Below are 72,089 nucleotides of genomic sequence, written 5' to 3'. Positions count from 1 at the left end.
ACACAACATTATTACAATAGAGCATTCCACACTTCTATAGGAAAGTCCCTACTTGAAAACTTGTTTTGGATATTTTTCGCCTTCACCTTTGGATACATATGAGCAACAAGGAGTGAGGGAATATCTTATAGAGGACACCCTGAGAGCTAACAAATTTATAGAGAAGATTAGGCTAATTCATATACAGGTACAAGAGACACTGCAAAAGTCACATTAGAAATATAAGTCCGGGCATGATCAACAATTAATAGGGAAATCATTCAAGGTGGGAGAAAAAGTATGGCTACAATTGAACAAGGAGAGACGACATGGTCATAGTAATAAAATAAAGGCTCTAAGGTATGGTCCCTTCGAGATATTGGAAAAGGTGGGTGATAATGCCTATTGACTAAGTTAGTTTACCACCATATATGCACATTTACTCAGTTGCGAATGTAGAGAATTTAAAACTCTATGAGCCTTCCATGCTAGATTAGGAAGAGGAACAGGTCCTACCTCCTGTGGAGGATTTGGCACCAGATTCTCAGGTAGAGTTAAAAAAAGATACAATTTTTTATAAGAGGTATAGAAATATAACAGAAGGGCAACATGACCTTTGGAAGATTGGTTTTAAATGACAACATCTAGGAAAAGCTAAATGGTACACTAGAGAGAAGGTGGAGGAAAATTTTCCTAATCTCACTCATTAGAAGCCTATGGGGACAAAAAGCCTCCAAAAATGGGAAGGTGTGATTTGTATTGGATCATTATATTGTTTTTCATCCATTTCAATTCTTTTGTGGTGGAAAAAGTGGAGGAATCAACTCTTAAGACCATTTTTACTAGTGAGACCTGGTTTGGCAAATTGGGGTCTAAAACCTTCTAGGAGAATTTTGAGGCATCACATAACATTTTTTGGAGGAAAAAATTCCCACTTTAGCACCACACCTTTCTAACCTATTATACACACAAATACCTTTCCAAAGATGCAATAATTGTGTCAATTAGAATCCATATGTGAAAGTTATGCCACTCAGAAGTTGACCTTCCTGTTTTCACCACCACAATTTCTAGAGGATGCCACATCAACCCCCATTATTAATGGAGAAGGGGATATCCATGTGATTATGAAGAAGAAGACTCTAGAGGATTTTATATTGTAACTATAGTTAAGAGTTGAGGTAGTCCAACCTAACCACTAGTAGGCTATCAGGCTGTGTTATAACCTGACCACTAGGAGGAAAATGGGTTACATTATTTCGAGTGCATTTATTCCATAACTGAGAAAAAATAGTTGAGAGGGATAGGAAATAGAGTACACAGAAAGGATTTGTGAACTATAGTATCCCATTAGCCACAAGCCATACTTCTTTGTACTCACAAGCATATTTCCATTCAAATAAAGAGAGCGGAGCGACCTCATCTTCTAGCTAGGTTTTTCTCCTGAAAGGGTTTCCTAGGTCATATCTTGTGTCAAGTGTGTGTGTGTGACATTTTATTTCATTGTTCTCTATTTTATGTAATAATTTTAAATTTGCATGCATGCATATTAACACTAAATGTATAAATCCATAAATCTAATAAAATTTTAATAGTGTAGAATTTCATATTTTCAATATAATTTTATGAGATATGTTGTGACGAACTATTGAGTGGCATATCCATGACAGTTTACGAATCAGAGGATTTACAATTCCCTAAGCCCTCTTTCATCTCCCCCTCTAAGGGAATCATAGCCCTAGATGTGCTCTGTGTAGCCATCTTAGACCATTCTATTATATTCAAACATTAATATTTTCATAGCTTTAATTCAACATCGTTAGCCTAACACATGGTCCATACATATATTTACATTATACATGCCTAATGATTCACTAGTTGGTCCTTGGCCTTGAGCTTCACACTAGGAATCCATACTAGCATATTTACGTCATTGACATAATTTTCTTCAATTCACTTTCGGGGTCAAAATTGGGGTATTACATTCCACTTCCCCTTGGAATATTGTTTTCCTTAGTGCTTCTCGAAATCAGGAAACAAAAATGGTATGAACCCTTCATTTCATCCTTTAGGCCCCATGTAGTTTCATTGGGACCAAAATGTTTCCATTTCACATCTATTTGATGGCTTAGTTCTAAATAAATTTTAATTTCTTATTGAGGATGTTTAATGGCCATGTTTGGAACTTTGCATCTAGTTCTGCCTAGATCACATCCCAATCAATAACATGGTTATGATCATGTACATATTTCTTAAGCAAAAGAAATGGAAAAAAACACGAGCTTCAGTGTTAGTATGCAATGCAAGTCTCTATGCAATTGGCCCTATCTAATTAAGGAATTCAAATTTTCCCTAATACTTGGGTGCAAAACTAACAAAACTTTTGGGCTTCAAGGATCTCTTCCTTGGCTTACTTGAAGGAACACATGATCCCAAACATAAAATTTCTCATGCACTTTGTGCTTATTTATATAACATTTATGCCTATCTTTGATTGCCTTCAAATGCTACCCAATTCTAGCAATTTCTTACTACATTGTCTTGATCATTTTTTGCCCAAGAGCGATTGCATTTATTATACTATCCCAATTCATTGGTGTTTATTATACTATCCCAATGCTTAGCAAATATACTAATTATAGAGCACTCCAAGCATCTCATCCAAACATCAAACAACCATGACACTCTCTAATTTCCCTACATAACACAAGGAAAAAAAGATCTACACTTTCTCTACTCATTAGTCCCAAATTTCTCTTTAATGTGGGGCAAAAGAGCCCAATCTATTGTATGCTTTCTATGAATATCCTATTAGAATAATAACATAGAAAATGTGTAGGGATGATATTTTCCTAATTTTCCTCACCTTTATGCTCATAATAACCATCTATATTTTATCTAAGGTTTGAAATTTTCCCTCTCCATGATGTTAAATTGGTCAATTTCTATATTAGTTTGTTGTTAGCAATGGAGAACACAACATGAGAAATATAGAGCATCAACATGACAATGATAGAATGAATGTTATAGTGAATGGAAATGAGATAATTAAGGGAAATGGTGACTGACATTACTTTTGACAAGAGTAATGTAGAAATATTAAAGTTTCTCCCTAATGTTTGTACTCAACCTTTGCTTCAATAACTACATGAGAAGACTTCCCCACCAACCTCTTACATGCATTTGATTATTGGTTTTAGTAAACCATAAGAGGCAGATGGCTTTATTTGAGGCACAATGTAGAAAAGGAATGAGATTTAAGGTTGACACTTGCAGATGGAGGATGATCTAGATTGGATCATTATATTGTTTGTCACCCATATTAATGCTTTGACAATGGAAAAAGTGGAGGAATCAACTCTCAGGACCATTTTTACCGGTGAGACCCAGTTTGGCAAATTGGGGTCTGAAACCTTCCAGGAGCATTTTGAGGCATCAAATGACATTTTTTGGGGATACAACTTTGTTGCTTTAGTGCCACATATTTTTTTCATATTCTACACACATAGATCTTTCGATTGGCGTAAGAATCACATCAATCAAAGTTCGTATGTGAAATTTATGCCACTCAAAAGTTGACCTTCTTGTTTTCATCACCATAATATGAGAGGTTTCCACGTCAGCCCCCATTATTCATGGAGAAGGGGCTAGTTGTTACACAATATTTTGTCACGCCTCCTACACTTCCCTGGGTCATACCCAAAGTGCCCAAAACTTGGCAATCATGCAATGTACCCATCCTGATATGCAACTCAGATCCTCCTTGAAACACTAATGGAAACATGCCTTGAGCCTTCCCTAAAGAAGTAAGCTCTAAAACCCTAATTCCAGGACCAGCGCGACCCTGACACTGGCAACTCATGTTGATCGCTAGTTGCACTATTCTAGCCTCACGCTGCCAACTTTCTTTTTGCTTGGATACTCATGTTGATCCCTAAAAGGCAAGTTTTCCCAAGGAGGACAAGAAGCTTCGTGATCTAGAGGCTTCCAAAATGACAAGTTGGAGGTTGTTCAATGTGGATGTGGTTTAATTCTCCCAATTTTTCCCTTTGATATTATCCCTATGGGCTACCTCCTTAAGATGAGGGCCTTCCCCTATGTTTGGATAGATCCTAACTCCCTCTCCCTGCCTATCTATTCATCCTCTCCCATTCCCAAATGGTTGTTCTTTGTCTATTTGCACCCTTATGCTGAGATAGTGCCTACATGCTACTCATTTAGCTTGGAGAACTTGAGCTTGGACTTGGAATTTCACTCGAGGAGAGCTTATTGACATCAAGGCTTGGTTGTATGATTCCTCCTTTATTTTATTAATATATACAACTGTTGCTTCACTTTCCATAAATTTTTGTGCTAATGCATCATTTATTTTAATTATCCTTGATCTCGTAAGTGGATTACTATCGATTATGCTATTTGTATTTGTATGCTTCATTGTTTCTTTAATCTCTTGTGCATATATTCAAACACTATGAGCAGTAGAGTTGAGCCTAAGGCACAAACGATTCTAGGTATTCAACAAAGGAGTACGTTATAGCATCAGAACGAGGTACGCCATCTTCCTCTTCTCTCATTTCGATTGTAATTTAGGAAAGTGTCCTTGTAGATAGTCACGTAGGTTGCTAGTCCTACTTATTGGGCTAGAGCGATCGTCTCTGTCTGCAGAGAGGATTTGCATAGACAATACTAGCCATGTGATTATGATGAATAAGACTCTAGAAGAGTCTATATTGTAAATATGGTTAAGAGTTGAGGTAGTCAAACCTAACTATTAGTAGGCTATCAGGCTATGTTATAACTCGGCCACTAGGAGGAAAAGGAGTTTCATTCTTTTGAGTGCATTTGTTCCATAACTAAGAAAAAATAGCCAAGAGGGATAGGAGATATAGCACACAGAGTATTTTTTCATTGTAGTAGCCCACCAACCACAAACCATACTTCTTTGTATTCACAATCGTATTTCCATTCAAAGAAAGAGACCAGAGCGACCTCACCTTCTAGCTTGGTTTTTCTCCCGAATGGTATCAGAGCAAGTTTATTTGAATATATTGTGGATATTTGAAGGAGATCTATATCAGCGGGGACAAAATTCATAAAACCCTAATCATGACCGACGAATATGTGAATAACCCTCATGATCCTACATAGGAGAGGATTTCTCGAATGGAACAAAAAGTTGCAGTTATAAATCGTAATGTAACTCTCCGAATGGATGCCATAAGAAATAAGATTGGGATATCAAGATTAAAATGGGTATCAAGAGATTGACAAGATACATAGAATCAATTGAAGAAAGGACTCGAAAAAGATCAACCTAGTTCGAGTGTCATGAATCAATCACAACCCCCTGTCGGAAATGGAAACGGAGGTCGATATCAAGCCGTACTATGGTGAGATTGACACTTTGAAGCTAAATCACTTGTTGCAACAACTGGAAGTGTATTTTAGTGTCCATTAAATTGAGGAAGAACAAAAGATTTCATTTGTGCAGCTAAAATTAGAGTGCCATGCCCTAACTTGGTGGGAAAGCCACATGGAGACCTTGAGGTTGGAGGGAGAGCCTACAGTGACTACGTGGGAGGACTTCAAAATACTTGTTAAGTCATAATTTTACGTTATTAGGTATGCAAAGGACCAACGGATCTAGTGGCACTACTTCATGAAACAAGTTGGGGAAACGTGTGTAGGAGTACACCACAGAGTTCAGAAAGATGACCATCATGTTGGGTATCTCCCCAAATAACCTAGATGTACTCCACAATTATTTGGGGGGCCTACTCCACCATCTGCAGGAGTAAGTGATGTTATTCAAGCCCAAATCAATGGACGAGGCTTGTGTACAGACAAAATACCTAGAGAAAATAGGTCTGAAGAAAGCACAATCAAGTTGATGAAAGAAGAAGGAGCAACATAATGCTTCTAAGGAGGGGAAGAAGAATAAAAAAGGAGGAAAATATAAAAATAAGGCAACCACAACACACCAGTGCAAATATCCCAACAAGCACTGCAACCATTGTAACATTGACGGTCATACAAAGGAGAAGTTTTAAAAGTTGCATCTAGAACTAAACATGAAGAACAAAAAGAAAGACAAGGAGAAGAAGAATCTAATGGCCACTGATTTGAGGAACCAAGTTGAAATAAATCAGACATGGATGATGATATCGTCTATACATAAGGGCAGAAGCTGGTGAACTTGAGTAGCCTTTAACAACATGAAGAGAAATAAAGGAGCAAACTCTTCCATATAAATATATAGGTTAAAAAGACAAAGATTGATGCTTCGTTTGACTTAGGATTACAGGCGAATCTCATTGTAGTAGAGCTTGTCAGGAATTTTGGGCTAGAAGTTCGTGATCATCCAAGCCCATGTCCATTGGGATGGGTAAAATAAGAATGAAAAGTTGAAGGTAATAAAACAATGCAAAATTAAATTTTCCATTAGTGCCGATTTTATTGATGAAGTAGAACTAGATGTGGTTCCCCTTGATGGATGTGGAGTTGTGTTTGTGAGTCCCTAGATTTCCTTGGGAGAAGAAATATTCATGCAGAGAGACAACCAATGCCGACTCATCATGGATGGAAAATCATTCACCATCAATGTGCATAGATGCAAGTCGAAAATTTCACTGGTAAATGCCAACCAAGCCAAGAAATTGATTAGTTCCAACAAGAAGTATGTGTTACTATTTTTAAGGCAAAATCAGTTTGTAGAAGAGTGAGTAAGAGGTCAGGCACCCTTGGAGGGGTGTACTAAGAAAGAGAATTTTTTTTTTGGAAAAGTTGTTATAGGCATATAAGAATGTGTTTTGAGAGCCTAAAGGGTTACCTAAGAGGAAAGTGGAGCTTGAGATACAACTATTGTTGGACTCCCCACTGCCAAACATTGGGTTGCACAAGAATTCTATTATAGAAGCATGTGAGGTGAAGAAACAAGTGTAGAAAGTTCTGCAGCTAACCATCCTCCAATTCAGCCTCAACATGTCTTGAGTGCCCCAAACACAGAACCGACGTACAAACCTGGCCTGCAATCCCACTTGATGGGTGAAATTGTAGGATGGTTAGTCCGCCCATTAAGCCCCCAGTTTCAAAAATCATGGTCACATGGCGACCATAAGACCGCATAGGGGGTTGATATTCCAAGGCTGCTGTCTAGCACCCATTTGGGTGCACGCTCCTAATTTTATGGATTGCTTGTGACCATGGGCTAGTCCCCTAAGGGCTAGCCCCTCTACTTCCGTGACCACAGTCATATGAGGCATCATGTGCCTTGGGGCTGGCCCCCTGTGGGTTGGTCCTTCTTCTCGTTAGCCTTCGGTCTTGCACTCTATCACCATTGGGTTATATGGTTAGGTCCATGGCCGTGGGATGGGCTAGGACCTAGCCCTTGGCACCCCTCTCACAGTCCTGTGGCGCTGGGGTGGCCAGGGGCTAGGGATTACCTTGATCCCCCCTTCAAAATGCACATTGTATAACTTTCAAATATAATTTTTGAACCATTGTTAACAAGGAACAAGTGTGTGGCGCAATGGTGGAAGGTTGTAGTTATTTGGTGGAGGTCACAAGTTTGAACTTCATAGAGGCCTGGTTTGGCCATACAAAATTTTTCACAGCCAAGAGGATGCCACATGGCAACCACCAATTGGCCCATGTGGCTCTCCTTCACTGGGCCACTTCAGAAACCCTTGAACCAATCGAAAACCATCATACACAAACCAATAAAATGTGACAAGTGTTAACCAATGAATGGCCCACAAAATTTGAATTTTTGGACAAATCAGGAGAGGTCATGTGGCAGCCTACCATGGGCCCAAAATGTCCAGTCACCTGTCCTTTTTTCCAAAATTTACTTGTTTACCAATTCGATCAAAACGCAATATCGAGAGCATCCGATATCGATTTTGAGTGAAACGAATTGCATTGGGTTTAGATCATCGATATCTATCCATTTGTTTAGGATTCAAGCTCTGTCACACACTTTGAATTTTGAGCACTATTTTGATCCACCATATCACTCCTCCCCATTAGAAGATTTTGGACCTCCAAAAGCTCTTTATCAGTCAACAAATAGATGAGGGTACAATTCCCTCACCCTTCCATCTCAATCCACTAAACTTTGCTTGAATTTTCATTTTGAGATTTGCATGAAAATATATAATTTTCCTTGATTTTGGAGTCCTTGTCTTGCTGTCATAGATATCATCTTGTTGCAATTTCCTAGAATATGCATAACAAAAAACTTCCTTTGAAGGAATAAACACATTCCCTCCTCGGTCTCCAATCAAAGGAAACTTAAACAATCTCAAATTCTTCTCACCTTGAACACTATCATCATGACGATGCTTACCATGTCTAGCCTTGTACTTGAATCGACTCTTGACCAAATGTGATCACCATCGCCATGCACCATCCCTTTTCAAAGCCAACACATTATGAAACCCATAAGAAGAAGTTTTGGAACCAATGTCCTATTTGTCAATTTTCTTTTGCATTTTCTCTTTGACCTCTACACTCTCCAACATTGACATCTTGTTCACACCAATGTTCAACAACGATGCGTGATGCTGCAAATTTACTTCATTTTGTTTACCCCTTTTAGGAGGAAACATGTTAGGCTCCTGAAACATAGTATCACATGGATTAGAAACATCAATGAAATCAGATTTCAAACTTGATTCATATCCTTGAAAGGTTTTATATTCCTCAAGATCTCCATGTTTGATCATTAACAATGCAAAGTTCTAACGAACATTAATAATCCTCTTAATTTGTCCTGCATTTACAAGAGATGAATTCAACTTCTTGCTATGTGCTTTAAAAATGTACTCAATCCCGTTCTTGAACAAATGATATTTGTTCTCATGGAGATGAAAATTATATCTCCTATCATATAGATATGGGCTTCCCAAAACAATACCACATATATCAATTGGAATCATATCAAGCTCTACCTCATCTAAAAAGTTTGCAATGATCGCAAATTTTAGTTTACATCTTTTTGTCACATGCAATTTTGCATTGTCACATATCCAACCTAAAGGATAAGGTTTAGGATGAGGAATGGTTTCTAAAATCAACTTCTTGACAATGTCTTCTAAGATAAGATTTTCTTGTGAACCACTATAAAACAATGTATCTATATTGGTATGTTTTGAAATAAATCTAATGTGGAAAAGATCTATTCTTGGTTTTTCATATTGAGTTTCATTGAGACAATTTGAAGAACTAGTACTTGCAATGTCCTTAACTTTCAACTCACAGTTGTGATCTTTGTTTCATCTCCAGAATCTGAACCTAAATCTTGTTGTGTAGTTGCAACTGTCTTCTCCTTCTCCTTGTTCTTAAACTTTTTGGGTTTCATTTTTGGATGAAGTTTCCAACAATGATCTTCATCATGGCCCTCTTTGGAACAATGTTTAAATTCAATTTTTTATTTCTCCATCTTGATGGTAGCATTATTCTTCCCTTTTCCTTTTTCTCCAGACTCAAAGGAACTCTCACTAATTTCTTCAGAAACATTTTTCCCTCTTGCCTCTAGATGAGTTGTGTGAACACAAACCTCATATAGTTTTATAGGACTAAACATGAGAATGGCATGCCTCAAATAACTATGCAATCCTCCAATGTATTTGAGAAAATTATCTCGTGAGGAAAAATCTATACCCAAAATCAAAGCTCTTTTCCTAAATTTTTGAGTATAAGATTTCACATTTTGCCCTTTAGCTTGCCTAAAGTTTTGCCAATCCATAATAGTTTTTTTCATGTATGCTAATGGATAAATTTGCATTCTTATTACAACAAAAAAATCATTCCAAGAGGATAAAATCTTACCATATTTCTTCATGTCCTTTTGAGTTTTGGATTGCCACCAAAATAGTGTTGCACCTTCCAATCTAAGAGAAGCAAGCTGAATCTTGGTTTCATCATCTTTGATTCTTTGTATCATGCAATACACTTCAATCTGATGAATCCAATTATCTAATCTATATATATTTACCTTTCCATTGTACATAGGCAATTCAAACTTAATATCAAGCTTAAGCAAAGGAGTCTTACCATGACCATTTGGGGAATTTGGATGTGTTTGTGAAAGGGTAGAAGAAGTTGAAGATGAGGATGAAGATGAAGATGAAGATGATGATGGAGGTGAAGGTGGTGGCTTGTCACCATTTTCTCCATTCCATTTTGGAGGTTTGTCTCATTTTCCTCCATGAGGTTTTGAGATTTATCCATATAGTCTGGAATTCCTCTCCTCATACAGAACCTTAACCATCTCAGACATCTCAAAGAATTCATTTCAGAAAGTCTTCTCATCTTCAAACATCTCTTTAGGACCTTCTTCACGTGCCATGACTATTTAAGCTTGAGGTGTGTTTGTTATCATTGAAACAATTTGAGATCTTGGCTCCACAAGTTATCCTTCTCCTCTTTTAAGCTTCAACCTTGTAAGCATAATAAAAACACTTGCAAACAAATAAAATCTTCACAATGACCTGGGCTCTGATACCGAAATGATCTGAATGTGTAAACTTGAAGATTTTTAACAATTTGCAAGTTAAATTTTATATGTGTTTTGGGTAGAGGATCAACTACTAAACACATAAACAAGTAAATTTTAACCAAATTTTACAGCCAAATAGAGACAAATAGGCATATCTAAAACACATAACACAAAGTGTGATAAAGGAGTTCACCCCTCTCTTGGGCTACGTCTCCTGGTCCAACTTCCAATGGAGGACCTATTTCATTAAAAATGCTCAAAAGTGTGTTTACATGCTTTATACAATTCAAATAGTAGAACAGATGTTTCCAATGGATCCAACACTGTCAAAAACCCCCATTTTGGTTCTTTTTGCACCTCATTTGGCCAAAAATTGAAAAAGTTATGATTGTTTCTTTATTTTCCCAAATTCTACAGCTAACCATCCTCCAATTCAGCCTCAACCTGGCTTGAGCACCCCAAAGGCAGAACCGATGCACAAACCTGACCTACATTCCCGTTCGATGGGCGAAACTGTAGGACAATTAGTTTTCCCATTAAGCCCCCAGTTCCGAAAATCATGATCACGTGACAGCCATAAGACCACATAGGGGGCCAATATTCTGGGGTTGTTGTCTAACACCCAACTGAGCATGCACTACTAGTTTTATGGGTCACTTGTGACCATGGGCTGCCTCCCGCCAGTTATCCGTGCCTGTGGTTACATGGGATCTCTTGTGACCATGGTCTGGTCCCTCTCTTTCCGCGCCCGCAGACATATGAGGCATCATGTGCCTTGGGGCTGGCCCCTCTTCCCATTAGCCTTTGGTCTTGCACTTTATCCCCGTTGGGTTATATGGCTAGGTCCATGGTTCGTGGGCTGGGCTATGCCCTAGCCCTTGGTCCCCCGCTCGTGATCCTATGGCACTGGGGTGGATAGGAACTAGGGCTTACCCTGACCCCCCCTTCAAAATGTGCATTAGATAACTTTCAAATACAATTTTTGAACTATTGTTAACAAGGAACAAGTGTGTGGCGCAATTATGGAAGGTTGTAGTTGTTCGGTGGATGTCACAAGTTCGAACCTCATAGAGGCCTTGTTTGGCTATACAATTTTTTTCACGATGAAGAGGAGGTCGCGTGGTAGCCACCGATTGGCCCATGTGGCTCTCCCTCATTCTGCCACTTCATAAACCCTTAACCAATCGAAAACCCTCATACACAGACCAATAAAAATGTGACAAGTGTCAACCAATGACTGGCCCACAAAATTTGAATTTTTGGACAAATCAGGAGAGGCCATGTGGCAACCTGCCACTAGCCCAAAATGTCCAGTCACCTATCCTTTTTACCAAAATTTAATTGTTTGCCAATTCGATCAGAATGCGATATTGAGAACATATGATATCAGTTTTGAGTGAAACAAATTGCGTTGGGTTCAAATTGACGAGATCTATCCAGTCATTCAGGTTTCAATCTCTGTCGCACAATTTGAATTTTGAGCACTATTTTGATCCACCGGATCACTAAAAGTATTGCTTTATTTCTATAGCAACAATTTTTTGGTAGATTGAATGTCCAATATATGGCATCTTATTTATTTCATACATGATAATACCTCTTAAATCTAAAGATTTGGGAATATACATTTTATTTAAATAAATAGGAAACCAATCATCATTTAACATTCGTAAAGAAATCCCATCCATATAACTTGCCTAACATTTAAGTTTGTATGTCTCGGATGTGGGTGTATGTCGAAATTGATATGCTGGCAGGGGAATGGGATGGCAAGTGGCCTGGCCACATGGCCCTCTGTAATCCCGCACACAAAACCATAAAACGAATTAACAGCAGCAGTAAATGGCATTTAAGCCGGCACTCTAATCAACCTGGCTGCGTCTACCCGCCTCGGCTCTGCTTAATGGCGCCCTCTGGTAATTTCAACTCCACCTCCTTTGTCTCTAATCCTTCGCCTCTGCAATGTCATTGTCCACTGGCTGCAGTGGAACCAAGCTCACGCACTGCTACGGGCAGGCGTTGCAGCATTCTATGCTGCATTGAATTTGGCCCGGGTAATCATTATTCGCAGAGCTTTATCTGCAACCTCATTCTCCATTCTGCGTCTGCTGCTATTCCTTCCTCTGAGCCGACCTCTGAACCTGCTGTGCCTTCTCAATTCTCTGAGCCACCTCCTAGCAGATATTCTCTTCGCTCCCGCGTCAAAATGCCTAGGCTCTGCCATAGAATGTGAAGCAGAAGAGGGAGTAGCAGAGGCAGACTGCCTCGCTCTCCACCTTCTCCTGCCTCAGACTCCTCATCCCCCTCGGCTCAATTGGTCTCTGGCTGCTATCCAAACACTCGCAGCGGCCGCTCACGAGCTCTCCGCTTCCAACTGATGCAATCCGCCTCTCCAACCATTGACATTCCTTCCAACCCACAGCAACCCCTTCGCTCAGCCCAGTTCACTTATCGCTGCTCCCTGAACCAACCAGTCATAACAACCACCATCTCAATTACCTTCCACGAGGAGCCAGCCAATGAAGAAGGAAGCCCAATCTGCGAGGAGCCAGCCAGGGACGATGGAAGACCACACTGCGCAAGGGAGAAGAAGGACAATCCTCAGGACAAGAACACTGCGGAGGAGAAGAACTGTGACCCTTAGGTGAAAGACGACACGGGTGCGATGCAGCAGGAAGAGGACGACATTGATCCATACAGGTGTTTCATCATTGAGGAACAGCCGTTGCTATCGCATAACACCTGACTTGCTAGCACAGCATGCCACACGACTTGCCATGCGTCATCGAGTCTCAGGTTTCTGGAATTACATCAATAGGATTTTTTTGTGCATTTTTGAAAATCATGCTAGCTACTGTGATTGATTGCTAGTTTCCCCTGTGTGGGCAGCAAGTTCATTTTTGCAATTTCATTTTGAACTGGACTGGTTTCCCGTTTTGGGCAGTCACAATCCTGTTTTGCTGTTATATGCCTTAAACCATGGCATGGACATGCAAAGGCCAAAGCCTCAGTGTATCACTATGTTTCAGTAATAGAATTTAGAATTATTTAGAAAAAAAAAAACATTTAAGTTTGTATGATTAAATAAATAATTTAAGCTATTATGATCAATTATAAGCTCATATATTTTTCTCATTATCTAGTGTCTCCAAATTTTTAGAGCATGGACTATTGGATCAAGTTTCAAGTCATGAATAACATAGTTTTTCTCATGTTCTTTCAATTTTTTGACTTATAACATATTGCATGCTTACCTTGCATGAAAAGCCCACTAAGGCCTTCAATGCAAGCATTGGTGCACACAATGAAATATTTATCTATATTTACAATTTGTAGAGTTTAGGAAGCTATGAGAAGCTTCTTCAATAGCTAAAAGCCTTCTTCACAATATTGGCACCATTCAAACTTTACCCATTTCTTTTGCAAGGAAAAACCTAGGTAAGCAATCTCGGAAAATTCCTTAATGAATCTTCTATAATAATTAGCGAGACCCACAAAATATTTCACATTTGTTACAATATTTGTAGTCGGCCAATTCATTATAGCCTCAATCTTCTTTAGATCCACAAATATTCCTTCTTTTGAAATAAGGTGACCTAAATAATGTTTTTTTTTTAAATCATGTTTGGTTAGTTTTTCATACAATTTATGTTCTCTTAACACTTTAAAAACCTTTCTAAAATTATTCTCATGCTCTTCATCATTCTTAGAGTAAATTAATATATCACTATAGAAAATTGAGCACAAAATTGTAAATTACTTGTTGAAAACACTATTCATGAAACACATGAATGTAACTAGTGCATTTGTTACACTAAATGGCACCACTACACATTCATAACAACCATAACTTCATTTTGAAATCTATATTATGGATGATTTCTCCTTTAATTTATACATATTGAGATCTCAAATCAATTCCTGAGAAGGTTTTTTCGCCTCTCATTTGGTCTCAATGGTACAAGGTAATGAATTCTTATTATTAAATATGAGTTTAGTTAGTATCTTGTAATCAATACATATCTTAAGAGTTCCATCTCTCATTTTTTCAAATAAGATAGTTTCTCTCCATGGAGACATACTTGGCCAAATATATCCCTTTTCTAAAAACCCTTGCAATTTCATTTTTAACGCCAATAATTCTAGGGTACTCATGATTGTGTATGGAGTCTTGGACATTAGTGCCATGCTAGGAATAATATCCATATAGAAATTAATATGCTTTATTGGGGAAGTTTTGAGATTTCATTTGGAAATACAACATAGAAATCTTATAGTGTAGGACAATCTTCAAGCTTGGTACCTATATACTTCATTGATTATGTGGGTTACATGTAATTGTCATCCTTTTTATAAAACATTTCTTCCACTACATGGTTAAAATATGTCTAGTAGAGTTTTTCTTGGGAATGCCTCTTTCTTTCCTTGAGTTTCCATATTCATCATTGTAGTTAAAAGTATTGTTGTAGCAATAAAATTTAACACATTGTTATTCTAACCACTCCATACCAATAATGATATCATAAGAACTAAGTGGAAAATATTCAAGTTTTCCGATGTGAAGAGTCCATTAAGCTCTAGTATACATCTCTTCACCAATTCACTAACTTTCCTCTTGTTATAATGGCTAATTGAACTAGCTAAGGCTTACTATCCGTACACTTCTTAAGAGCATGTTTTTTCAACAACTTTAGAAGTAACATCGATGTGATGAGATCTTGGATCAATTAGAATTGAAAGGGATTTCTTTGCAATCTTACCTTCAATTTAAATTACAATTGATTTGTGATATGCTTAGTCATCTTCTAGTGCAACATAGATCCTAGGAATAGTCCTTGCTATATTGTTAACAATTGTAGCCACCTGAATGTTATGAACATTCCCAGTGTTCTCTTTTTGATGTAGAATTTTTTGCTTAAATGGTATTTCCCACATGTTCAACATTGGATAGGTTCTCTTGGCCTCTTTCCCATTTATTTAGCTAACTTAGTTATACTTTCTATTTTCTATTTTTTTTTTTTTAAATTAGGAGGCTTGAACCCTTTATTTATTTGGTGAAGCTTCTACTTATTTTTACTTGATTCCATGTTTTGTGAAGTTCTTGATTGTTTTGTTATACTCATAGCATATTTAACCTTTCTAATGGCCTCATCTAGAGTTTGAGGTTCACCAAGATCAATATTTTTATCCCTAAGATTGAGGTAATCCACTTAAGAGGCATTGGAACTTTTACCTTCTCATGTTTGATGCACTTAACAATCTCAACAAATCTAAGAATTTATTCATGTATTCATCCATGGTCATTTGTCTCAACTTTAGCCTATGAAATTATTTGATTTTACCATCACAATATTCATTAGAGAATATGGAGAACTAGCGTGCAATTTAAAACAATAGTTTTTATGATAATAACTAAGTATCCAAAAAGGAAAATATCAAAAGTAGCCATAGAAAATAACAAAGATAACTCTTAGAAGGGAAATTAGCTATGAACTAGGGAGCAATTAATGAATCGCAACAACACAAACTTGAGCTAGGGTTTTTTCCTTGGATTCAAACTCGAGAGCTCTTGAACATAATGGCTGAAGAGAGTTGGAACTAGAAGGAGACCAGGTTCCAAGTCCTAGAAAGGATCATCCATTGTGCCAAAAATTGTGTCTTCTTCGGAAGTTCGGCCACCATGAGCCTTTGATCTAAGTGCTACTGCGAATTTGTGTGACTCAATTCCCCCAAATCATCCTTCGACAAACTATAATAGTAATAGTCGATGCAGGGCGAGGTTTCTATCCCGTGACCTAATGTTAGTGCTATTTGATTCAATTAGAATATATGGTCGTTGATGGGGCTGATCCTCCTTGCAGCATGACCATCATCAACTGGAACCAAAACAATAACAAAACCCCCCTCCCCTTCTTCCAAGCCAAATGAACCATTGTTTTTCTAGTTGAAAATGCATGGGGCTCATTAGATTCAAGTGTCGTAGTGGTGACATGTTCCACACCTTCCAAAAATTAGAAGTGAAGCAGTGGCAACTCGTAAAGGTTCCTCAAAGTTCATTTCAGATCCTTGTCAAGATTCTCTCTAGGAATTCATAACTCCTTAGGGTATGCTCCTTAGATTTGGTATTGGAGCTTCTAGTTGGCATTCCCCTTGTCATACAATGCCTACTTTTCAAGGGTAACCAACTCGATGATTATTCCGCTCTTTTAATATATAATATTGATAAGGATGCCACTATTTTTATGACCCTTCATTTGCAAGGAGGGCTTGTGGGAAATCCTTCCTCCTCTTGAGATTTTTCTTATAAAGATGTTGCCCATGCTCAACCCTCACAAAAGATAGCTCAGTCCCAAGCAGTTCCTGGGTCATTTTTGGTTGAAAAATCTAAGGAAACTCCCTCCTTATAAATCTCTCACCTTGATCTTGAGGAATTCCATCATATTTTTGTAGAGACAACCCTAATATGTCATTTTAATGGTTTATGCGCCTTCTCTACCAATCTTTATCAATGGATCTATTCTTCATGGACCAAGAACTCCAAGGTTATTTTCTGCTCCAAAGGATTCTTCATTATGGTGCTTGTACATCTTGAAGACTACCAGAAAGTTTTATCTAAAGGGCTTGGTTTTGGGGCAATGCTAGAATATTCATAACCCCTTGGTTTCGATATTTTGACCCTTATACGATATTCATTACCAAGTTTCCAATATGGGTCCAACTTTATAATTTGTGCACTCACTTGTGGCACCACACAGTCTTTCAGGGCACTGGAATCTCACTAGGTTGTTTCCTTACAATTGATGTTTCTCGTGTGCAACTTGGAGTTTACACCTATGGAAAAATGTGTGTTGTAATCGATATCAATAAATGGATATCAAACCAAATCTTTAAAAATAGGGGATTTTCATTGGACCTAGGATCTAGACTATGTCGATTCTGTCAGCAAACATGCCATTTATAGAATTCTTGCCCCATGCTCAAATATCATCAAAAGTAATGCATTCATAATTCCAGAGCTAAAAGTTGGAAGCCTTGTGACTTGCCTTAAATGGAGAGCGAGGCTTCATCAAATTCAAACAAGGATGATGAAATTCATTCAATGGATAAGGTTCAACCTTCAACTCCCCAAAAGTCTCTTGGCGATCCCATTGTGAAACATGATCCTTTGACAACCACAAATATAATGAATAATAATGCTTCTTTGGGCACACTGAAGCGAGTTCATGAGTTAGCTTCTTCGGAATTTGACAGCGACTCTCCTTCAACACACAATGATAATCTTCATATTGCTTTGATAAACCCACCTTTGGAAGAATGGGTTAAGGTTTCGAAAAAGAAAGGAAATAAAGGTTGCTCTAAGGACCTACCCCAAATTGGGTGATTCTCTTTTGTAATTGTTTCTTTTGTTCCTATATATCTCATTTTCTATTCAAAATCTCATACATCTCAATTATGTTCCTGATAGTATATGGTACGTTGTGCCAAAGAAAAAGTCGTAATGGTATATGATGTATTTCTTTTATAATTGCTCACTAAAATCTTTAAAACTTAAAAACAGGTGAAATACAACAACAACCTTAACCTTGATTTTTCCACACTTAATAATCTACATTCTCCAATAATTCATCTATATAAGATGAATGATCTAGCCAAGAAGGAAAAGTGCACTAATTGAGAAGTTGATCACTAGTCAAAGTGGATTTGAGTTGATTACTACACAATGTAGAACCTAATTCTTGAAATTCCTTTCCACCTAAAGTTTCCTCGCCTTTACTTGAACTAACCATAACTTGAAATGATGATGTGTAGAGCTACTCTGCCAACCAAGTTTAATTCCTGGCACTCTTGAATAAAAAATGGAAGATAATAGAAATACATTTCACATTAGGTTTATTACTACCTATTATAATAATAGGTTATATTTTTCATCATCAAAGGAATGTCTCACACACGGGGCCATGTGCCTAACTCCTTGCGCACATGAAACACCACCTTTGTCATAGGCTTCCATGGGATGTGAATAAATAATAATATTTATCCTTAATGTTAAAAAAAAACATTATATCGAGTAAATTTTAATTTTGTTGAATTATCACAATCAATAATATTAATCTATATATTCAAAAATATTACTATAAGTCTATGCAATCTATATTTATAATTATTATACTTTATATTTATAGATTTAAAAAGCATTATTTATCCGTAAAACAAAAATATAAATGTCAAAATTATATGTGGCATAGTAAAAAAAATGTGAATTGGTTGTTATGCAAATAAAATTTATGGAGCATAGTTATCCATAAACCACAAATATATATTAATATCATATATCAAATAAAATTTATGGAGCATAGTTATTCATAAACCACAAATATATATTGATATCATATATCATGAGAATTGGTTGTTAGTATTACAAATTTAAAAGTATAGTTTATCCATTTAAAAATATATATCTATATATCCAACAACCATATCTTATATGGTTGTTGGATTTCATTATTAGATTTTTTAACCGTTGATTGTGATATTTATCAAATAGGGATGAAAAATATAATAAAATTTGATTTTAGTAATTATTTTTTTAATTGGATGTATAATATAGTTTATTGTAAATCAAAATTAACAAAGCATGTTTTCATGTAAAGAAGAAATTTAAAAAGAAAATGTTGCAAAGCAATTTGGTAATGGTTAGAGTTTGGTTAAAATTTTGAAAGTCTTTTATTTAAAGATGGTACAAAGAGATAATAGATAGTATAATTGAGTTTAATTTTTGAGCTTTAGAATTAGAAATTTAGATAAATTTTGTGATATTTTTAATTAACATAAAAAAAGAACAATTCAGTTTTTGTAATGAATTTATTTTCTAATAAACAAGATTTACATTGATTCACTCATTTTCTTCGAACAATTTTTTTTAAATAAATTAAAACTTAAAAAAAAATCATAATCAAAATTTCTATTAATTTGAAATATGATTTTTTACAATAATTTTATTAAATAAAAAAATATATAATAATAATAAATAATTAAATTTACTGCCTTTTAATTTAATTCAAAGAAAAATACTCACCATTACATAATAGTAGTACTGCAATAAAGAAAAATACTCAACATTACAAAGGAATACTCTGCAATAATGAAATTGGAAATGTTATCGTAAAAAATGAAATTGAAAATGTTGTTTTGAGGTTGACTGCTAAAAAGTGGTCGTTATTGGGTCATAAGAAAGTGGTCGTTATTGGGTTTAAGACCAAAAAGAGAGACACAATCATATATATAAATCATGCAATCTCTGACTCCATTGAAAACAATGTAGAGATGCCCTTAATTTTGAATAAGATCCTTAGGACAATATATTGCATTTTCTTTTGATAAGCCCAATGGAGATTTTTATGACATATTTTAAGTAGCTTTCCAACAAATGGATTTTATTATTAGATTTTTTGAACGTTGATTGTGATATTTATCAAATATGGATGAAAAATATTATAAAATTTGATTTTAGTAATTATTTTTTAATTGGATGTATAATATAGTTTATTGTAAATCAAAATTAACAAAGCATGTTTTTATGTAAAGAAAAAAGTTAAAAAAAAAATGTCGCAAAGCATTTTGGTAATGGTTAGAGTTTGGTTAAAATTTTGATAGTCTTTATTTAAAGATGGTACAAAGAGATAATGGATAGTATAATTGAGCTTACTTTTTTAGCTTTAGAATTAGAAATTTAGATAAATTTTGTAATATTTTTAATTAAAAATCATGCAATCTCTGACCCAGATGCCCTAAATTTTGAATAAGATCCTTAGGACAATATATTGCATTTTCTTTTGATAAGCCCTAAATTTTGAATAAGATCCTTAGGACAATATATTGCATTTTCTTTTGATAAGCCCAAGGGAGATTTTTATGACATATTTTAAGTAGCTTTCCAACAAATGGCATCTTAATAAAACTGATACTACCACACGTGATACTATGATACATGACAAATCCTACCACTAGGAAAATTTCAAAATCACTTACCTTTATTTCCTCATTGATTGTGTCCTCTATCCATAGGCTTGTGGGCAACCTTTTTAATATAATTCCTTATCATTATATTTCTTTATACTTCTTTGCGTTAACTATGAAATTCTTTATAATTAAACTGATCATTGTTGCCTTTATCTTTTAGGGGGTTGCACGGAACAAAGGGTTTTAAAATATAATATTGAAGATTAAGAATATAATACTACAAAGCTTTTAGATTTCCTGACAAAGTTGATTTTGTGGGCAATTTTTTTATTTAATCCTTCATATTGGGTGTTAACTCTTAAATTCTTTATAATTACCCTGATTATTGTTGTCTTCATCTTTCTAGGGGTTGCAGGGAATAAAGGGTTGGGTTTTGGTTTTGAAATGGTGGATTAAAAAATTATAACATCACAAAGTTTCTAGATTTTGATAAACGGTGGAATAAAAAGCATAACATTACAAAGTATTTACATCTTAGTTTTATTGGAATGGTAGTTTATTTAAAAGGTTATCAATTTTTAATATATTATATTTAAAAATAATCTTTAAGAAATAGTTATGGATATTTTATTGGTGATTAAGGATTTGTCCAAAAATATTTTGTTGCGGATTTGTCCAAAAATATTTTGTTGCACATTTTAAATGTTAGATAATGAGTTAAAGACAATTATATTAGGATGTTAGAGATATTTATTTAATGGTAAACATTTTTTTTTCATAGGAGAGGTTTAAGATTTTTAATTATTTATAAAATAAAAAAAAAAAAATTAATATTTTTAATCATAATTTATATAAAATTTAAAGTTTTTCTAATACAAAAAGATAACTTAGTTTATTTTAGAATTGAAATTAATCTAGTAGTGGGTATATCAATTTATGAAATGGCGCAAAAGTAAGATAATATGACTATATAATATAAAAAAATTTAACATAAAATTAAAATAACAAGTTCATTGAAAGTTCTTTTACTTTTGCTCGTTTTGTCATCCAAGATGGTTCACTATTGTTTCAATTCATATTTGTCTATCTTAAGGGGAGGCCACTTTGCTAGACCTTTTTTTTTTTAAATTTCAATAAGGGTAAGAGAGATGGATTTTATGGGGCCTTACAGGGAATAGAAGGAGGAGTTATGAAATTCTTTGAAGAGATGCCTAGGTATTTCACCACATTGTCAACATGTGCGTATAAAGTTCATTTCATCTCCTCTAATTCAATCTACTTTTTCCTTTGTGAGTGCATGAAAACTTTCAGGGAAAATTTTAAGAACCCCCCTAAATTTATATGTATAATAAATGGGTGAATCTCCATGGTATATAGGAAAAATGGAAGGCGATTTTATCAATAATATAATATGTATATATAATTCTTTGGCGAATCTCTCACCAGGCATGGCAAATATTTTACTCAATTATAAAATCTTGTAAGATCTTGGTGAGTCTTTCACTAAATAATAAAACTTTGTAAGGTCCTAGTGAATCTTAGCATTGTGAACTCTTAGAGAATTTTTTGAAAAAGTATAAAATCATATATGACAAGAGCCACATGGTGGCAATATCACTGTTTTTTTCACATTTCCACGAAATGGAACTTGTTTATAAAATTATAAAAAAGCCAACCAAGTCCCTTATAATATGCACGTAAGCTTATAACAGAGTCTGATACATCTACTATTCTTGTCTTTATTCAAGTGTCATAGCTGCTATACTTAACACTGTGAATCACAACTCTCTCAGAACTCAACTCTATAGTGTAATTAAAACCTTTGGAAATTGAATCTGACAACTCTATAAAAAGGATTAGTGAAATAGAAGCTTTTGTGAATGAGCCCACTAATTATCACTACTAAACAATCAATCCAGACTATGAAGTCTTCCATCTTGATCACAATCGTGCTCACGATCATGGGAGTGCGACCACCTAGCCTGACATAATGGCCATCATAGCTTCCAATAATCAACAACCACCTTGCAAGGGCATCCTAGCTCATGTATCATGAATTTTATTCATCAATCTTAACTAATATAAATCTTATAAAGATAATATTAGAATCCTCTCCGGATTCACTGTTAATACAAAGGCAAAGGAAATTTTCTAGCTCAAGGCACTAGCCAATACCAACTTTGGTATTTGTGACCCCTTTGTGGGGATGCACCTACCCTGCCGCGTTGGGTTTCTGCCTTGTAACATAGTTCAAGGATCACAAGACTTTCCAATCTTCCTACTCCATTAGACACACTTTATATGCTATACATAGTGAATGGAAAAGAAGCATTATAGAACACACAATTTCACAGAAGGAAGAAAAATCTTAGCCAGTTCAATATCAAAATCTTAACCACTGATTAATAAAGAATAACAAGTAGTGTAATGAATTGTTCCGAGTTATTTATTTACAAGCTGTAAAGAATGTAGTGGAATGGAAAATATTACTTAGGCAACCCTTCAATATTTTCTACTAATATATCTGTGCATGTACATATGAAATTAAGAGCATTGTTGAATACAAAGTTTCCTTTTCTCTTGCCTCCATTTTGACAAATCAGTGTGAAATCAATGTCACTTTGAATCTCCTTTCCTGTGTGGATGTTTTGACAAATCAATGTGAAATCAAAGTCACTTTGAATTTCCTTTCCTGCGAGGGATCACATCCATAGTTGATTAGTAAAATATAATCTATTATATATTATGTTCAAGAAACTGACTGCAATCTATGGTGGAAACGAGATCTCAATTCTTATTCTGAATTTGAATATCTCAGGACAACATAAGAGATAAAAATGCATATGGCCTTCGTAGCTAGAAAACAATCATTCCATCATTACAATACCACCTAGATTTCAGCACTTAATCTAAATAATGACACTAGTTGTAGTGCTTATTTGCATTAACACCATGGAAAAGCAACAACAATGTTTCAAAGTACACTTACTAGAAAAGTTGTAATGTTCTGAGAATATTTAATGATAGCATCTGAACCTCATAGCTATGGTGGGGAAACTAGGGAACCCAAATATTGGAAGATATCTCATACCAAATCTGAGAAAAAAATAAAAAAGGGAAAAAATCAAAATCTATAAATCAAGCGATGAATTGTTTACAAATCAAACATAATTCCTTTAACTAACAGTTAAATTGTGGTGATATATTTAAATATTTAGTAAGAGGGTAACTTCAAACCATGGAATATTACCTTTGTCATTACTGTCATTCCTCAGTGACTGAGATTACAAATCAATACTTATGGAAAGATTGTAAGAAATTCTGTGAAATAGTAAAGCGTAACCTCTATTTTCAAGCAACAAAATCAAGACATTGTTACATCAAGAGCCATAATTGATACATAATCAATGAAGCAAGTCCTTGTATGGCACAAGCTTGTTTCACAACCTCTATTTTCTCAATAACAAAATCAAGACATTGTATGTGGTTATTGCCAAAAGGAAAATACGTTCTAATTTGGAAGAGGATCTTATCAAAAGACATGGATTTATTCAAAGCTACAAAGCCTAATGGGTTACTGAAAAATAAGTTGGAATATGGGATCATGATACTTAAATTGAAAAAATATGCTTTCATTTTAGAAACATTACAATTATACAATGTTTTTTGAAAGCATTAGAATTTGAAATTGGGCCTTTCTATCAAGACAAATTTTCATTAACAGAATGTACTTTCCCACCTGAAACGTTGTAGATATCCAAAAAAAACTTGAAAAGCATAAGAGAACTTAGCATAATGTACTTTCTTTCCTTCCTTAACATTCTTAAAGAGTTGAGGTTCCCCAAGTCATCAGGTAACTTTCAAAGGAAATGACAGTTAATAATAGTCCAATTCACAACTGAAGATGAGTCACAAATACGAGGGGGCATCTCCTCCAAATCACAAAAGTGCTCCAGGTTAAAATCTAGCATTATTGGAAGCTTAATGCTCGACTGGTTGTTATTGAACCTAGACATTTTTCCATTCTTCACTAAAAGCTTAAAGATAGCTTCTCTAAGTTCTACATGACTTTACTATGCTCTTGAAGTGGGGGCACATGCAGGCTCTCCAAGTGAATAGTCTTAAACTAAGTGAAGATAAGGCCGATAGATCATTCAGTGTGGATCTCTTTAACCCATAATTGAATACTATGTCTCTCTTGAACCCATAATTGAATACTATTAGGACTTTCAAATTTTTCATGGAACTCAAAAATGTTGGAAGAAAGTATTTGCTTCCAAAAAGAGTAAAACTAAAGTCTTTGCTTGAGGACAATTGATGTCACACCACTAACACTTCTCCATGGAATCTATATAGGTAAACCACAAATGCAGAATTCCATTAGAATATTGTGTTTATTGAATACACAAATGAAATCATTGCATTTCTTTAAAATATCTTTTGAAATCAAAATTACTGAAATTACATATCGATAACCTAGTGGGTGTAGGATAAATTCACCCGTGTCATTCACAAAAAGCATGAGAAAAAACTAATACTATATATAAAACCAAGAAAAATTCAAATTCATCACTTCTAGGGACCTCGTAACCACCCTGCCAATACACAAGTATGTTCCTGTTTGCAGTTAGAAAAATTACCCAAATTACAATCTGTTTACTCCAGCATATGTTGGAAAGTTACAGAAGGATGACTAGTGCAATCAATCCATTCCTTTTAGCCCTGGATTTGTTTTAGTTTAAAACAGAAGTATACAAATATACTTGTCCAATGTCTACGCTTTAACCATTCACCTTAAGATGTTTTTACAATATAATTTCCTAAGTCTATTTAATATCTTCATTATCACAAAAACCAACCTATATCCATCTTAACTCCACATCTACCACTCTTAGGGGGATGAAATCTATTTATCCCTCTGAGCACTTGGTAGACCCAGAATTAAGATGGATCTAAGATGATAGAATTTCCCCTTTAAATAGTTTATGCTCACATGAATACCATGGTATTACCATGGGTTATCATAAACCTGGAGCTTAAAAATTACTATTAGTAATTTATAAAAATTAATAAAATTAATAGTTGAATTTTATTTTATTTTTTATTTTAACCAAGCTAAAATGTTTAACATACATTAAATTACAACATCCATTTTTACTCTTGATCCACCAAGCCCGAGAGGGATCAAATATTTTTTCACTCTATGCTAGTTTGCATATCATGATATTTGATACCTCTCGGGGGTTAGTAGATCCAGAGTAAATATGGATCTATGTTGGTTTACTTCCCCATTTAAATAGGCTACATTCAAGTGAATACCATGTGCCATTTTGGTGAATACCATGGGTCAATACCATGTGCCATTTTTATTTTTATTAATACTAATATTAGGGTTAATAATGTTTTTTTGCATGGTATTAATAACAATCTAGTCCATGGTATTTGTCCCATAGCATTTTGCCCATAGGTTTCACCTAAATATAACGCATTTTTTGAGTGTTCGTAAATATAAAGTGACTTATGGAGTAAATATAAAAAAATGTTTTATTTGTTTACCATACCTCTCATTTATTTATATTTTTATTAATTTACAATACCTCTTTTACAAATATGGTATTTGGCCCATAGGATTCACTTAAATAAAACCTCTTTCTTGAGCCTTCATAAATAGAACGAGGGTTATGGACTAAATATAAAAAGAGGTTTTATTTATTTACCATACGTCTAGTTTATTTATATTTTTATTTATTTACCATACCTTTTGAGTAACTATAAAAAGACGTTTTATTTATTTACCATACCTCCACTTTACTTATATTTTTATTTGTTTACACCCTTGCATGTATATAAGGTGACTTATGGAGTAAATATAAAAAATGTTTTATTTATTTACCATACCTCTCATTTATTTATATTTTTATTAATTTACCATACCTCTTTTATAAATATGGTATTTGGCCCATAGGATTCACTTAAATAAAACCTATTCTTGAAAATGGGCGAACAAAAGGTTGTAACTCCTAGTTTCAAGGGCTAAATTTACCTTTTTTACCCTCTCCCTTAAAATAAGGTGGGTTATTTGAGGTGATCTGTAAAAATGTGCTATGATACAAAATATTCGCCCACTAAAAATTTAAAACCCTTAATTTCGCCAAAGGGCGAACATTTGCCCCTAAAATTTTCTATGAAAACTTTCATATCCACCATAACCTTACCTCTCGTTTACTCTCAATTTTCCATAACTCTTACCAATCATCTTCCTATCTACTTTGCTTCATAGGTTTGTCCACTTTGAAATTTTTCATTTAGTCATCTCTCTACCACAATGTTTGATACCTCATTTTATTAGAGCTAAATCACAAAGGCTATCAGAGTAAATTTGAGGTATAAAATGGGCCTCATAGGAAAAGTGAATATTAACGAATTATAATTCAATGGCCAATATAAATTCTTGAAATTATGTTAATGATAGTCATTGAGTTGTATCTATAAAGGTTAAGGATGACTATGTATCGTACTTTTGTTTTTATTTGGAAATATTTAATTAGGTGCCAACCTCACACTCGCTAAGATCATGACAATGTTATCTCTAGATATAATAAATAATCTTAAAATTCTGAATATGAAATAATTTATTTTGACACTACTTCTAAGTTCTTAAAAAATCATCTTACTTTAATTAAAATCATAATCAAATCACCTTAAAATCATAAATTATAACCATTTTAATCTATAATATAAGTTAGCATATTATCATTGTCCTAGAATATTAATGGAGGATGGATTCTTCACTGATTTATTCTGATCTATTTTTGAGCCTATGGGGTGAAAACTAACACTAATTATATAGCAAACCAAATTAATCTAAGCACCATCTACATACCATGGATGTATTCAATTTAATTTTTTTTGATTTATTTTTGAGCCCATGGAGCACAAACCGTCTCTAATTATATAACAAACCATACCAATTTGGGCACCATCTAAAACCATATACCTTATTGTTGACAAATCCTAGTTTTTTATGAGGACAACTTGAGATTCAGGTGGTTCATTGCTGTCTCATGTGTAAAGCTCAAGATTTAGTGAGCTTATTGCAAAACTTCAGGGCTTAATCCTACTCTTGTGTTAAAATTCCTAAACCATATCATTGCAACCAAGAAAAATTGTTGAAGCTACCTTCCTTAGATCTAGTTATTCATGTCCTACATTGACCTAATGAAGTGAATAAGTTCCTTTTTAACTCTTGTTTATTATTTATTTATTTCCTTTGTTTTCCAATATCACCAACTCAATGCAATTACCAAAACCTCTTAGGGGGATAATTGTAGACAATACTTATAAACATATAGAAACATTAGAAAAACATAAGAGGGAGAAGTCAAGCATAAAACATAGGTCGAGATACTAATTGATAATAAGTTTAGATCCTTATAAGACGTGACTAAGAAATACATAGACAATAGAATATTAGCTTTGGAGGTTAGATTATAGGAAATAGAAAAATAAAGCCAAAAAACAATTGACCTAAGAAGGAGAGATCGATGATATAGAAAATCATAACATGAGGGACACAATTAAAGAGTTAGAAGAAGAACTAAATAACAATTTGAGATTAAATAGTTTGCAAAGTAAATTGAATATCAAATCCATCAAAGAGGAAATGAATAAGTTCACTAAGTTGGATCAACAGTGTAATAAAAGGCCTCAAACCTCATAATGTTTCGTATAAAAGAGTAGGAATATGATGAAACACTAGTGATAATTAAGGACGAACTACAAAATAAATTACAAATTGAAACAACTTGCCTCAATGAAGCAAAGAGGTTGGCAAGAATAATCAAACATAGAGGTAGGTTAATTTGTGTTAAGGTAGGCTCTAATGACAATAAAAGGGTTAGGAGATATTTATAAATGAATACCTAATTCTAGAAGATCAAGATAAATTAAGGAAGAAAGTTTAAAAGGTAAAAAAATCTAAGAAGGAAACAAAATGGGGAAAATTAGGAATTGAAAATATATTATTAGGAATAGAGACCAAAAATATAATAATAAATAGGAAGCTAGGTCATTTGTATCATAACCTCAATATATCAATGTTATTATTTTTTTTTAAACTTTGCAAAAAAAAAAAAATCATTATAAAAAAACATTGTAAAGAAAAACAAAAACCACAAGTTTAGAAAACCCTTAAAAAACAAACATCTTAGGAAAAAAAACAAGAAGAGGAATAAGACAACTTGAAGCCTTAATAAAACAAATGTTGATGCTTTTCAAAATCCACATGAAAATCACGTCCATTTAAAAAAAATCACATTTAATACGTTAAAAATTTTAAAGTGTAAAAAACAAACCCTCTAAAAAAAGGGGTTGATGCTGCATCAACATTTTTCAAAATCAGTATGAAAATCACTAACACTTTAAAAAAAATCTTTATACTCGATACATAAGAAAATTTAAAGTGTCAAAAATATGCCTTAAAAAAATGTTGTTGTTTTTAAAAATAAACATGAAAATCACTAACGTTTTAAAAAAATATTCATACTTGATACATAAGAAAATTTAAAGTGTAAAAAATAAACCCCAAAAAAAAGAGTTTGATGTTGCATCAACACTTTTCAAAATCAACATGAAAATCACTAACATTAAAAAAATGTTAATACTTGATACATAAGAAAACTAAAAGTGTCAAAAATATGCTCCAAAAAGAAAAGTTGTATTTTGAATCAACACTTTTCAAAATCAGATTATTTTTTGCTATATCAAAAAAACGGGTACTCAATACAATTCCTGTTTGATAGTTTACATTGTTCTAAACTTTGTATTAAACTAAGAAAATCTTTGAACATATATAGTAGTTATTGGCTTGCCACTCGAGGAACCAGAGTGGCAACAAAAGTATAAGGTTTTGTCCATAGAGTTATATAAGTGACATTAAAGCAATGATTAATCCAAAAAACCACTTCATTATCTATTTACGTGCTAAAATTCCTAGAATATGATAGACAACAATATGCTACTTAGAAATAATGAGACAAAAAGGATGAACTAGTGCATTTCAAATTGAGGAGGAGTCAATTGCTAGTGGATTAGGCCTACCATCAATCTTGTCCATGCTCGGCCCTCACGAAAGATAGCTCAGTCCCAAGCGGTCCCTGGGTCATTTTTGGTTGAAAAATCTAAGGAAACTCCCTCCTTATAAATCTCTCACCTTGATCTTGAGGAATTTTTGGTTGAAAAATCTAAGGAAACTCCCTCCTTATAAATCTCTCACCTTGATCTTGAGGAATTCCATCATATTTTTGTAGAGACAACCCTAATATGTCATTTTAATGGTTTATGCCCCTTCTCTACTGATCTTTATCAATGGATCTATTCTTCATGGACCAAGAACTCCAAGGTTATTTTCTGCTCCAAAGGATTCTTCATTATGATGCTTTTACATCTTGAAGACTACGAGAAAGTTTTATCTAAAGGGCCTGGTTTTGGGGCAATGCTAGAATATTCATAACCCCTTGGTTTCCATATTTTGACCCTTCTATGAAATTCATTACCAAGTTGCCAATATGGGTCCAACTTCATAATTTGTGCACTCACTTGTGGCACCATGCAGTCTTTCAAGGCACTAGAATCTCACTAGGTTGTTTCCTTACAATTGATGTTTCTCGTGTGCAACTTGGAGTTTACAACTATGGAAAAATGTGTGTTGTAATCGATATCAGTAAATGGATATCAAACCAGATCAATTTAAAAATAGGGGATTTTCATTGGACCTAGGATCTAGACTATGTCGCTTCTGTCAGCAAACATGCCATTTATAGGATTCTTGCCCCATGCTCAAATATCATCAAAAGTGATGCATTCATAATTCCAGAGCTAAAAGTTGGAAGCCTTGTGACCTGCCTTAAATGGAGAGTGAGGCTTCATCAAATTCAAACAAGGATGATGAAATTCATTCAATGTTTAAGGTTCATCCCTCAACTCCCCAAAAGTCTCCTGGCGATCCCATTGTGAAACATGATCCTTTGGCAACCACAAATATAATGAATAATAATGCTTCTTTGGGCACACTAAACCGAGTTCATGAGTTAGCTTCTTTGGTATTTGACAAGGACTCTCCTTCAACACATAATGATAATCTTCAGATTGCTTTAATAAACCCACCTTTGGAAGAATGGGTTAAGGTTTCGAAAAAGATAGGAAACAAAGGTTGCTCTAAGGACCTACCTCAAATTGGATGATTCTCTTTTGTAATTGTTTCTTCTATTCCTACATATCTCATTTTCTATATAAAATATCATACATCTCAATTATGTTCCTAATAGTATATGGTACATTGTGCCATAAAAAAATCCATAATTATATATGATGTATTTCATTTATAATTAATCACTAAAATCTTTAAAACTTAAAAAAAATGGAAATAAAACAACCTTAACCTTGATTTTTCCACACTTAATAATCTACATTTTCTAATAATTCATCTATATAAGATGAATGATCTAGCCAAGAAGGAAAAGAAAAAACATTAGTCAAAGGGCACTAATTGAGAGTCGATCACTAGTCAAAGTGGATTGGAGTTGATTACTACACAATGTAGAACCTAATTCTTGAAATTCCTTTCCACCTAAAGTTTCCTCGCCTTTACTTGAACTAATCATAACTTGAAATGATGATGTGTAGAGCTACTTTGCCAACCAAGTTTTATTCCTGGCACTCTTGAATAAAAAATGGAAGACAATAGATATACATTGTACATTAGGTTTATTACTACCTATTACAATAATGTCTTACACACGGGACCACGTGTCTAACTCCTTGCCCACATGAAACACCACCTTTATCGTAAGTTTCCATGGGATGTGAAATAAATAATAATAATAATTATCCTTAATGTTAAAAAAATCATTATACCGAGTAGATTTTAATTTTGTTGGATTATCACAATCAATAATATTAATCTATATATTCAAAAATAATACTACAAGTCTATGCAATCTATGCTTATAACTATTATACTTTATATTTATAAATTTAGAAAGCATTGTTTATCCGTAAAACAAAAATATAAATGTCAAAATCATATATGGCATAGTAAAAAAATGTGAATTGGTTGTTATGTAGATAAAATTTATAAAGCATAGTTATCCATAAACCACAAATATATATTGATATCATATATCATGAGAGTTAGTTGGTATTACACATTTAAAAGTATAGTTCATCTATTTAAAAATATATATCTATATAATATAAGATATAGTTATTGGATTTTATTATTAGATTTTTTGAACGATGATTGTGATATTTATCAAATATGGATGAAAAATATTATAAAATTTGATTTTAGTAATTATTTTTTAATTGGATGTATAATATAGTTTATTGTAAATCAAAATTAACAAAGCATGTTTTTATGTAAAGAAGAAAGTTAAAAAAAAATGTCGCAAAGCATTTTTAATGGTTAGAGTTAGGTTAAAATTTTGATAGACTTTATTTAAAGATGGTATAAAGAGATAATGGATAGTATAATTGAGCTTAATTTTTGAGCTTTAGAATTAGAAATTTAGATAAATTTTGTGAAATTTTTAATTAAAAATCATGCCATCTCTGACCCCAGATGCCCTTAATTTTGAATAAGATCCTTAGGACAATATATTGCATTTTCTTTTGATAAGTCCAATGGAGATTTTTATGACATATTTTAAGTAGCTTTCCAACAAATGGCATCTTAATAAAACTGATACTACCACACGTGATACTATGATACATGACAAATACTACCACTAGGAAAATTTCAAAATCACTTACCTTTATTTCCTCATTGATTTTGTGCACTATCCATAGGCTTGTGGGCAACCTTTTTAATATAATTCTTTATAATTATATTTCTTCATACTTATTTGTGTTAACTATGAAATTCTTTATAATTAAACTGATCATTGTTGCCTTTATCTTTTAGGGGGTTGCACGGAACAAAGGGTTTTAAAATATAATATTGAAGATTTGGTTTTGAAATGGTGGATTAAGAATATAATACTACAAAGCTTTTAGATTTCCTGACAAAGTTGATTTTGTGCTCTATCCATAGGCCTGTGGACAATTTGTTTATATAATCCTTCATATTGGGTGCTAACTCTTAAATTCTTTATAATTACCCTGATTATTGTTGTCTTCATCTTTCTAGGGGTTGTAGGGAATAAAGGGTTGGGATTTGGTTTTGAAATGGCTCCAATAAATAATTATAACATTACAAAGTTTCTAGATTTTGATAAACTGTGGAATAAAAAGCATAACATTACAAAGTCTTTACATCTAGTTTTATTGGAATGGTAGTTTATTTAAAAGGTTATCAAATTTTAATATATTATATTTAAAAATAATCTTTAAGAAATAGTTATTGGTGATTAAGGATTTGTCCAAAAATATTTTGTTGCGGATTTGTCCAAAAATATTTTGTTGCACATTTTAAATTTTAGATAATGAGTTGAAGACAATTTATTAGGATATGAGAGATATTTATTTAATGGTAATTTTATTATATATATTATATATATTTATATATTTTTATTTTTTTATTTAAGATTTTTAATTATTAATAAAATTAAAAAAAATTATTTTTAATCATAATTTATATAAAATTTAAAGTTTTTCTAATACAAAAAGATAACTTAATTTATTTTAGAATTGAAATTAATCTAGTAGTGGGTATATCACTTTATGAATCGGTGCAAAAGTAAGATAATATGACTATATAATATCAAAAGTTTTAACATAAAATTAAAATAACAAGGTCATGGAAAGTTTTTTTACTTTTGCTCGTTTTGCCATCCAAGATGGTTCACTATTGTTTCAATTCATATTTGTCTATCTTAAGGGGAGGCCACTTTGCTAGACCCTTTTTTTTTAATTTCAGTAAGGGTAAGAGAGATGGATTTTATGGGGCCTTACAGGGAATAGAAGGAGGAGTTATGAAATTCTTTGAAGAGATGCCTAGGTATTTCACCACATTGTCAACATGTGTGTATAAAGTTCATTTCATCTCCTCTAATTCAATCTAATTTTTCCTTTGTGAGTGCATGAAAACCTTCATATCCACTATACCCTTACCTCCCGTCGTACTCTCAACTTTCCATAACTCTTACCAATCATCTTCCTATCTACTTTGCTTCATAGGTTTGTCCACTTTGAAATTTTTCATTTTAGTCATCTCTCTACCACAATGTCTGATGCCTCATTTTATTAGAGCTAAATCACAAAGGCTATTAGAGTAAATTTGAGGTATAAAATGGGCCTTATAGGAAAAGTGAACATTAATGAATATAATTCAATGATCAATATAAATTCTTGAAATTATGTTAATGATAATCATTTAGTTGTATCTATAAAGGTTAAAGATGATTATGTATCGTACTTCGTTTTTATTTGGAAATATTTAACTAGGTGTCAACCTCACCATCGCTAAGATCATGACAATATTATCTCTAGATATAATAAATATTCTTGAAATTTTGAATATGAAATAATTTATTTTAACACTACTTCTAAGTTCTTAAAAAATCATCTCACTTTAATTAAATCATAATCAAATCACCTTAAAATCATAAATTATAACCATTTTAATCTATAATATAATTTAGCGTATTATCATTGTCCTAGAATATTAATGGAGGATGGATTCTTCACTAATTTATTTTGCTCTATTTTTGAGCCTATGGGGTGCAAACCAGCACTAATTATATAGCAAACCAGATTAATCTAAGCACCATCTACATACCATGGATGTATTCTATTTAAATTTATTTTGATTTATTTTTGAGCCCATGGAGCACAAACCGTCTCTAATTATGTAACAAACCATACCGATTTGGGCACCATCTAAGACCATATACTGTATTGTTGACAAATCCTAGTTTTTTATGAGGACAACTTTAGATTCAAGTGGTTCAGTGTTGTCTCATGTGTAAAGCTCAAGATTTAGTGAGCTTCTTGCAAAATTTCAAGGCTTAATCCAACTCTTGTGTTAAAGTTCCTAAATCATATTATTGGAACCAAGAAAAATTGTTAAAGCTACCTTCCTTAGATCTAGTTATTCATGTCCTACATTGACCTAATGAAGTGAATAAGTTCCTTTTAACTCTTTTTTATTATTTATTTGTTTCCTTCGTTTTCCAATATCACCAATTCAATGCAATTACCAAAACCTCTCAAGGGGGAGGCCTAACAAAGTATTGTATACAATACTTATAAACATATAGAAACATTAGAAAAACATAAGTAAGAGAGAGAAGTCAAACTTAAAAAATAACTCGAGATACTAATTGATAATAAGTTTATATCCTTATAAGACATGACTAAGAAATACATAGACAATAGAATATTAGCTTTGGAGGTTAGATTACAGGAAATAGAAAATAAAGCCAAGAAACAGTTGACCTAAGAAGGAGAGATCGATGATATAGGAAACCATAACATGAGGGACACAATTAAAGAGTTAGAAGAAGAACTAAATAACAAACTGGGATTAAATAGTTTGCAAAGTAATTCGAATATCAAATCCATCAAAGAGGAAATGAATAAGTTCACTGAGTTGGATCAATAGTGTAATAAAAGAGCCTCAAACCTCATAATGTTTCGTATAAAAGAGTAGGAATATGATGAAACACTAGTGATAATTAAGGAAGAACTACAAAATAAATTACAAATTGAAGCAACTTGCCTCATTGAAGCAAAGAGGTTGGAAAGAATAATAAAACATAGAGGTAGGTTAATTTGTGTTAAGGTAGGCTCTAATGACAATAAAAGGGTTAGGGACATTTATAAATGAATACCTAATTCTAGAAGATCAAGCTAAATTAAGGAAGAAAATTTAAAAGGTAAAAAAATCTAAGAAGGAACCAAAATGGGGAAAATTAGGAATTGAAAATATATTATTAGGAATAGAGACCAAAAATATAATAATAAATAGGAAGCTACATCATTTGTATCATCTCTAGGAGTTGTAGTGGGTTTCCATGGAACAATGGGCCTATGTTAAGTTGGACCTCGAGTGAAGTAGATATTATATTTTTTTTTTAAGCTTGGGAGCATGAAGAATCTAAGGTTCTTAACATAGAAGGATTTGTATTATGGCCAATATAGAACAAAAAACTTACCATAGATGGATTAAAGAGATAATTTGTTACATAATAATAAAAACAAAAATAAAAATTCTCCTCACATTAGACTCCTTATGAAAGACCATTTCAATAAATAAATGTGGATGGCAATTTCATATATTAAAACTAAGAATATTTATATAACAATTTGTTATTTCACGCCTAATAATTCTAGCTTTTATAAAAATAAATACATATAGATAAAATTGTCCTTACAATACATTAGAACAAGATATTTACAGTCTCATAGATCACAGGGGTAACTTCCTACTAGGATACTTTAATGCCATAACACGACTAATCAAGATATTATTTTAAGTAATGATTTCAACCCTAATCCATTATAGCTAAATGAGGACCTTGTTTTAGCTAACAGTTATGAAAGAAACTCTAAAGGCTTGACCAAGAATTTGTTTGGTGCCAAGCTAATCAAGCTTTGCAGTTCTCAAGATTTAATAGTTTGCAATGGTCTAATGAAGTCAACAAAATCCAACTAAAGGCTTGGAAATAGTGTCATGGACTGTGTGATATTTGATATCCACATATACCACTAAACAATAAATTTTGACCTCTTAAATGGCCATGAGCCCAAGTTTAATCATATACCTTTAATGCTAACATAAAACTTTATCATGCACAAAATCCCCATTAAAGAGAATCATGATAATAAGCACTTGTTTTTTGAAAAAAATAGATCTATTTTTTATAATTTTCCTTTAATGAATTAATACTCCTATCAAATAAGAAAAATATTCAATACCTCTAGCATAATTTCATGACAACCCTTTCTACTTCCACTAACAAGTTCTCCGTTGAGGTGTTATTTAAAAAATTAAATAGAATGGCCATCCCTCAGTATGGTAATGAGTATAAAATTTCTATAAAAGTAATTATGGATGCTTCTAATGAGTCCTTAAAATCCAATTAGATAAATAGATTCAAAGGCCCAATTAAAACGGAAAATGGTACTATATAAATAGAAATAAGAAAAAACTTTTCCATCTATCGAAGCTAGATCCTAAAAATTTATGGAGGAAAGTTCTAATGCATAAAAATAAGAAGACAACGTGATTCCATCGAGGGATTGAAATTCCCACCTTATAAATATTTATGAATCCCCTAATGCCTTAGAAAACATTCCAAATGTTTCTATAGAGAGAAGTTTTTTATGTAGAAGACATATGGTTTAGGGTTAAAAGGTTCACAAAAGAGAAATCTTGGGACATTAGAGGCTATTAAGATGAAATCTTAAAAATTGGAGGGTCTATCATGATAGATCTCGAATACATAATCTCTTGAATTTAGCAATTGATCAAGATTTCCCTAAACCTTAGACTCAAAACATCATGCTACCTACTTTTATAGGTTGGGATAGAAACAATCCCTCTAATTATAGGATCATTATGATTAGCCCCATTTTAGACAAGTTATATGGAATTATTTTGGAAAGGAAGATCAATGTATGGCTAGAAAACCACAATAAAGAACTAAAGGCTAAGATAGTTTCAAGAGCTATCATTTAATTCTTGACCTCTTTGTTAAGCTTAGGATAATTATGGAGTAGTGTCATTATAAGTAAACCAATCTCCTATGTTGTTTTGTCGACTTAAGAAAATATTTTGACATATTTCCCAAGACTAACATTTGGAATGGTTAGAAGATTTGAAAGTTTATTTTGAGTTGAGAGTTATTATGGTAAGGCACCAATACAATTCATTGTTGTATAAAAACGAGTTATATTATTGTTATTTTTTTGTAAGCTAGACAAAAAAAGTAAACTATAAAACGAGAACTATAAACTCAAGACGAGCTAAAAAGACCCCCAAAAAACATGAAAAACAACCTGAAAATGATAAGTGTTGATGCTAAAATAACAATTTTTGGTTTTTCTTTTTGGGTAAATTTTCAACATATTTTAAAAATGGAAGTAAATATCAATAAGTGCCAATTTTTGTGTGTGCAAATAATACTTATATACATAATTTAAATATACAATTGAATCATATATAATATGCATAGTCTAAACATTTGACATTTTTAACCTTTTTCACGTATGTTTTTCCAACTAGTTCTTCCCAAAATCTGGCTAGAAAATTAGAAGGATCACTGAAATTGTAGATTTCAATTGTTGAGATTACAAAATTTAGTGTTATAAAGGTTTTTAATGGCATTGAATTGATTTATGCATTCAAAATGCAATTTAAGCAATGATAAATTGTTATTTCATCAATAATTTCATAGTCAGATTCTAACGAGGGTTGCCAAAAGAAGTAAAAAATGTAGAATGGTTAGACTTATTCTACATAAAAAGCACACATACAATTCATTGTTGTATAAAAACCAGTTATATTATTGTTATTTTTTTTGTGTAAGCTAGACTAAAACAAAGTAAACTATAAAACAAGAACTATAAACTCAAGACGAGCTAAAAAAACCCCCAAAAAACATGAAAAACAACCCGAAAACGATAAGTGTTGATGCTAAAATAACAATTTTTTATTTTTGTTTTTGGGTAAATTTTCAACATTTTTTAAAAATGGAAGTAAATATCAATAAAAGCCAAATTTTTGTGTGCAAAAAACACCCAAAAAATGTTGATGCTGGAATAACATTTTTTTGGGTAAATTTTCAACATTTTTAAAAAATGACAGTAAAAACCAATAAAAGCCAATTTTTTGTGCAAAAAAACACCCTGAAAATGAAAAGTGTTGATGCTGAAATAATGCCTTTTTTTAGGGGGTAAATTTTCAACATTTTTTAGCATTGACATTAAGGATACAATATCATAACTCCGGAAAACCTTAAAATTCCAACGATTTTCAGGTATGACATTAAAGATAAAGTATCATGTCTCTGAAAAGCCTTAAAATTATAACAATTTTCAGCGATGGTGTTAAAGATAAAATACTTATAATTTTTTTCAACCATAGTATTAAAAATAAAATATCATGACTTCGAAAAACCTTAAAATTTTGACAAATTTTCAACCATGGAATTAAAACCGAAGATCATGAATACAAAAAACTTTAAGTTTTCAACATATTTAAACAATTACATTATGAAAAAAATTATGACTAAAAAAACTTTAAAAATAAACACTTGAATAAAAGAGTCAGTATACCAAGAGCAATTTCTTTTTAAATGCTAAAAGTATACTATTTTAAAATCTTAGTATAAGACAACTTGACACATTGCAATAAAAATTTAACGATAAACCATCAAATCGACACACACTATAGGCAAACTGGACACATTACAATGAAAACTTAAAAATCAACCATAAAATTGACACATTGTGGGGCGTACTTGATCCATTATAACGAAAACTTTAAAATAAACTATCAAATTGACACATAATGGGGTTAGGTTCATAGTCGAGGATTGACATAAACCTTGCTCAAAAAAATAAAATAAAACAAAATAATAAATAAATAAAAAAGGAAAACATAAAACAAAACGAAAATTAAAACATTAAAAAATTGTAAAACTGAAAAAATACCAAAAAAATAAAAGCATAATAACAAATAAATAAAAATATATATTAAAGCATTAAAAAAAAATAACCAAAAAAACAAATATGGAAAAAAAATCATTAAAAAATAAAATTTTAACCCCCAAAAAATTAAAAAACGTTACCAAAAAAACAAATATTGGAAACAAAAATCATTAAAACATAAAAATTTAACCCCAAAAAAATTTAAAAACGTTATTTTTTTTAAACATAAAAAATAAAACATTAAAAATTAAAAACCAAAAAATATTATATATATATATAGATATAGATATATATATATATATATATAGAGAGAGAGAGAGAGAGAGAGAGAGAGAGAGTGTTGAATAAGAAAACTGCAACTAGAGGCGGATAAGAGACGCTGCTCCCATGGACGCCTCTGCAACCCATTGATTCAACGCGCAAGGTGCTGAGAAAGGCTTCCCAAGACGAGTGGAATCAAACCATGGTACTCTGATCTACACCCTGAGCACCTTGGCCCCTTTCGCGCCCACACCTGATATGCATCTTGGCTATGGAGGATGGGGGGTTTCGAATCGAGGATTAATCAAAGACGGCGCAGTGTCCATGCCTACTGCAGAAGGGGCAAGGGTAAACCATCTCCAGTTTTGCGCAGAAATGTCGGCCGATCTGAGCAAAAACAGATGGGAGATAAGGAATGGGGTTTTAGCTGCTGTCAGTATCGGATCTGCAGACCTATACACTGGATCTGCTGCTATAGGCCAAAGAAGGATGTTGCATGTAGCTGGGTTGTTCTCTCCTACCACGGAACGACACAAATCACTCGGATCAAGCTTTGATCTCTTCGATCCGGCACACTTTCGACAGACGAGCCAAGACCAAACCGCTCTGAAACTTGGGACTGAGGAATGCTGCTGAAACAGGGATACACGAGGGTATAGTTGTCAAAACAATCCAGCCTATTGGACGGAAACTGTAATGAAGCATGGCCAGGCTTACATCACCAAACCGTGCCTCTGTTTTCCTGAGGGGGCCATAAGGCACGAGGACAGCCTGCAAGAAAAAATGGAGAGCACAGTTCTTACTACCTCCACGGCAGTCGCAGAACCTGGTGCAGACGAAGTCACTTTAGAAATGGGGAAAGACCCTTGGATGAATTCCCGGCCCCTGAATGCCAGTTTGGACTCTGACGGGCTAAACCCTAACTGCTTCCAAATCTTTATAAAGCCCCCTTCTAGGAAATCAACCCTGATCTGGGTTCATCCTTTAGATAGTGTGACAAATCTGAAGATTAACATTGCCAACCATATTGGCTACCCGGATGGTCAACAACATTTGCTATTTGAGGGAAGATCGCTATAGGATCACAGAGCTATCAAGGATTACAACATCAAGTCAGGATCTACCATAATATTCAATATGAGGCTACAAAGAGGTGTAGCAACCAACAACCCATCTAAACAATTCGAAGGAGGTAGTGGTTCCCAAACAAAACAAAACCCAGATTCACATCAGCAGAACAAAGGCCAAGGAATATCTTTCAAGAATGTTTTACAAGGGGGAAAATCTTCTACAACAGCTCCAAAGCAGGTTGGAATAGAACCCAGCCCATACATAGTGGAGCAGCTGCACTATACACCTGAACTAACAATAGAAACATCAGAAACAGAGGAGGTACGTAACAGTTATGAAAAGCAAGCCATCATCTGTCGATTCAATGGTTTCTGGCCAAAACCCATGGACCTATTCCATTGGATTCTCACAAGATGGTCCCTAAATTGTGAGATTTTTCTCTGCTCCAAAGGGTTTTTTATAGTCAAATTTCAATCAGTAGAGGTCAGGGACCTAGTGATTCAGGAGGGACCGTGGTTCTAGGGATCTTCAGGACTCTTTATCACTCCTTGGTTCCCGGAGTTTGATGCCAACTCCTTCATTGTTTCCAGGATGCCAGTATGGGTGCGTCTACATAACCTCCCTATACATTTTTGGGACCAAAAGATTCTTGCATGCATAGGCAATACCATTGGTAGATATATTAAAATGGATACACAACATGCGGAGGATAGAATTTTTACTTTCGCACGCATTTGTGTGGAAGTGGATCTTAACAAAGGATTATCGAACTGCATACAACTGAAGCATAAAGATCGTAGCTGGATGCAAAAATGTAATATTCCTAACCCTGAATATCCTCAAACCCCAACAAAAACTCCAACCAAATATGTGCAAATGATATAATAACCCAGAAGTGATAAAATAACAGTGGAACAACATATAATAATGTTAACCGGAAATATAGGTAGATACACAAGAAATGCAGCAAGAAATGCTAAGCCATTTTATTATACTGAGGAATAAATGAGTACAAGAGGTGATTAGACATATGGCACCTCGACTTGCACAAGGCAAGTGAAGAAATACTCTCAGAATGACAAGAATGGCCTCTCTGCGTGGATGCTGCTGCTAGAAAAAAATGATGATTTGGGGCTGCTCCCCTCCTTGGAAAAAGCTGAAACTTTGGATTCAGGCTCAACTCAAGAAACCCAGAAAACTTTCTTGAAATGGCTGACCCCTGAAAATCACCCCCTTGGGGTTTTGCACAGTTCCTCAAAGACGCTAATGAAACTGCTGTTGAAATGCTGATGAAACTGCTGCTGAAATGCTGATGAATCTACTGCTGAAATGCAAATGGAAATAACTTGCCCGAGCAGGCACTCGAAGTCCCCCGGGGCTAAGGGTGAGATCTCCGAATGGAGACACTCAATGCACTAAACAATACTGCGGACTAGCTAAACAGCGAATGTGCTCTAAGTCGAAATGACTATCACAAATGCTCATAACTAGAATGATCCCAAATGAGGGGGTTCCTCTCTATTTTATAAGCTCTGCCTCTCATAATCCCTAGGCTCACTTTCTCCTGCGTGATCCCCTTCTTTCCATGTATCCTTCCCTCCTGCGCAGTCCCTCCATGTGTCTGCGTGGGCCCCATTTCTGCGTCCCCCTTTGGTCCCCTTGGTTCCCCCTTAAGTCACAACGTTGTGCTACCTAGGAAGTGACTTTTTATTCTAAAGTGAGTTATGTTCCCCCTTCCTCACTTTTTATTTACAAATAACTATAGAAGGAAAAAATCGAACAAAATCGAATATTCCAATTAGCCATAGCTAATTAGGAATATTACAAAACATTAGATTATGAAAACACAGCATTTAGGTGCAGAATATGTCAGCAAACTGGGCACTTACAAAATGCCTGCCTTGAATACAAAAAACACAGTCAAAGAAGGAAGAAATTTGGTAAACAACAAAAGGGCTGGACATTCCCCCCACCAGATCCTGAAGAGGAGGGAGATGATGAGGAGGAAATGCCCACCCCGAATGAGAACAGCCAAGCAAAAACTCAAAAGCAATCTTCACACGTGCCTACGGAACCACATCCGGAAAAGACTACAGATATAATGGAAATCAGTGGAACCAAAAGGCAACATACTTCAGACACCTTTGACTCTGACAAGGAAAACCCTCGACCCAGCGATGAAAACCCACTTCAACTTGTTCCCACGGTTCCATCCCAAGGAGAGTGGCGCAAGGTAGAGAAGAAAAAGGGGAGGAAAACTTGATTCCCCCCATATTGCCATCTCTGCGCTTCTGGCGTGGACCACATTTACTCAGTTTCTGTTGTTTTTTTGTGTTTGACTGTTTCAGAGCTCTTTGCATAGAGCAGTACTTATAGATTCTCTATGCTTTTTCCAAAAGCCTTATCTGGGCAAAAAAGACAGGCTATGCCTGAATATTGTATATGCTACGCATCTGCAAAACACAGTTTCTTTATTAATAAAGAAAGTGCGACTTTTTCTACGGGAAAATATATCTATATATATATATATATATATATATATATAAAAATTAACAATAATAAAAAAAAATCATTAAAAGAAATAAAAATAATAATAATAATAAAAATTAATTTAAATAAAAAATTAATTAAAAAAATTAAAAAAATGATTAAAAAAATTAAAGGCCTAAGGGGCTGCAGGCCCCTAGGCAGACCTGATCGGCCTTTGATGGGGCTCATTTTTATTTTATTTATTTTATATTAATTTTCTTTAACTATTTTTTAATTGCTTTTTATTTTATTTTTATTTTAATGTTTTATTTTTCATTTTATTTTTAATGTTTATTTTTAATTGTTTTAATAATTTTTTTCCTTTTAATGTTTTTTTTTTTTTTTTTTAATTTAATTATAATATAAAATTTAATTATAATATAAATTCTATGTTTTTAATTTTTGTTTTTAAGGTTTTTATTTATTTATTATTTTTTAATTGTATGTTTTTTTTTTTTTTATTATTTTACTTAAAATTTTATCTAAATAATTTTTTTTGGGAAATTTTTTTTTCAAATGTCATATATAAAATTCATAAATTTTGTTATATCTCCAACATTTTTTATTGAATTTTTTCATAATTTTGTTTTATTTAACATGTCATTTTTAGTAAAAAGGTCCTAAAATACAGAGTTTTTTCATGATATCTATATGCAAAATGTGTATTTTTTGTCAAGTGTTTAAAATTGTTATTTCTTACTGACAAATTATTTTTATTGAAGTATTAATTAACGATATATAAATATAAAAAAAATCATAACCTCAAAATACCAATGTTATTATTTTTTTAAAACCTTGCAAAAAAACAAAAAAAATCATTATAAAAAAACATTGTAAAGAAAACAAAAAACACAAGTTTAGAAAACCCTTAAAAAACAAACATCTTAGGACAAAAAACAAGAAGATGAATAAGACAACTTGATGCCTTAAAAAAAATAAATGTTGATGCTTTTCAAAATCCACATGAAAATCACAAACATTTAAAAAAAATCACACTTAATACGTTAAAAATTTTAAAGTGTCAAAAATAAACCCTCTAAAAAAAGGGGTTGATGTTGCATCAACATTTTTCAAAATCAGTATGAAAATCACTAACACTTAAAAAAATGTTTATACTCGATACATAAGAAAATTTAAAGTGTCAAAAATATGCCTTTAAAAAATGTTGTTGTTTTTTAAAATCAACATGAAAATGACTAACGTTTTAAAAAAATGTTCATACTTGATACATAAGAAAATTTAAAGTGTAAAAAATAAGCCCTCTAAAAAAAGAGGTTGATGTTGCATCAACGCTTTTCAAAATCAACATGAAAATCACTAACATTAAAAAAAAATGTTAATACTTGATACATAAGAAAACTAAAAGTGTCAAAAATATGCTCTAAAAAGAAAAGTTGTATTTTGAATCAACACTTTTCAAAATCAGATTATTTTTTGCTACCTCAAAAAAATTGGTACTCAGTACAATTCCTGTTTGATAGTTTACATTGTTCTAAACTTTGTATTAAACTAAGAAAATCTTTAAACATATATAGCAGTTGTTGGCTTGCCACTCGAGGAACCAGAGTGGCAACAAAAGTATAAGGTTTTGTCCATAGAGTTATATAAGTGACATTAAAGCAATGATTAATCCAAAAAACCACTTCATTATCTATTTACGTGCTAAACTTCCTAGAATATGATAGACAACAATATTGCTACTTAGAAATAATGAGACAAAAAAGATGAACTAGTGCATTTCAAATTGAGGAGTCAATTATTAGTGGATTAGGCCTACCATCAATCTCCTCTAAGGTTGAAAACTATAGGCCAATAATTTTCTTTGCCGGAAGGGAGAGATTGTGGTCTAGCTTTTTAACCTGTAGCTGAAGAGCATCCAAACATAGAAGAATTTCATGTTGAGCCTCACTTCTTTAGGCAAAAAAATTCCCCATGATTGTCTTGATTTCCTAGGAAAAGTCCACTATTTGCAAATATTTGGTATCTTTTATTATGGTGTTGCTTATGTCTAGGACCCAATGCCCCACATCTTCCATCCTTGCTTTGACTTCTGCAATGATGATTTTTTTCCTTGGTTGTTGGGGAGCATGCTCTTGGCAGAGAGTAGTCAAGGCCTTGATTTGTTATTGAGCACATGAAATAAGGTAACTACAATTCACTTTATGGCTAGATGACAAGAGGTAGAAGTAGAGGGAACCATGATGGTAAACATGGGAGAGTTCAAAAAGAAAGGGTGATGGATAACATCTAAGGAAAGCTACCCAAGGGTGAATAAGGACAAAGAAGCATCTGGAAGGGAGCTTGAAGAATTCATACGGAGGGGAAGAAATGAGTGGTAAAGGGGAGCTCAGCCCTATATAAGCCCTTACATGAACATACTATAAAGGAGACTCACATCCCGTTGATTTGAGCTTCACCCTTAACTTGGATTTAGAAAGAGAGATTCAAAAAATTAGAGCATTACCTTTGATTTGAACTTCACCATAAACTAAAGATCATATATTCAACAAAGGATTAGAACTTTGCAAATCTCAGTCTCGACCCTTCCTTGCATACCATCCCACAGAGTTGCATACCTCAGATCTGGATTAGCTACGAATTCAACCTCCTTTACATATTTCAAAGGGATCATAACTTGTCATAAACTTAGGATCCAGATCACAGTGAGAATTTAGGTCTCTTGCATAACAAACTTGAAAGTCCAACTATGTTAATGCCCCCTGGCTCTGATACCATGTTGATTTTATTAAGGGCATTAGAAGAACAAATTATTTTCAAAGATTAACACATAAATTAGTAGCATTTTTACATCATTAAGAAGTAATATATATAAACCATAAGCATGAAGAGAGCAATAGAACAATAAATTTGAAACACTAAGAAACCATGAGACAAGAGACACATAAGTTAGGCTTGAGGTCGGGGCAAAACCCATAAATTATTCCTTATATGAGAGAGAGAGAGAGAGAGAGAGAGAGATTTCAAGTTACATTGGTACACCAGAAATAACAATAGCAGGAAGATAGCCAAATCAGCAACAAGATCATGATCAAATTCCAAGGCAAAAACCAAGCTCCTAAAATTTCGGCCCTCCCTACAATTTCGCTTGATCAAAGATGCACAAGACAAATTTTGATATGTCCAAATGATAAGAAAATGTCTCTTATTTATAGATTTTAGGAAGGGGTCAAATGGATGCCTCTTAGCGGCCCAACTAGCCTAAAATAATATGAAGCCGACTATAAAATATTTTGGAGGCAAATTATTAATTCAAATTTTCAAATTCTTCACAAGATGAAAATACTGACCATGGCTACTATATTTCCAACAAGCCTCACTCCTTTCTGTGAAAACATTCCTCATGATTGTCTTAATTTCCTAGGATAGGTCCACTATTTGCAAATATTTGGTATCTTTTCTTCTGGTGTTGCTTGTGTCTAGGACCCAATCCCCCACATCTTCCTCATTTTCTCATTGTGGAGGCAACTCATTTCCATCCTTGCTTTGACTTCTGTAATGTATTATTTATTTATTTCCATAATTATTGGCGGAGTATGCTCTTGGCAGAGAGTAGTCAAGGCCTTAATTTATTGTTGAGCACTTGAAATGGTCTAATTACAATCCCCTCTATGGCTGGGTGACGAGAGGTAGAACTAGAGGGAACCATGATGGTAAACATGGGAGAGGTGTTCAACATATACCACCCACATGCCCGAGGCATTGATTAGTCATTACCTTCCATCTACTCATCCAATAATAATATTATTTTATTTATTAAGTGTGCAGGAAAATATAAATTTATTATTATTATTTTTGATCCACACTTCATAGCCCTATATTAATTTGACTTTGATAACTATCATTAGTGAGACAATGTAGATTAAATTTCCTTAGATGATAACTCTAACCTAGTGTGACATAACATATGCTTTTACTATTTTAGTATTTTGCTTAAGAGGCCCATTTTGACTCCAAATTTCCTTTAATTGGACATAACAATTATTAGTGTGATGACAATAGCCCACGCCTTTCCCTAGGTAGAAATACAAAACTTGTACTAAGTGGAAGGGGAGCTTACCAAATGATTTTATAGGTCTAGCCCACTTGAGTTTTCCTTAGGTAGAAATACACCACTTGTACTAAGTGGAAGAGGAGCTTACTAACAGATTTTATAAGTCTATCCCTCTCAAGCTGTAACCCTAAAGGAAGCACACCCCTAAATGACAGACTAAACCACAAATCTAAGACCCCGAAACAAACTCACTAAAACCCTTTAACATTGATTCAATTCACACATAAAGATCCAAAACATTACACAAACTCACTAGAACCCTTTAACCTTGACTCAATTAAAAACCCACACATAAAGATCCAAACCATTACACAACACTTATAACTTTGATCCTTGTCGAGTAATTGTAACTAAAGGGTGTAGAATTTATTACTCCAACCTTGCTCATACACATGCATGGACACCTAGTTAGTGGGTGGGTCTTTAACACATATACCTTTGATTGTTTTCGAGTAATTGTAGCTAAGTGATGTGGGATTTATTACTACAACCTTGTCCCCACATATGTATTTACACCTAATTAATGGGTGGATATTTAAGACACATTTGATGTTTGTCATAGAAGAACTTTGAGTGATGCCTCTTCTCCATTAATTACAATATAACCTTCTCTCTACAATATAACCTTCTCTCACATGGACATGATAGTTGACTTGGTAATTTGCACTTTTATTTTCCTTCTACCCACTAATGAAAAAAGTCCCTCTAAACATCGCCACAATCCTTCCTCTTTTATTTAAAGATATGCACAATGCTTAATATTCTAATATCACCTTTACTTTCTGAAACCATTCTTAATATTTTAACATCACCTTCACTTTCTAAAATCTAGATCCTTACTTCCCTTAGAATCATAGAAAACTCTCTCGCTAAAGCATTCCAGCTAGGCGGATTAGGTCAATAATTTGATTGTAACGAAGTAAATGATTTGTTATGAATTTTTCGAGATGGTAATGGATGTGTTAAGTGCAACCACTTTAAAAATATAAATATTTACATGATACACGTGAAATTAAAAAAAAATAACAAATAAAATAAGACCCAATCATTCAAATATTTGAGAGAGCCTACATAAGTTGACTCTTCTTTTGGCATGTTTCTTCATGTCACAATTGCTTGAAGAATGTGTGTTTGGTTGCAATTAATTTCGGGGTTTGCCCACCATTCATAAAGTCCACTCTTAGATTAAGATAGACATACAAAGTTGACAGAGGTTGATGATTGATAAAGGTAGTTAGAAAAGGTCGCTAAAGTGTAATTTGTTATAATGAGTTGTTATAATCAGAGGTTATTGTAAGAGTAAATTAATTTGTTATAATGAGTTGTTATAATCAGAGGTTATTGTAAGAGTAGATTATAAATGTTAAATTATTTAATATAATGAGTTTTTAAATAGAAGGAAAAATATTATAATTTAAATATATAAATATTGGGAATAATTTTAAATTTGAGATTTTTGTAAATTGAGTTAGGATAAGTTTTTTTTAATCCATTATCTAAGTAGTTTTAGTTTAGATATTTAGAATTATCAAATGCGGTTTATCTATTTCTATTAGGATATTTATAATAGTTATTTAACAAAAAAATCACGTCAGGTAAAATAATTTGTTAATGATTTATAAAATGACAAATTTTCACTTCTATCGAATATTTTTGACTTTTGGAACATTAAATTTTAACTCCATATATATATATATGGTAACTCATTAGGCTATCTTGTATTTGCATCACATAAGTAGTTTTAGTTTAGATATTTGGAACTATCAAATATCATCATTCACTCTTATTTGGGGATTCATAACGGTGATTTAACAAAAAAATCACACTACTTAGAATAATTTGTTAATGATTTATAAAATGATAAGTTTTCACTTCTACCAAATATTTTTGAATTTTGGAACATTAACTTTTAACCGAATGAAAACAATTTTTTTTGGTAACTCACTAGGCCATTTTTTTTGGTAACTCACTAGGCCATTCTCCTACTCGTTGTGACACGAAGTCTATTTTGGTCACTATCACTATATCTCTAAGGGCCTACAACTTGTCCTCCTCTTTGTAAACGAAATCACAATCAAAAACTAAATCTTAAACATCTTAATTTACATGATTTCAAATCACTTTAATCACCAATTAAACTACTCCTAAATCACCAAATAAAAATGATTTTAAATCATATTCTAAAAACTAATTTAATAAATTAAAATTAATAATAATAAAAAATAATTTATATATTATAAAATAATTATTTAATTAAATACATATTTTCAAATTTTAATAAGATATTAAAAATTAAATTCAACTTCAAATACTTTGAAATTAACATTATCAATTCAAAGACATTAGGACTCCCACAAATCAATTCAAAAATATTAAAACTTACACCTTTCCAAATATTTATTCTTATTAATTAAATTTCAACATTTGATAAAAGTATTAAAAAAACATTATTAATACCACAAATCAATTTAAAGATATTAAAACTCCACCAATCAATTCAAAGATTTTAGTACTTACACTTTTCCAAATATTTATACTTATTAATTAAATTTCAACATTTTATAGAATTATTAAAAAAATCAGAAAAATAATGGAAAAAATGAGCCAATTAAACAATAATTGAAAAAAATATATGAATAAACACTACCATTTAAAAATTGAAAGGAGACATGAAAGAATGCACATTTGAGGAACGAAATGTTAATCCTTTTAATTTATATATTTAACATTATTTAACATTATATGATTTATGTACTTTATCCCTATTAGTGCTTATATCTACAAATTTGTAAAGCACATATTTTTTTACGAATCAAAATGGGATGTTTTTGTTTTTGTTTTTGTTTTTTGTTTTTTTGTTTTGTTTTGTTTTTTTGTTTTTGTTTTGTTTTTTTGTTTTTGTTTTGTTTTTTTGTTTTTTTGTAAGAGATTATATATGGAGTAGCTCTTAAGTATATATAATCTTATATAAGATTAGACCATAATCAAATCTCTCCACCTAACTATTGAATTACATTCTCAGAATTATATTTCTCTCTTATATGACACAAATGATGTAATTACATTCTCAGAATTATATTTTTGTGTTATATGACACAAATGATGTAGATTCATTGTTTGGGTTGATAATGAAAAAAATATCATTGGTTCACATGAGTTGTAGTTTACCATGATTATCTTTATTTAAATAAAAAATGTGCGAAGTTTAATTTTGGGATTTATATTTATTTGATAGGATAGTATAGTTGGTTTGTCATTATTGTTAATTTCGTTTTCATGAAATAATGACTTTGGATTTTATGTTTATTTGATGAGAAAGTATAGATGATGTGTTATTATTATTATTTTAATAAATTAAATATTTTGAGAAAGGTTGATGCATTAAATGTTTTATGTAGTGATTAAATTTATATTTATTATTTATTATTTTATACAATTTCATAATTAAAATTAATAAAATAATATTTTTAAATTTATTTTAGATTAACTTGTTTTAGATGATAAAGATGGAGAAATGGATGAGAGTCAACAACAACCAAAAGCATATAATCGACAAGGCTCTCAAATGGAGAAGGGAGAAGAGAAACAAAAGTGTTCAATCAAACATGACAAGAAAGCCACTGATCTAGCAGTGATTCAACATCCTGGAAATCAACATGAGGAAAATGACAACACCCAAGGAACAAGTGGAATAAAGCGAATGCCAACAAAGTTAGAAGGAGAAGAATTGGCAGTTCTAATGGTCACTCCAAATTCTCGGTTATGACAAAGTTCAAAGGAGAAAAGGTAAAAAAGAAAAATCCAGTTTATTTGGTTAAATGTTAGTTTTTTTTTTTGTAGCTAGGATACGATGAGTGCTTCAAGTGTACACAATAGACGAATGCACTTTGTGCATGTATTGATGTAAATTTTTATTTTTAATAGAAAGTTGCAATTTTTCCTTGGAAAAAAAAAACATTTTAGATCCATTTTAACTTTGGATTTATTAAGCATTGAGAGGGATCAATATATATATATATTTTTTCACTTTAAAAGAGGTTTGCACCTCAAATTTGATCCCTCTAGATGCTTGGTAGATCCAAAGTTAAGATGGATCTAGGTTGGTTTAATTATTAATTATACTTAATTATAATTATAATTATGTTGACGGTGCTGGACCCGCCAACATTCAAGGGATCTCCCGATATGAGGTCCCAACTAGACCTTACACCGTTTGGAGTAGGAGTCCCAACAATGGGTGGTAATGTTATGCCTTGATCGCAGAGACGCGTAGAGGAAAGTATGATAACTTTTGGTAAGAGCAAGTGTGTGATCCTACGGAGAGTCAAGTGCGATGCATGAAGGTTCCAACACACGAAGGGAAAAGGAAGTGCACCCTTGGAAGCCTGTAATAATACGCAACTTGAAAGGAACACATGAGCGAAATGACATCACAAGCTAAGATGCGGAATAGTCCACAAGTTAAAGTGATGAGTTAATCCAACAACACGCATTCAACAAGATTCGTACAAATGCAAACAAAATAGTTCATAAGCATATGCGTAAGTTAAATAACATACATTGCCAATACAACAAGAATAATCCTATTATATTAACAACACTTGCATGAAGGCGTGCTAGGTCTGGTTTTATTATTATAAGTGAAAGTTCCATCCATACATACACCATTGACGACCACTAGCCCCAATTGTAGAACATTAGAGTCAAGAACACCTGCCCCTCCAAATAAGTATACTCGCTCTATGCTATGGAGAAGCAAAGACTCTTCATAATACTCGCGAGCTCCTTCTAAGCCTAAGCCTAGCCAAAAGCTTGGCTCCCAAAATCCTCTTACATGAGTTATGAGGTTTTATTTATAACAAGAGGGAGTGACTCTTCAACTCCCATTTATGACCTTTAGACTACCCTCATGATTCTTCAACTTCTTTACAAAATGACACATTACATTACATGATGACTCTTCATATTCCAACATTGACACTTGGATTTTCACTTATAACATAATTACAAATAATAATACATTTTCCAATCATACCCATGTAAGACAAAATAGGGTAGAGACAACTTGACAACCCAACAAGACACAACACTATGATGCTGGAGTTTGGGAGAAGTCTAGCTCATCAACTTCCACTTGCTGCTTCTCGGTCACATATTGGTGCCAAGCTTGGTACTATGTGATGGTGTCCCCAAACTTCTTAACGGTGTCTTGCTGGAAGCAGACTCTAGCCTCCATGGTATCTAGGTACACTGTATTGGAACATGTGTCCACCTCATTTTGAAGCATGAGAATCATTGTTTTGACTTTGATAGGACCACCGATGAACTTCTGCATGTTTTGTGTGATTAGCTCCAAGTCTTCCCTTGTGGCTTCTTGTCTTAGCTACTCTAAGTACTCTTCGGTCTCCAGCCAAACTTGGTTCTTGGGTTTAGCTTTGGTGAGGGAACCGATTGATTGGATCTGGTGTGTTCTCACCAAGAAATTCAAACTACTGTATAATTGCACATATGAGGCCTATGTGCTACCAATGAATGAAGCGAGTTGCTTGTTGTTCTGAATCAACATTCAAACCTTCGCTTTCTCCAACTCTACATGTGGATTCATTTTATTCACTAAGTCAAGTGGGGCCCCTTTGAACGACATTTTCCACTCCTATACATAGGTGATGTAAGCCTATATGTTTTTGAGAGTTTTAACAAAATATTTACTCTGCTGTTGTAGGCTATGCAAACAGATAACTACTTTACTCACGGTGACAAACCCATCATAGAGCTTCCACACGGTTTCTCCAAATGTTGATACTTCAGAAAGTATCGTTATTCTCATCTCCCCCAATGCGAAAACTACATTCTCTGCTGCTGCTCGGAGTTGTTCTACCTCTTTCTTGGTAGCTTGCAAGCTCTTTGCCAGGTGCTCATGCTCGACTGTCAATTACTGAACATTTGATCTTTTGTTCCCGCACAGGCCAAGCTGGCTTCGGAAATGGCAGTTGGATGCTTCCTAGCATCCGACACTATTTCCCTTTCTTTGATGAATGCAAGTGAAGTTTTATCATCTGGAAAGTGCTTCCTCCACACTTGTATAGTCCTCTTATGGAACTCATCAAGTGATAGATTGTACACATCCATGACCGAATCATCATCAAGGAGAACAATATTTCCTTGCTCACTTGGGGCTAGCTCTTCTGTTGGAGGTGGTGGAGACTGAGGGATGACCTATGGTGCTCTCAGCATTAGGTCAACATCTTCATGTTGCGACTCCTGTTCCAACTCCATGTCTATCATTTCGATCAATTGCTCAATCTATTGAGAAAGCTCCCGATCCTACATATGTTCACCTTCCTCCTTAGCTTCTAGTTGTTCCAGTTCTTCAACTTGTATCAACATTGTTTCCTCTATCATCACACCTTTCCTTTGTTATTCTTCATGCTTCTTCTTCTCTTCTTATTCTCTCCTCCTCAATTTTTGTTCTTCCTTCAACTTCTTCTTTGTCTCCTGCAACTTCAGTTCTGCTTCTTGCAACCTCTGCTTTTCTCTCTTCCTCTGCTATTCTATTTGCATCCTTTGCTTCCTCTTTTCTTCCGCTGGCAAAGATGCCTTTGCGTTAAGAGGGTCTGCCTTCATTTCACAACTTTTCTCTCCCTTTGAATTGTGAGCAATCTTCCTCTTTCCCTTGTCCTGCACGAGATTTCTGCCTTCTGTTGATGTTGCTTCTAGAATTGTTGTTGTCTGTGGAGCATCCTTTAAAGTCCTTGTTAGAGTGACCAACTCATTAAGTTTGGAGGCATAATAGCAATACCTCCAAGGATCCTCCTTTAGCCAATGAAATTACCCGCTGATCCACAGAAAGTAAATTCTTGTATAATGGTCCTTACAAATATTGTGGGGATCATGCAGATTAAAGTACTTAGTGCTGGATTTGAATTTCACTATCTCCTTAGCCTCTACATCTGTGACTTTCAAGTTATTTATTTCATATAATCCGATTTGCAAAGGAAGAGTGGGCCATGGTGCTTTCTTTTTCTTGTGTAATGTTGCTGAAAACCCTATAGTGAGATGGTATACCTTGTCAGTGGCATACCTTGTTAAGATATGCAGAGGGTTCTCTCCGCCAAAAACTCTGATGAAGGTGCCACCTGGTGAGGCATACCAATCTGCAATGTCTACTATCGCCTCCATTGCTTCTTGGGACATGTAAGTTGGATCTTATTCAAATATAAGCTTATATAGCGGGATGATAAAGTGGTCAGTTAGCCATGCCATTACTCCTCGATAACTGCACTTTGAAAGAAACTTATAATAGATGTTCATGATAGTCTCTCGTGGTGTCCATGTCCAGTTCATGCCAGGGAATTACTGTTGCGCATAGATTGCGTCTAGCAAGTATGTGGACATATAGAACCTTGCTCGCTCATTCCTGGGTAGATTCCAAGCTTGTGCTACATGGGCCTTGAATTGTTGAGCCAACAAGTCCGACTAGTTGAATGGCCTCCCATTGTTCACCAACTGGTCTAATAAGACTGTCCGCCCTTCAGGAAAGGTTTTTGTGCTCTCTTGACCATGGATTCTATAAGTGAAGATAATAAAGAGCTGGTAATCCTTCCTGAGGGACTTTGTCTTGTACACATGGGTGGGTGTCTGTCGAAACTTTGATGGCTCTTTCAACCAACGCTTGATAATATCTCTAGTGTTCACGTAGATGTGGGTGGCATAGAAGAGTGAGTCCATGCGCTTTACTAGCTTGGGAAAGTGATACATCTGCTGAAAGTCTTCTGCCCATTGGTACTGCTGAATGTCATAGTCTGTTCATCCATATGTGAGACAATTCAATTGATGATGTACGTGCATGGGAAGACGGGATACCTACATGCAACCTTGTATAGCCTTGACTGCCGGATGCTAAGATAAACCTGTTGGTCCTCTAACTTAGCCTCAAAGTCCTTTGCAAAAGTGCCTTTTTGTTTCCATGTCAGTGTTGTTCCATTCTCTATAAATAATTAGGTATTTGCACACACTAGTAAATCAACTGATGTCTATTCAACTGCTTCCCCACTACTGCTCTTGGTAGTTTCCTTTGATGCAAATCTCTTAGATGCCATGGTAATAGTGTCTGCTGGAGAGATGCTCAACAACTGTTGTATCTGTGGGATAGAGAGGGCACTCATGGCAAGCAAATGTTAGTTTAGAAAAAAACAACTTACGAGGAAAGTTCAAGCAACAAACTAGACACTAGATGGGAAGGATTGCACAATTTTTATTTTTTATTTTATTTATTTATTTTTCTGATAGGGGAGACTGGATCCCTGTGGGAATTGTGCACTGCACAGTCCCAACTGTGAAGGTGGAAGCTTGTTGGTTGAAACTTCACAATGCGTAGTTCAACATGGGCAAAGGCCTAAGGGAGACTGCACATTGGGTAGTATCAGTGGCCAAATTGAGAGGCTGGCTCCTGGAACTACGCAGTGCACATTTGGAGACAGCTTAGACTACGCACTGTGCAATTCCAGAGGCCAAGCTTGTGGCTTGAGCCTCCAGATTGCATAGTGACAACTGTGTAAAGTGAGATTCGACTAGGGGAAACACATATCTACCCAAGGAAAGTGTGGAAAACAATCATATCTGAGAGATAGTGTGAAGATGAGTGCATATATGATTAAGTGTAGTTGAATTCATGTGAATCAAGTGCATCAATTGATCAAATGACAGGAAAACAAAGTAAGTGAGGAGAGCCGCCACAACGGTGACCATTGGTGCAAAAACATGAACACTGATGTGACACTTGGGAAAGGCAATCTATAACTTGAAACAACACTTCTATAAGTTAAAACAAGTTAAAACTCCAGCAATCATGAAGAGAAACAAGTAAAACAACACTCACACAAGCCAAATGACAAAAAATGATAGAAAAACAACAAAAGACGACAAAAGCAAAACTCACCCAGAAAAGCGATGATGATCACACTGAAGGATCCTTGATCTCCTCGGGAATTCTAGAGCTCCAAGGTAAAATGTGCAAATGAGCTATAACAACGTCGATTAAATAGATTTGGACAAATTAGTGTTTATGACACGCATGCCTAAAATCAAGGAAAAAGTGACATTGGGTGGAAGTTTATAAAAATAGTGCAAGTTCCTCCTCTGGGATACTAAAAATAGATCCCTATTTTTTAGGGATTTTTTTTTCCCGAGGAAACTTGCCATGCACACCACCGGAAAAGGTTGTGTAGTTTCGGGGAACTGTGCAACTTTCTGGCATAGTGCACTGTGCAGTTTCTAAGGACAGTGAGGGTTGCGAAATTTCTGGGCTCAATGTTACGCTTCCTCCTCATGATTGCCCATTTTCTAAGCTCAAGGCTCACTGGTCAATACTGCACAATTCCCATCATCAAGGTTGGTTGCCCTCAACGATTGTGCAGTTTCTGGGGGCAAGCCTAAAACTGTTGTGGGACCAAGTCAGGAGATCAACTTATGAGTTGGAAAATCAACTAAGTAAGCAAACACAAGCCAAAATGAATAGACAAGTCTCAATCAAAGCACAAATACCTAGATTAGTGCGAGATGAGCTGCCGTGGTTAAGAAGGAAGGCTCTAAAATCGAAGCATAGGCAAAATTTTGAAGGATGGTTGTAGCCGTAACAACAAATTATAATTATAATTTTATTTTTATATTATTATTTTTATTTATATAATTTTGCTAAGTCAAAATGTTTTAATTAATAATTTTGTTATGTTATGTTATTTTTAATTTTTATGTAATTTGACCAAGTCAAAATTTTTTGCATGACGAGACAACATCTCTTCCATATTGAATTGGAGAGCACCTTTAGACACAATGATTATAAATGAAGAAGAAAAGAAAAAATATATTATAAATTTTTTGATATGGAATAAGTTTAAGGGGTGGGGTATTTTAACAAAGTACAAGTTTGAATATTCTAAACTTTGACTTGTTCAATAACTATTATTGGAATGGGATAACAAAAATGTTGATTACATCATAATTTTACATTATTTAAATAACATTTTTTAATACATAAATTGATTTAGTGCACTCCAAAATCCCCAAAACATTCACATTTTTAATAACTAAATCTACAATATTAAAATTCCCCACTAGATTTTGAGTAAAATTGATTAAGAAACATACTTAAAAAAATTAAAAAACATAAATCATTTATACTACTTTCATCTATAGGTATAAATTTCAGAATCTCACACTTACTTTCAAATTGGAACATATTTTGGGTACCACCCACAACAATATCTTCAAATTAGTTATTGTCATACACTAATTTAATTCTAAATACATGTGTTTCGATCAAACAAAAATCATAGTCTTAGCTCTTTCCTACAATTCTTGGATCATTTATAAAAGATCTTGAGATTAAGAAACATTGCAATAACTTCAATAAAACAGATAGCCACAAATTCAACAAATCTTAAAAACTTGTTATTCATTACATTCACCAAATCATAAAAATTTGTTATTCATTACATTGACCAAATCTTAAAAACTTGTTATTCAATACATTGGCCAAGTACTCTTGTTTCCTTTCCTTTTTATTCACCTTTATAGTGAAACTTAACTTCTTAACATCAATCTTCTATCATTTGTAAAAGATCTTGAAATTAAGAAACATTGCAATAACTTCAATAAAACAAATAGCTACAAATTCAACAATTCTTAAAAACTTATCATTCATTACATTGACCAAGTACTCTTGTTTCCTTTCCTTTTTATTCACCTCTATAATGAAACTTAACTTCTTAACTTCAATCTTCTTATTCCCTTTGAATATCTCTTTATTTCCATCCTATTCAACCTCTTTCTTAATCCTCCTTTAAGGCCCTAGCCTCTTTCTTCTTTCTTTTTATTGTTTTATTATTTGTGTAATTCATTACTATCCCTTTTTTTCGAATTTCTCTTTTTCATACTAAGATTTTGTTTTTATTCCATCCTTATCTACTTTTTATTTATGTGCTTTATTTTTCTTTAAATTTTAATAATATTATTATTTTCTATTTAATATTTTTTAATAATATTTATTTATTATTTTTATTTTTTATTTATTTTTTTCATTCTATCTTTACTTTTTATTTTTTTATTTTTTTATTTTTCCTTGACTTTTCCTTTAAATTTTATATATATATATTTTTATTAACTTTTTCTCTAAATTTTATATATATGTTTTTTATTAACTTTTTCTTTAAATTTTAATAATAAGATTATTATTATTTAATAATACTTACTTTATTTTTTAATAATATTTTATTATTAATTCAAAATATCTAATTCACAATTATATAATTTTTATCTATTTTAGTATTTTTTTATAAATTTAACTAATAAAATTATCCTTATTTAATAATATTTAATTTATTCTTTTCTTTTAATAATATTTAATTATTAATTCAAGATATCTAATTCACTATTATATAATATTCCTCGATTTTATTATCTTTATTTTTTATAATAATTTCTCTCATCCTCTTTGATGCTTAATTTTTTTAAGCTTGCATCTTTTCTTATTCAACTTTTTGAAATTATTCCATCTTTACCCGCGTTTTATCCTTATTATTCATTTTTCTCGTTTAGATTTAATTAATAATTTTATTTATTACTTTATTTGATTCTTTTAATATTAATTAATGATTTCTTTTTACTCTTTTCTATTTTATTACCCTTGCATCTTTTCTTACTTAACTCTTTGAAATTATTCCATCTTTACCGCGTTTTATCCTTACTATTTATTTTTCACCTTTAACTTTAATTAATAATTTTATTTATTATTTTATTTTGATTCTTTTAATATTAATTAATGATTTTTTTTTACTCTTTTCTATTTTATTATTTTTTTAAAAGGTAAAAGTTTTATATTAATAAAGGTTGGATTAGGGCGATTTTTTTGCAAATTTTTTCTGATTTTTGACAAAATATGTATTCATCAGTCTACAAAATATGATTGCCAGCTCTAATACTACATTTCCTCCCTACATTGAATATATTTCTCCTGATAGTTCGGCAAAATGTCTCAAGTACTAAAATATATTTACAAAGAAACATATATTTTCAAGATTATATAAAAACCTACAAAAACAACATATCTAAACAATGAGCCCATCCTTCAACAACGACCAAGGCCAAAAGTACTAGACCCCTGTGAGTGATGAGTCTTTTTCCTTTGCAGGAGCAATGTTGGATCCGATGCCCCCCAAGTCAAGCTGAGCACGACCAGGCTTGAAGTCCTCCAAAGTAGAGACCTAAGCATTGAGAGAATTAACCTCCATGCGCAAACCATTCAAAAATTGCTCTAGACTGCTATGTTGTCGGGCTAACTTGGCTTCCAAGAAGAGCTAGAATGATTGTCTTTGTCTTTCTACCATATCTTCCAGCTATTGCATTGTTGCCAACAACATTTCAACCAAATTCAATAACTTGTCAAGCAACATACTGGCATTGACATTCTCCAGAATTGACGAAGGATTCACCATTTCAATAGAGTTCAACTGCATCCAACGAGGCAATGCACAAACACATTATATCCTCGCATCAGAACCAACATGAATCAACAACATCCTGAAGGCCAGTTGTTTCTTTCAATAACCAAAGTCGATACCCTGCCATGAGGCCAACTGAAGCACAAATTCCAAAGCCTGACTAGGATTGAAAAAAAGACAAAGAATAGACGGTTGATGGGTACAACAAGACGACAAAATTAACTCCATCCCACTGCATATTGAATGAGTCTCCATGGGCGATGTGATCCACAACAATTCCCACCAAAAAAAATAAATTAAATAATTATATTGCCCTGTACTGAGGAAAATTATATTGACGCACCACATGTTGAGGAACATTAGACAACAGGAAGGAGCCTTGAGGATTCATGGCTAGAAAATGTAAGGCCGCCAGATCTGGGTGCCCTTCATTCTCTAGATTCGAGCTAAAGGTTGGTCTGAGCGAGAGGCAAATAGCCTCACACCTATTCCAAACAATTTTACCATGATGACATATTTAATAATGAAGCTAACACGTCTTGGAATTCCAATCATAACTAAGGGATGGAGGCAAAATTAATAAAAATTTGATCCAACTCTATTTTTCCTTGTCCTAATGCCAATCCGTTTTTTGCCAAAGCATCAACCATCGAATTTAAATGCCTATACACATGAAAAAACTCCAACTGCTCGAACTAAGAGGTAGTTATGATAGTCCTTTGGAAAATAGGAGGGTGGTAAGAATTGGCACATTCTTGGCCTTGATCATTTGTTGAATAACAAGCATCGAGTCACCAAAAACTATTAGTTTTAATATTTTCTTTGCAATAGCTATTTTCAAACTCTTACATAGAGCAAGGTACTCAGCTTGGTTATTGATCGCGAGACCAAGTCCCAAACATACTGCAACACAATTTTTCCATCAAAACTAAACAATGCCCCTCCCACTCCTGCCTCCTTTTTATTAATTTTTATTCTTTATTATATTATTAAACTTTCATTAAAAAAAACCTATTTTATTATTACATTGTTAATTTCAATGTTTTAATTTTTAATATTTTGACTTCTTCTTTAGTTTTTATTATTTTTTTCTTAATAATTACATTTTTTAATATCTAATATTTAATCTTTTCTTAACCTTTATTTAATGTTATCAAAACTTTTGTTACCTTTAATGCATTGAATATCCAACTTAAGTATTGAAAGTTTTTAAACTTAAACATAATTTATTGTTAAAATTTTTTATAGTCATACTTGTAAATTTATTTATTTAAATTAAATTTTGGATGAAAATTAAAAAAAATATTTTTAAATTTGTTTATTGAAATTAAATTTCGTATAAAAATGTAAAAAGTTGAATTGTAAATGATATCATATGAAGATCAAAAGGATTACATACTTGCTTTAAAACTTGTGTAATGAATCACAATAAACGTTGTGTAAATATATAAAAAATTGTATATTGATTAAAAAGGAAGTAAACATTTGGAAGCAAACATTACAACCACTTCTTAAGATATAAAAATGGGCATACTCTCACTTACTTCTTGGCATTTGGAAATAAACATTTCAACCACTTCATTCATTGCTTGTTATAAGTTCGCATATTTTTTAATGCATTAGGTATTCTTTAAGTATGAAGAACATAGTGATAATTCATCGTGCCTTTTATTTTTACGTTTAATATCATATTATTTTCTTACGACTTTGTAAGTTTTTTTAATATGAGGTATTTTTTATATCATATTATTTTTTTACAACTTTGTAAGTTTTTTTAATATTAGGTATTTTTTAAGTATGAAGATGTATGTATGTATGTATGTATGTATGTATGTATGTATGTATGTATGTATGTATGTATGTATGTATGTATCACGTTTAATATTATATTATTTTTTATAAATTTTTAAGTTAGGAGTTATTTTATTATAGAAAATGTATAAGGATTACATGTTTGGACAACTTAGCTAGCTAAATATAGGATGAAAATATAAGTGTAAGAGAATGGATTTCACAAAATTGTATCAAGGAAAAAGACATAGCCAACCATATACAGAATGAAACCTTAAGCCAAAGAGATTGGCAATCACAAAAAAGTAGGTAGGACTATTTTTCTTTGTGAGGGAAACCATAGCTCTTCCTGTGAAGTTTGTCAACACAAAAAGACTTAAAGCATAAAAACAACATAAGGGAAGAAGCCTCAAAGTGACCTAAAGCGCATGAGAGGCCTAAACGATGTTAGGGACTAGGCTTATTTGGTTTAGCCACGTCATGCTTGAGCTCCGAGGGGTCTTCACAAACTACGAGATTTGGATTGTAGTAATCATCATCATCAGGCAGTGGGCATTTGGTTGACAAAGTGTGCCCAACTTGCTCATTGTGTGTTGCTAGATCATGGTGCTTTGCTGGCTAAGGGGGCCCAGTTGAGATTAGATAAATCCATAATACCAGTGTTGAAAAATGTGCAACAAGAAATGTTAAATTTAGAATGTACTAAAAATAGACCTGCTAAAAATAACATGTCTAAAAATAGCAGTTTGGCTAGTGAGGTCATTGGCCACATTAGGTGAGAGGCGAAACTGCTAAAAATAGAAAGTTCTAAAAATAGCATTTCTGGGTCCCTTCCTATTTATAAGAGTCCCTAGTCTACCTATAGGAAGTAAAATTAATTTTGGTCTTAACAACAGTTGGAAATATTAGTTAACTAATTTAGTTGAGTTAATTAGTTAAGGAATTTCGAATTTGAAGTCTTTGTGAGCATGCACATGAGTTGTCCCACTAATTGAGGAATTTACCCTTAATTTCCTCCACTGGTTGAGGGAATAAGTATGAGTTCTATAATGAGAGAATTGATTGACTTAGTTCTAACTAGTCAAGTCTAGTTAGATTATTTTAACAAGTTGTTAAAATAATAAAATATAGTTTGTTAATGCTTGCATGCATGTGACAACTATTATTTTAGATAACTGAGATTCACTCATGGATAACTGTTGCATGTCAGTTCTGTCAGAGACCCAGTTGAGATCAGATGAGGGAAAATGTACTATCAGATGCTTGGATATTTCTAGTAAGTATTCCTTGCATGGAGAATGATATATTTCCAAAAGAAATACGTATTATAGGAGATTGGAGGACTTGTGGCCTATATATTGAGGCCTAGGTAGTCTATGATCTTCATCTTCTCATTACAGAGAGAGCAGGATAGCTATTGAGCTGATTCTTTTTGTATGTTGTTGAGGATCTCCAATTGATTGATAATACAGAGTTGGGGTTTTATGCTGGTGCTTTCCCCAGTGATATATTCTGTGTTATGTCTGATTATTTCTCTTGATTAGTTATGCATGTTTCTACTTGATGCTGCTCATGATTTCGATTATGCTTTCGCTTAATGTTTTGTATAAGTAGAACAAGTATTATGCTTTAGGAAATTGCATATATCGGTTTGTTCTACAGGTGAAATTTCTATACAGTATCAAAGCTATCTGATTTGTCGAAAGATTCTACATGGTATCGAAGCACAGGTGATCAAGCAAGAACAATATACTAGCAGCAGAAATTCGAATTTTATTATTCGGGATATAGATCTCAAGTTCTTATCACATCTATTTCATCGATGACGTTCTATGGTTTGAGGCTTGAGTATGCCCTTGATGGTAGCTCAAAGTATATAGCTTAGATAGCATGGAAGATAATGGTCTTAAGGATTTCATTGATCAAGAAATCCCTAAGCCTACTGACAAGATTGAGCAGGTGGAGTGGAGGAAGTGTGTGGCTAGAGCTAGGAGAATTCTCTCGGAGGGAGTGTGAGATCACATTGTCTTGAGCCTCCATGGGAAGGATACTCCACATGCAATGTTGAAAACATTGAAAGATTTATATCAGAATAGTAGTGATAAGAGGAAGCTGGCACTAAAGGACAAACATTGAAAGATCAAGTGTGAAAGGGATGAGACGATCTCTAGGTATTTGACCAAGCTCATCACATGCAGGGATGAGCTTGCAAGTTTATGGGTCGTGACATCGGATGAGGACATGGGGAGTCTAGCACTCCTAGGCCTTCCTAAGAGCTGGTATAGCTACCAGGACTCAGTGAATGGAAGGGAGAAACTGCTAGATTGGGAATGAATATGGTCGGATTTGATGCAGGAGGAGATCAGATGGAGCACCAAAGACAGTTCTTCATCCATGGATGATGAGGAGAACTGTGCCTTAGCGAGTAAGGCGAAGAAGGGGAAGGAGAAGGTTTCTCTTTTTGAATCCAGTTCTTCCAATGATGGGAAGAAGGTTGACAAATCGAAAGTGCAATGCTTTCATTGTCATGAGGTAGGCCATTATGCTGCAAATAGTCCACAGAGGAAATCCAAGAAGGGATCCAGGGAAGGATCTAAAGGTGAGGCACTTACTTCAAAGTTTGAGTTGGATTTCACACTCTTCGCATGCATGGTTTCATCCATGGTGGGAAGTGGTTGGTTTCTTGACAGTGGAGCTTCTTTCCACATGATCAGTGACAAGATTTTGTTCAGTACTTTGGAGGAGAAAGATCTCCAGATAATCATAGTGATGGGTAATGATGAGAAGTATAGTGTCTTAGGTGTAGGCACGGTTATTTTTCAGAGGGAGCATGGATCTCGCCTTACCTTGACCGATGTCAAGTATGTACGAGGACTGAAGAGAAACTTGGTGTCGATCGTGATGCTGGAAGACATAGGCTATGATGTAGTCTTCAGTAAGGGAAAGGTTTTTCTTAGACACATCATCACTAGACAGGTGAAGTAGATTGGTTCATGGGTCAAGAACCTGTATGCTCTTGAGGTTCAAGATGCATGCAAAGCCTTGAGCAGCAAGGCAACTGATAGAGACTTGGTGGTTGAGAGGGAGGGTATATTACCTCTCAACATGCAAAGCTAGAAGAAGTCTCAGACAATTGTGGAGGAGCCACGATTGGTGAAACAACTTCAAGAGGTTGTCGAGCAGCCACAAGAAGGGAAGCTGAGTGGAGATCGAGTAGAGACATATACTCATGCAAAGACCTCCAGTAGGGGTAAACTTCGAGCCAGGTGGGCTGAGGGATCACATGCAGCCATACCTCCAGGTAGGAGGTGGGGCGATATAGAGTGATCGTCTTAAGGAGGAGGGGCAGGATCCTTGAGGTTCCCAACCTCTTGGATGAGACCTTGGTATAGGAGCCCCGATGTGGAGTAGCAGGAACTGACTGATTGGGTAGAGACAGATGCGGATGGAGCGACAAAGAGAGTGACAGTGCAGGGAATGCCAGGATAGCGCATAGCTAGCAGGCTGCAACAATGCGAGAGGCACAAGTGTTTTTCGTAGTGCTAGGTGGCACAGAGAGTTGTACAATGGTGCGAGATGCATGGAGATGTTGCAGTAGCGCAGATGTCAGAGAGGGAGCACTTATCAGTAGCAGGTAGAGCTTTAGCATCAGAGTATGTTCCTAGCGCAACAGAGTGGTCAGTTGGGAGTGTTTATGTTCCAAGTGTTGTTGGAGCAAGTGGACCAGGTAGATGTATTGCATGCAGAACATTCCAGAGTTATAGGATAGGGTTCGAGAGAAAGCCTTTCTTGTTGAGAGGGAGTGTTGAAAAATGTGCAACAAGAAATGTTAAATTTAGAATGTACTAAAAATAGAACTGCTAAAAATAACATGTCTAAAAATAGCAGTTTGGCTAGTGAGGTCATTGGCCACATTGGGTGAGAGGTGAAACTACTAAAAATAGAAAGTTCTAAAAATAGCATTTCTGGGTCCCTTCCTATTTATAACAGTCCCTAGTCTATCTATAGGAAGTAAAATTAATTTTGGTCTTAACAGCAGTTGGAAATATTAATTAATTAATTCAGTTGAGTTAATTAGTTAAGGAAATTCGAATTTGAAGTCTTTGTGAGCATGCACATGAGTTGTCCCACTAATTGAGGAATTTATCCTTAATTTCCTCCACTGATTGAGGGAATAAGTATGAGTTCTATAATGAGAGAATTAGTTGACTTAGTTCTAACTAGTCAAGTCTAGTTAGATTATTTTAACAAGTTGTTAAAATAATAAAATATAGTTTGTTAATGCTTGCATGCATGTGACAACTATTATTTTAGATAACTGAGATTCACTCATGGATAACTGTTGCATGTCAGTTCTGTTAGAGACCCAGTTGAGATCAGATGAGGGACAGTGTACTATCAGATGCTTGGATATTTCTAGTAAGTATTCCTTGCATGGAGAAGGATCTATTTCCAAGAGAAATATGTATTATAGGAGATTGGAGGACTTGTGGCCTATATATTGAGGCCTAGGTAGTCTATGATCTTCATCTCCTGATTACAGAGAGAGCATGATAGCTACTGAGCTGATTCTTGTTTTATGTTGTTGAGGATCTCCACTTGATTGATAATACAGAGTTGGGGTTTTATGCTGGTGCTTTCCCCAGTGATATATTTTGTGTTATGTCTGATTATTTCTCTTGATCAGTTATGCATGTTTCTACTTGATGTTGCTCATGATTTCGATTATGATTTCGCTTAATGTTTTGTAGAAGTAGAACAAGTATTATGCTTTAGGACATTGCATATATCGGTTTGTTCTACAGGTGAAATTTCTACACGGTCTCAGAGCTATCTGATTTTTAGAAAAATTCTACAACCAGAAATACGAAGAAATATAGCCTAGAACACAGAATTATCACAAGAAATGAGAAAAACGACAAAGTATTTTATTATTTAGAAACAGATTCAATGTTCAGTTGTCTCTTGAGGGGGAAACCTCCAACATAGCAGAGCTCAATTACAATAAGACTCAATGATCTTTCCCTTACTGACTAAGACTATTTAAAGCTAAATGACATCCAAAACCCTAACTACTAGTGGTCCTTTTCATAACACGGCTTAACCACTTTATTTATTAACTACGGCTCATTTACAACTAACTGTGGTCCCTTTTCTCTAATGCGGGTCAACCACTTACAATTATTAATGTGAGCTTTATTGAATCTCTAACTAACTATGAATCTGACTCGACCCATTGGGCTTATTACATAAATAAAGGGGTTAGGGTTGGACCCTAACATGCCCTCCCCCATCAAAAGAAACCTTATCCTCAAGGCTAAAGCTGCGGAAACTGTTGAAGAATAGTGGTTGGTTCACAGGTCACATATTCTGGAGAGATTTCTTTCCACTTGATGAGGACTTCCTTGATCGTGTGGCCACAGAGATTTCTTTTATGAGTATCAAGGGCTTGTTCTTGTCAGAGCCAAAGTGAGCCTTCCTCATCTAATTCAGGTAGACTTGTTTGAACTTTGCAATTGTTTCCCACAACTTTCTTGAGGCATGGTACATGGAAGACCAAATGGATTTTTGAAGTAGGTGGCAAGGCCAGTTTGTAGGCAACTGCTCCTATGTGTTGAAGTATCTGATAAGGCCCATAGAATTTTGGTGCTAGTTTCTAGCAACCCTTTTCTTTGAGAGATGTTTTCTTATATGGTTGGAGTTGCAGGAAGCCCTGATCCCCTTCTTCAAATGAGAGCTCTGAACGATGTTGGTCATCTTGTTGCTTCATTCATTTCTAAGCTTGATGTAGATTATCTTTGAGATGAGCGATCATGGCGACATAGTTCTAGAGGAGTTGATCAACTACCTGTACTTTAGAACATCCAGGGATATATAAAATAGGTGAAGGTGGGAGTTGGCCATACACTAGCTCACATGGAGAGATCTTGGTGGCTTCATGATAGTTAGTATTATACCACCATTCAACTAAAGGCAACCATTGTACCCATTGATGCTGCTTTTCTGAAGTGGAGTACCTCAGATTGGTCTCCAAACATTTTTTGATTGCTTTTGTATGACCGTCGGTTTGGGGATGCTAAGAGATACTTAGTTGGAGTTGCATGCCCTGTAGCTTGAAAAGTTCCTACCAAAATTTGCTGGTGAAATTGGGGTCGTGATCAGACACCATGGAAGTCGGCATGCCATGCATTTTGAAGATTTGGTCCAAGAAAACTTGAGCCAACAAAGTGGGGGTAAATGGGTATGGTAGAGCACAAAAATGAGCATATTTAGAAACTTTGTCCACAACCACCATGATGACTGATTTGTTGCTTGACTTTGGGAGACCAGTGATAAAATCCATGGAAACATCCCTCCATACCAAAGTAGGGTTGTAAGGTTCCCGATGACTTGATTGTTTCACCTTTGTTGCATTGGCACACATCACATTTAGCTACAAAAGTAAGAGTACCATTTTTCATTCTAGTCCAAAGGAAAGAAATATGTGCACTAGCATAAGTTTTTTGAAAGCCATAATTTCCTGCAATTGGAGATGAGTGCAGCTCATCCAAGATGCGGGTTTTGAGGGTGGAGGCCGATGATATAACTACGCGATCCTTGTAGCGAAGAATCTCATCTTTCCAAGAGTATTCTGCTGGGGAATTAGGAACATCTATTAAGTTATTAATGAGTTGGGAAAGAGAGGGGTGGGAGAACCATTCCTTGTGTGCCTCTTCAATCCAATCTCGTATGGGAAGAGAGATTGATAACAATGTGGTCTCATCCTCAAATTGGCGTGATAAAGAATCAACCACTACATTGTCATGCCCTTTTTTGTAAATTATCTCATAATCATATCCCAACATTTTTGCAAGCCATTTATTTTTCTGTGGTGACGATAGACACTGCTCTAGAAAATATTTTAGGCTTTGATGGTTCGTGTGGATTTGGAAACGACGCCCCAACAAGTATGGCTGCTAGGTGTCTACTGCATGTAATATGGCCATCATTTCTTTCTCATAAGTATATTGACCCACATGTTTGCCACTGAGTTGTTGGATGGTGAAAGCCAATGGTCTACCTTCATGCATTAATATTGTGCCAATACCTATACTTGAAGCATCACATTCAATCACAAAAGACTTGGTGAAATTAGGGAGGGCTAATACAGGAGTGGGGCATACGGCCTGTTTGAGAGCCAAGAAGGCTTACTGAGCTGCATCAATCCAGAGAAATGAATTTTTCTTGAGAAGATTAGTGGGGGGTCTAGCAATGCATCTGCAATTGTGGAAAAATTTGTGATAATAGCGAGTGACACCCAAGAATCCCCTCAAACTCTTCAAGGTTTTTGGTTGGGGCCAGTCTTGCATTACCTAAATCTTTTTCGAATCAACCCATACTCCTTCACGACCCACAATGTGTCCCAAATACTCGAATTCTTCCACTCCAAAAGAGCACTTGGATAATTTGACAAATAGCTTGTGATCTTAGAGAAATTGCAATATCTGATCTACATGTTGAAGATGTTTGTCCCAAGTTATGCTGTAGATGAGAATGTCATCGAAGAAGACCAAGACAAAGTTTCAGAGATATGGTTTCAACAAGTGGTTCATGAGGCTTTGAAAAGTAGATGGATAATTACAGAGACCCAATGGCATGACGAGGAATTCATAATGGCCTTCATGAGTTCGAAAGGAAGTCTTGGGAATGTCTACTTCCTTCATGTGTATTTGGTGATATTCCGAGCAGAGGTATAGCTTGGTAAATAATTGAGCACCATGTAGTTAATCAACAACCAGAATAGGAAATTTGTCCTTTATAGTGAGCTTGTTGAGGGCCCAAAAGTCTGGACACATGCGCCATTCTCCATATTTCTTTAGAAACATGACCAGTAGAGATGAATGAGGACTGATGCTGGGACGAATAACACAGACTTCGAGGAGTTCCTTGATGATTTTTTCAATTTCATTCTTCTGGGAGAAAGGATATCAATATGGGCGGACATTAGGTGGCTGGGCACCTGGGACCAAAGGGACGCTATGATCATGTTCATCCCTAGAGGGAGGAAGATCTTTAGGTTCGTCAAAGACCCGCTAGTGGTGATCTAATACCTACTGCATCTCAAGATGAATATGAGGAATAGTGGGTTCCATGGCCAGGATGACATTAAATTGGGTGACTACTCCATGATGGCCCTTTTTTAAAAGCTTCTCCATTCGATGCAAGATGATGATAGTAGGAGCACCTGCCTGTAGTCCCCTTAATGTATGAATGTGGTTGTTCTGCTTAAAGCTCATATATAACTCCTGGAAATCCATTGTGATAGGGCCCAGTGTGTGAAGCCATTCAACACCTAGGACAATGTCGAAACCATCCATTTCAATAGAAAACATGTGGGTCTTTAGGTGGTAGTCTCCCATTTGAAGCTTAATATTTTCACAACGGTCTTCACATTTCATGGTCCCCCCATCAATGATAAGGACTTGGAAATTAGATATCGCCCGTACAAAGCAATGAACAACTTCTGCGACTCTCTTATGGATAAAGTTATGAGTGTTTCCACTATCAATCAATACCACTACTGGTCGATGTTTAATAAAGCCTCAGATTTTGAGAGTCTGAGGCGAAGAAATGCTAGCTAGGGCATGTAGTGAGATCACTGGCTCATCTCGCATAGCTATGAGATCATTGTCGATTTTGGGTTCCCCAGCTTATTCCTCAGGCACCTTAAGGGATGGATCTTCCTTTGCTAAGCTTTTATCAATAGCATCAATTTGAAAGATTTTTGGTTCCTTGCATTTATGTCCAGGGGAGTACTTGTCATCAAAGTAGTAACATAGTCCTTATTTTATTCTTTCGGCCATTTCTGCTGGTGACACCTTTTGAAAATTAAGTGTTTGGGTGGGGCCCTAAGCCTAGGTGGGACACGCCTTGGCGACAAAATTTGGATGATTGGACTAGGAATTTAAGGTGGTTTCCACCTCTAAGGCCTTGTTGCATGTGTCCAACCAAGTAGCTGGGTGGTGCATCTGGACATGGGCTTGGATGGCTTCTTTTAGGCCACTGATGAAACACTCCAAGTAGAAGTCATCTCCTAGATCGTAAATTCAAATGATCAATTTCTCAAAGGATGCAATGTAGTCCTTTACTGTACTTGTTTTCTGGAGCTTAGTGAGATGACGCAAAAAAATAGATTCCCGGTCAAAGCGATCACATATGGATTTTGCGAACATGTGCCAATTTACTCTCCCTGAATAACATTTCTTATGCCATTTCCACCATTTCCATCTCTCTTGTTCCAAGAAAAGGGCTCCCACATGTAGTTTAGTTTCATCTTTGCAGATATCATTAAGGGAGAAATATTGTTCCATTTGTGCTACCCATACTGTCGGGTTGGAGCCATCAAATTTGTACATGTCCAGCTTGGGTGTCCAGTGGTTGGAATGGTGGTGATTTCCATGGAAGTGATTTTGATGGATGGATTCTCCTTCTATGTGTGCCTCAACACTCGGTTCCTCCCGATGAGACTTTGTTATAAGGTCTGTTAGTTGCGAGATATGTTTTGTAATCTTGTCCTGGAATTCTTCGAACATTTTTTCAAGGTGTTCGACCCTCTCATTAGCCATAACTTGAGATCTGGTACATAGCATACACCAACCCCAGTCAATTACTTAAGAGTAGTCTTATTAGAAATAGGGCGATCTCGGGAGTCTAATGGCATGGGTTACTTGAAGTCAGGTCGGAAAACTTTCTGGGACCATTGGAAAATTGGGGGCTTACAAGTGAATGGTACCACTGCAACCAGCTCATTGTCTAGAAGCTTATGGGATAAGCCACTTGCAAGTGTCCCGGGATGGTCTCAATTTATTTATTTATTTTTTACTTCAAAAAGAGTTTTACTCCCCACTGATCAATACTGTAGTGGCCGAATTCCAGAAAGCTTGATCCTTCACAATGTCCTGCGAAAATCGAGCCTAGACTATAGTAATAGAAATCCCAAGGTCTTGGTACTACCGAATGTGCTGTGACAATCTGATTTGGACTATAGCGGCCAAAACCCTCACTGTACAAAGAGTCTGATATGCATTTTGAAAACCTCAACTACTGAATCTGAGTTGCTCGACGACGACAAAACCCCAACTGTTGGATCTGATATGGAAGATAAGGTAGAAATCGGTCTCCAGATATTAGAGGGAACTATGGTCACAAAGGAGTGTTAAGTGCTACAGATCGCAATATACACAAGCGTCCAACAATAGTACTCGACCAAATCTTTCAAGGCGTTAACTAAGGAGGATCGACCATACCCTTAGCTGTACTACCTGACTACTCTGCAAGTGTTGTTCTTAGTGTACTGTAGTAGCAAGACAACTAACAACGTATCTAAGATTAGGTTTTAGGTGAGCCTAGGGGGCTTTTGATATACCCAAGGGTACATGGAAGTGCAGTCCATGCACAATTCTATCTAATGCACTACTATGCGAAGGGGTACCCATAGGGGTTACAAAGGAGTCCAACAAGTGTGACCACCTCTTGTAGTTCCTACATACTTGCCTCCCCAAATCTGCAAGTTTATGCGCTCAATGATAGATCTTGTGGTTTAAAGATGTTGGAACACATCTCTAGCCTAAACAAAAAATTCTGTAAAAATTGGAGGTACAACTAGCCTGGGAACCTGGCTTTGATACCACTTGTTATGCTCTTGACCTACAAGAAATCCAAAATACCAGAAGACTATTTATAGCTAAATGACATCCAAAACCCTAACTACTAGTGGTCCCTTGCATAACACGGG

Source organism: Pinus tabuliformis, chromosome 6 (genome assembly GCF_031772625.1).
Source record: "Pinus tabuliformis cultivar Carrire ecotype Pingquan chromosome 6, CPIR1, whole genome shotgun sequence".
Classification (NCBI taxonomy): Eukaryota; Viridiplantae; Streptophyta; class Pinopsida; order Pinales; family Pinaceae; genus Pinus; species Pinus tabuliformis.
Note: the sequence above shows the minus strand (reverse complement) of the source record.